This window comes from Leptinotarsa decemlineata, unplaced genomic scaffold, assembly GCF_025532065.1.
Source record: "Leptinotarsa decemlineata unplaced genomic scaffold, Ldec_3_MD MMD2_P_RNA_scaffold_9, whole genome shotgun sequence".
Classification (NCBI taxonomy): Eukaryota; Metazoa; Arthropoda; class Insecta; order Coleoptera; family Chrysomelidae; genus Leptinotarsa; species Leptinotarsa decemlineata.
This window is the reverse complement of record NW_027412536.1, coordinates 4018871-4073025: the sequence shown is the minus strand read 5'-3', so window position 1 is coordinate 4073025 and position 54155 is coordinate 4018871. Positions and strand designations below refer to the sequence as shown.

The following is a 54155-nucleotide window of genomic DNA, read 5'->3' as shown; positions in this document are numbered from 1 at the left end:
TATTTTCTCTATTCGTGAGTAAAATCTGTTGAGAATAAACATATATTATTATAATTATTAAATATTTGAAATTTCATCGAAGCAATACTGTTTACTGGGCACCATGGAAATACTTATTTCAGTGGAGGAGGTGATTTACTTATTATTGTTGTGAAATATTGCTGTATAATAAAATATTAATGCTCAAATTATTTGTGATATTGTTGGTTTCTGGTTTGTTAAAATTTGTCACTTTTCAATGCAAGAGCTTGACACAAAAAATGCACTTCTTTCAACCACTTATACCACTACATACCTTCAATAGCAAAAATGCCTTGCTCACAAAAGATAAAAACCCTAAATGTAATCAGCTGAGTTTGACTTACAAAGTTCCCATCAAAAAAGATTATGTTTTTTGTTAATTATTTCCATGAAATTAACACTTGGAAATTATAGGTCTCCTACTGAATGAACCCTCGTGCCTTGCGCAAGCACTAACATTGTAGACAAAAAGAATTGTGCTTATTTTTGATTTTCAAAGGTCCAAATAATGAACCTAGAAAAGCCATTAACCCTTGCAAATAATGAAAAATTATTTCATATGAAGTGACCGCTGTATAAGCAGATGTTCAAACACAGTGAATGTGTAAAAAATTGCAAGTTTTTGTCAAATACTTTTTATAACATGTCAGGACATGATAAGTGTTTCCACTCTAGGATATTAAAATCATCCTGTAATCTGGCGAAACACGGGCCGATGAAAGCAACAATTCCGTTAGCCTCTCTGATGAAGCAGGGCAATAGTGGTTGCGAGTCTAGCGCTAGTACGGCAACATTTTCATCTATATATTCTTGGAGGAATAGAAGTGACCCATCTGGCCAAAGAAGTCCTGGATCTTCTTCATACAAAGGTAAAGACACTTGAAGAATTTAATTCATGCGCCAGTTGTAAGTATTAGGTGGTAATCATAATAGAGAAATATGTGATAATTTTTTCAAATTCAAATTGACTATTAGCTAACGAAACATTCCACATCAGATTAGATTAATAATAATTCCTAATTTCAATGAGGAAAATTGTATATAAGTAGGAGTTTGATTTTATTTGAGATCCTTTTACCACAGTGAAAATGAATAAATTTTGAATCGTACTAAATTGAATCATGATCAAATAATTCATTTACAGTAATCATTTTCTCATTCTATATAGTGATGGGCATAATTAAATTACCTTGAGAATCAAATGATGTGCATTTGAGTGATCTGAAAAATCGAATTGTCATTTTGTCTTTCGAATGACAATCACTCAGATACTACGCCATTCACTGATATAATTTTACCTTAAGATTCGATATCCCACCCTGCTCGAATATATTATTAGAGTGATTACTACACGTTTACCGATTTGTCATTTGTCGAGCAGGTGATATGAGACTAAAATATTCAGATATTTGTGGAAAAAACTGAAAATGATATCAAAATGAGGAAAAATATTATTGAATGTAAAATTAAGAATGGATAAGAAATGGAAATAAATTAATGATATGTTATACAAAAATGTAATTAAACAATAAGTAAAATATCACATACCAGAAAATAAAATTGGAAAAAGAAATATTGGTGAGGAAAGGAAGGAGAAGGGCAAATTTCAACCAGAAGACGATTGTAAATACTAACAATAAAAATGTCAAGAATCAACTTGGTTTACCATTTTTTTCATTTCTTTTCCTGTCTTTTTCACCATTATTTTTTTTGTTTCTAATCATTCCATTACATTTTTTACACCCATATATTAAATCATTTTCATTATCAGTCTCAATAACTCTTATTTTTTTAAAATTAGCGTTCTCATACTTTTAGATTTCATACCTACTCATTATTAAATTTCTTTAACATTATTTTCTTCAGTAACTCGTTTGAATATTCCAGTTCTAGTGTGTCTTTAATACTTTGTCTATTTTATTTGCAAGTAATTACTGTGTTTAATCAACTACTATGTCTCTATGAAACAAATAAATCAGTATTGCAACAAAAGCTAACAAAAAAATGATATTAACAACTTTTCTGCTCTTTTCATGGCTGAAATTCACAATTCAAATAAATTCAAAATTAACTTTATTGTCTTAAGAATGTGTTTTTATTGACAAAGCATTGCAGCAGTATAACAATATAATCATTTTGAAATAGTCGAGAAAATATAAAAACAGTCTGATGCAAGAACTATTCAGTTGCTTATTATTCAAATTCTCCTCAATCTCAGCATATTCCATTTCACAATTTCCTGATGTGGTATTTAAACCAGAACTTGCAGAAGATTCATCTTCATTAAATACCTCATGGTATATCGCATTAACCATCTCGAAATCTTCATCGAAAACGTCTAGATTTTTTTTTTAAATCGTCACTTGCGTTCATTTTATTAAACTGAATTTATGAAAATCAATAATTCACGATGAAGTTCTCACGAAAATTACTAAACTGAAAGGAAACATTTGTGGTGATAAAATAGAAAACTCAGAAATGAAATGGTTACTTTAATCAGCTGCATGGTAGCCCAATCATAGACTCGATAAGTGGAGCTACCGCCACAACACAAAGAGAGTAAACATTGCAGATTGAAGGAATGACGTAACAGATATCCAGACCAATGATATCAGGACCTTACACCCCACTGAAGGTGTGTAAAATACATAGTTGTAGTACACTGTGAACTTTTTAAAGGTGTTTTTCTCGAAAACTTGTTTATGTACATTACGTACCTTTTTTCGGTGAACAACACATATCGTCGAAGTGGTATTAATTTAATTTTTATACTTTTTATGGATGGGACACTGTTTCCAAAATTGTAAGACATACCAAAGTTAGAATCTTTAGTTCCACAATTGAAAGACCGCACGAATCCCTCGAACTAGCCTTGTATAAATATCTGATGACCCTTTTTTATAAGAACAATACCATATTGGAAAAAAAATGTGTTCCATTTTCCCAATGTATAGCCCTAAGACTTTGTTATTCATCATCTTTTCAAATTTTTCATTTTCCAAGAGTACCTACCTTATATCACATCTGAATGAGACCACATTTTTTTTTTGTCAATGTTAAAGAATAAAAGATTGGAATCGCACTTTTCCTTTACCGTTCTTATGTCAGCGCTGATTTGGTCAGATGAATTTGAGATGGTATTGTTATGCCAGAGAATGGTGGTGTCGTCATCAAAAATGTGAATTTTTCATTGATGTCATCATGGACTGGGTCATTGACATATATGTCTCAAAACGGACCCTTGAGGGACACCACATACAATCAAACGTATCAGAGTAATCAGAGTATATCATGTCTTATATCATGTATATGATCATCTTCAAGAGGAAGATTAAACTGGAAAAACTTGCAAAGCTAACCCTATTTATCTATACAGGTGTATCATACAGGTATACCACACATACCACACCTTAGGTGTCTTAAATTAATTTTACAAATTGCCTTATCTAATAATTTTACAATATGTCCTTATGTAATAGTTAGGTGAATGGAATGAAAGGTGAATAGTCAGTAAATATAATAATATTATTTTAAGAAGCTATATAGTATGCTATTTGGTATTGGTCTGTCACCGTTATTCATAATATTATTATGTTTACTTATTTCTACACTCTCATAGGCATCTAGTTGCCTGTTGTTAACTTGTCTAACTGATCTTAATGAACTGAAGTCTATGGAATGGAATGGTTTTGTTGCAAAATATGACCTGATTTTTCAGGTCTTCCATATTTCAAGTGTGCTAAGTGTTCCTTATATCTTACTTCAATAGATCTTTTTGTCTGTCCATAATATTTTGCATCGTAGTCATTACATTCTATTTCGTAAATTCCAGACTTTTCCGAAATTATCGACTTTGTCTTTTTGACTTCCCAAAAGGCTCTGTAGTGTATGACTTGTTTTAAAAACCACCTTCATACCTAGTTCCTTGAAAATCTTTCCAAAGTTCTTCGTGTATACAGATTGTCAGTCAAGTTTTCTTCCAGAAATAGTGGACCAATAATGGCATTTCCAAGAATACTAGCACAAACATTAACTTTTTGTGGGTGTTGTTTATGCCTTTTCCGAAAAATATGTGAGTTTTTGTCACTCCAATAGCGAAAATTTTGTCTATCAACATTGCCATTCAGAAAAAATGAACACTCATCGCTGAAACAGATGTTTAACAGAAGATTAGGGATGGTATTGACTCGATGAGACATGATTTTACAAAATTCTATCATAATCATCCCCGTGGAGCTCTTGAATAATCTGTCTCACGTGACGTTCCTGTCTGTTCTGATACTGATCGTAAGGAGCTCGTGGGCTCTGCAGCATATATTCCCAAAACTTCAATTTGAGCTGCTACATTCAGTACCATGGGGTTATTTTTTTTTTGTTATTGAACCAGTTTCGTATAACTTATTCACCATATCAAGCACATACCGGTGAATTACATTACAATTTGGATGTTTTTCGTTAAAAAGACAAACTGTCTTTCCTGCGTCTAACTTCTCACGTAAATTATTATCATTTCAGTTCTGTCTTGAAGAATGTAAACCACTTTCACACTTTTATACACTTATTAAAGTAATCACTAGACAGCCCATCAGGTACAACTGTATGCATAATACTACCACATCGTTCAAATTTGCGAACCAATTTTTTGCCTGAAAACAGAAACTTTTCACAGCAGAAGTAGGAAAAAAGACGGCTATATGTACACTTTCTGCGATGAGAATTAAAACTTCAGCATTTACTAATCACAACTTCACTACCATCTATAGTTTACTATTAGACTAGTTTTTGATATAAATTGAATGGAGCTGATGGTTACCCGTAATCAAGGGTTGGAATGGTATCACCTAATATTCTTACCAGTTCTGGTCAAACCATGCATCTCAGTATAGGCTTAATAATAATTACTTCTGTTAGTTTAGAACGCTATTTTTCGGAAAATGCTCATCAAAAAACAATAAGTTAGCGTACCATTGGAAGCAGAATTGAATGCCAATGAAAATGATGTGCCACTTGACCTGCCATCCCATTCAAAATTCTAAGAGTAACATCTACCCCTCCTAAGGGGTAGATGTTGAACCATGAGGGTTTCAAATAATCCTTGAAATATTGTTTACTGGAAGGAAGATATTAAGGGTGGGAAGTTTTCAAATTGACACCCTATATATATATATATATATATATATATATATATATATATATATATATATATATATATATACATATAGGGTGTCAATTTGATATATACTAACAATAATAATAATAATATCGTCTTTATTATCTTCTAACACATTTAAAGCAAATTTATTAGGTATAGTTCATTTATTATATGAAGATAAAAAGTGAAATTCAATTTACATGATGACAATTCATCATTCAATTACATATATATATATATATAATATATATATATATATATATATATATATATATATATATATATATATATATATATATATATATATATATATATATATATATATATATATATATATATATATATATATATATATATATATATATATATATATAAATATGTTGAAGAGAAAAGTTGCTTAGAATTAAAAGTTATGTTCAAATACGAAATCATGACCTACTATTCGATTTTTTTTCTTTTGGAAAATTTTGAATTATGTATGATACGTATTTTTACTATTTTGATTTAATATGTATTTGAAGTAGCCACAATCAAATCAGTTTGGAGTATTATTTATCAAATTAAAGTGTATTTGTAAAATTTACTTGGATTTGTATTTTTTTAGGTGACCGTCAACTTCATGTTTGTTGCAACGATATTTAACAGAATTCTAGAATAAAAAAACACTTTTTTTAACGAGGCAAATACTTAACTAACTAAATGTTCATATGAATTAACTGTCAATGAAAGTATAAAATTTCTTTTATTCTGACAACAATGCCTCAACTAGAACAGATATTAAAAAACAATCCAAAATCTATCGCGGATAGCCATGAACAAAAAACACATATGCCCTAAAACAATACTGTAGTTCGATAGTATGGCTTCTTAAAACTTGCCTGTAAAACGTTTTCATATTTGTCCTTAATTAAAAATGCCTCGCCCAGTGTTATTAACGTTAACTGAAAAGGCAGAATTAGTTTTAATCTGTGGTGATGGTTATAAAACAATGCGCGAAGCTGCAAATATTTTCAACCAGCGGCATCCAGACAAAAAAATTTGCTATTCAAGTGTAAGTAGAATTTTAAAGAATTTCAAACAGACCGGCTCACTAGAATATAAACATAATACAGAGCGTACGAAACCTGTATGCACAGAAGAAAACCAGCTTGACATACTTCAAGCAGTAGTAGAAAATCCTAGAAGGTCCACCCAAGAAATTAGTTATTATAGCGGCATAAAAAAACCTCTGTGAAGCGTATTCTCAAGAAACATAAGTACCATGCTTACAAAACTACATTCATTTGTACATTTCAAGAAAGAGACTATGAATTGAGATATGATTTTTCCATGTGGACTCAGAGTGAAACATAAAAACAACGAGATTTTTATCGATGTATTTATTCTGTTTGGAGATGAATCTACTTTTACAACAAATGGGGTTCTATCATCACAAAATTACAGATGGTGGTCAGATGTCAACACAAATTTTATTATTGACAACAAAAATCAATACTATCAGAAAACAAACGTTTGGTGTGGTATATTAAATAATAAATTACTAGGTCCGTTTTTTTTCGCGAGAATTTGAATGGTGACAGGTACTTGAACTTTTTTGAAACTGAAATGGGAGAGTTTTTGGATGATATGATATTAGAAGAACAGCAAAAGTTGTGGTTCCATCATGAAGGATGTCCTGCCCATTCTACTAGAAATGTTTCTCAGTGGCTGAATAGGACATTTCTTAATAAATGGTTAGGACGAAATACCGATCCTCGATGGCCTCCTCGTTCTCCAGACCTTACACCCCTAGATTATTTCTTATGGGGATACTTAAAACAAAAAGTCTACAGAGATCGCCCCTTTAATAATGTTGAGCTTGAAACTTCAATGTGAGTTCATTGCAGAAATATTCCCGCTAATGTGTTGCGATCTACGTTAAACGAATTTTATGAGCGAACAATTCGATGCATCGAAAGAGAAGGCGGACATACAGAGACGCTTCGATAATTTTTATTGTTAGCATCTGTTAGCATCTGTATTTTTCTGGACTATCTGGACTATTCTTTTTTGTTCATGGCTATCCGCGATAGATTTGGCAGTTTATTCATATGAACGTTATACTTAGTAAAGTATTTGCCTCGTTGAAAAGAGTATTTGTTTCATTATAGTTGAATATCATTGCAACAAACATGAAGTTGATGGTCACCTAAAAAAATACAAATCCAAGTAAATTTTACAAATACACTTTAATTTGATAAAAAATACTCCAAACTGATTTGATTGTGACCACTTCAAATACATATTGAATCAAAACAGTAAAAATATGTATCATACGGGGGTATAATACATATGAAATATCGAATTCATTCCATATTTTGTATGTACATAATACGTGTGGAATAATCGACTTTCCACACGAGTACTTTGCCGAAACGTTGTGAAAATAATCCTTATGGGGAGAAAATACACAGAACACGGAGCGAAACCCGAGAAAACAGCTCATCATACTTTTATCCGTGAGAATCTTCGAGTTAACATATATATATATATATATATATATATATATATATATATATATATATATATATATATATATATATATATATATATATATTTGAAATTGAAATTTTGTTATCGTGGGTTTTACAAAATGGCCTTTTCAACTAAAATACTTTCAACTTCCGTTCTCTTTCCGTTATACCGGAAGTTAAGGGGGCAACTTCCTTATTTCAAATGGAACACCCTGTATTTTATTACATTTTTGAATTTCTCAGCACATTTTAGGCCCACTTTGTATAACAATGCCTGTACCCAAATTTGTTAGTTTTCGAGATATTGATTGTTTTCTGAAAAATTTGACAGTTACAGCACCACTCCGAAAAAATCATAACTCATAGACAGTAATAGTTGAAAATGTGAAATTTCACAGAATCACACCTTAAGCATCAAGTCATGAACAGGTCTATCGAATTTTCGAAAATAATTCAGTGTGGTCGAAATTTCCACCTAAAACATAACATCGAGAAAACTGATGAAACACGATTTTGTCAAATGGAAACCATACACTATTTTATTATTTTTGGATACTACGAAAAAAAGATATCAAATTCATTAAGAATGTCCTATACCTAAAATACACCCCTGGCAAGATATATCCGATTTTGGGAAATATTTGAATGTAAATCATTCGAAGCAATAACAAACCAAGAAAGCTTTGAAAACAAATGAACTAATATTAACTCTGTCGTTAGTAAAAGGTAACTCAACATGAAAATGGATGGATTGAAATATAATACTAATAGAGAGATGAATTATATCTTTGTTTATTGATATCGAATACAGTAATTTTATTTTGTTTATATTTTTTGAGGTTAGATTTTACTTTAATTTTAGAATTAGACCTAATTTCTTTAAATTCAAATAATATTGTGGTTCATTTCAACAGATGTTCAGAAACATTGCCGTTTTGTTCTAAACAAGAATATATTTTTTTTTGCATACCACTATTTTGTAGCTTTCTGTATGGAGTCAGGAATCTGTTTTAAAATCTGTTTTTCCGTTAATCAGATCTCAGAACCCTTCATTTCACGTTTTCTTTATCACTCACACCGTATAAACATATATCATATATCATATATCTCCAGATGAAGAAGTCCAGTGGCATCATGTCTGGAGAAATTTAAATGGCCCATTGTAGCAAAGCCACTGATCTTCGAACATCCCATTCAACAACTCAGCAACGGTATCAGTTCTATGTGCAGGGGCTCCATCCATCCGATACCATAACTTGAAACGGTATTGTTCAGAAACATGCCGTATGGATTCACCAACCACATTCCTAGTTATATGCGAATATCTATCGCTATTCAAATTCTCTTCATAAAGATATAAATATAAAATTCGGTCTTCCTTTATAGCAAAAAACATAACTCCATGAATCCTGGAAGTTACGCTGGCGAACGATCTTTGGATTTTCTGCTGCCCAAAAATGATTATTCTTGGCAAATTTGGCTTCATCTGTCCATATCATGTTCTTCATGAACTCAGAGCCCTCCTGTATCTTGATAAGAAACCATTCGCAGAATTCCACTCGTGCAGGTAAGTCGTGAGGTTTCAGATTTTGAACCTGGTGATATTTGAAGGGACGCCACTTATGTTTGATTAAAATCCGGTTTATTGACGAACATGAAATTCTAAATGACTTTTCTGAGTCTTTCAACGAATTTTCTGGATAGGCTGTAAAGTAGGCAAAACTACAATTTTGATGTCCTCATTGTTTACGAGTGGTTTTTAATTATTGATGACAGACGAAAAAGATCCGAAATCACGGCAGTTTCTTAGAAGTCTTATCGGAATATTTTTATTGGGTCTGTGTAGATTTGAAAATTTTTCTGCAAAAACACGACAAGTTCTGTCCATTATCTTATTGCATTCATCATAAATGATAATTAAATTCAGGAAATCTTCATTAGAATACCCCAAACGAGACATTTTGTAACTTCATTTGTTTTCAAAGCTTTCTTGGTTTGGTATTGCTTCGAATGATTTACATTTCAAATATTTCCCAAAATCAGATATATCTTGCCAGGGGTGTATTTTAGGTATGGGACATTCTTCATGAATTTGATATCTTTTTTTTTTCGTAGTATCCAAAAATAATAGAATAGTGTATGGTTTCCATTTAAAAAAAATCGTGTTTCATCAGTTTTCTCGATGTTATGTTTTAGGTGAAAATTTCGACCACCCTGTAAATTATTTTCGAAATTTCGATGGACCTGTTCATGACTTGATGCTTAAGGTGTGATTCTGTGAACTTTCACATTTTCAACTGTTACTGTCTATGAGTTACGATTTTTTCAGAGTGTTGCTGTAACTCAAATTTTTCAGAAAAAATTAATATCTCAAAAACTAACAAATTTGGGTATAGGCATTGTTATACAAAGTGGACCTAAAATGTGCTGAGAAATTCAAAAATGTAATAAAATACAGGGTGTTCCATTTGAAATAAGGAAGTTGCTCTCAACTTCCGGTATAAAGGAAAGAGACCGGAAGTTGAAAATATTTTAGTTGACAAGGCCATTTTGTAAAACCCATTACCACAAAATTTTAAGTTTTCATTTTGAATCGTTCTCCATATATTCCTAACGAACGCTCGTCGTGAAAGACCCTGTATATATATAAAACTGTTTCAAGAAATCTCAGTTTCGGGAAGTTAGGAAAAAATTCTTTATGGAAAAAATGTTCACAGAAATTATCTTGCATTATTTTGATATTGATAATGTATTTTTCCCCAGAGAGAATAAAACCATTACATTTATTTGGTTCAATACGGAGATCAGTCTCATTAGACACAATATATCTAAAAGGAAACTGGCCTGGTCGATCATATTGGTTTGCAAGAGCTCTACAAGTTGATAAAGCCACACAGGTATGTATGAGAATTCGTTGTTGCATTCCCGGATAACAAAATAAATATCAATATTGTTGAGAAATATTTTGAGAATAATTTCAGATGGTTTTTAAATAAGTGTTAATTTGAATTATTTAAATTTTTGGTTGGTTCATATTTTTTATCTATTGACTTGTGAACATTGTTCTGTAGTTTTTACCAATGTAAAGGCAGCTATTCATTTGTCATTGACCAATAAAATATTGGAAATTCAAGGCTAGCCATGAAATTTACTCTTTTAGGACATTCATTTCATGGCTGGCCATGAAAATTTGTCATTTAGGGCGTTCGTTGCCAGCTACAAAATCAGTAAAAGAAAAAATAATTTCACTTATACCCAACAATAATATAATAGACATTTTAAATATTTCCAAACAGAATTTTAGACATTTTCATTACCTTAAATCATATCGATTCGAACTATTATGAGTGGAAAAAATATGACTGGAGATATTTTTACAAGGAACGATAGTATTCAGTATTCTTTTTCTAATTGATTCGGTCGTTACTTGATGAAGATCCATAGTAATTTCATAAACTACACCTTACGATTTGATCTCCACAAACTGTATTTGAGAAATATATCAAATATATTAAAAATATATTTCTCAAATAAATTTTGTGGATATCAAATCGTAAGGTGTAGTTACTTCTATATAGTCCTGGATTTTTGTCGCGGATTACTTCATTTCCTACAACCCTTCACATCATTTTGATTGAAAAAAAATCATAAAATCTGGAAAAATAGCGTAGTTAGATTTATTTTTTACATCAAACAGTAGTATTGTTTATATTTCATAACAAACTCGTATTAGGTCCCCAATTTTGTTGCGGAAAATTACAGCCCGTACAACCCTTTGTATTATTTCAATTAAAAAAAGGTTTGGGAAACTAGTGTTGGTGGAGGTATTTTGACATTAAACAATAGTTTCAGCGTGTTCTATAACAAGTCAATTTTGTCGCGGAAAATTACACCCTCGTTTATATCACTTCGATTTCAAGTGATAACATTGCTGGAATTATTTTCATATGAAACAATAGTATTTGATGTGTTTTATATAGAATAAAAAAGAAAATTTACGAAGAAATATAAATTAAAAATATAGAGCAATGTATGCCCATTTCAAAATTCTGTGGCAAGTAGTATATATGTCAACCCTTCCTTTCTTTGGAAGATGAGTAGGATATTACAGCTGGTTTTGGGACTCCTCCCACCACTGACGTATTAATGACATTTTAATAACTGATGATGTCATGAAGGTGACCTTGAAGAGGTATAGGTATGAATGACGTCATAGAAATTTTCCATCGAGAGTTTTATTGGATGTGAATCACGTCATAATCTGGGCATTTCCATCATCTGACATGAGGTTTTGTGTGTGTATGTGTAGGAAAGTGGGGTATATATTTGAATTCGGTGAAGGCAGGGTTTGACATTGTCCTTCATGTTCAAGTTTGTACAGAGTACACATACGTCTACATACTACACCACATAGATCCCCAACTGATGAGCGGTCCTTTCTGTTAGCTCTTCAAGTTGGTGTGTGGCGGGGAAGATCGCAACAGCAGCAAAAAAAAATCACGCACGTCTCTTGGTATGGAGAGAGAGAGAGACATGTGCACTTCACAAAGTTTTGCCAACTAATGTGTGCTCTTCTCTATGCTGAATGTCTCATTCAATGCTGGTGTGATGGGATAGATGTGACATCAAACGCTAACTAACGAAGTAGAAAGAGCACACGTCTGCACTCCATGTAGGTCCAACGACCACCTTCTGCTCGTATAGCCTTCTGTTAGCGCTTCCTTTTGTGGGTGGTGGTGTGGTTTACCTGTAACGTAAGGGGTGGTCGCATTGCATACCACAAACATCTATCAACTAATGAGCAGTCCTTCCTGTTAGCTCATCAAGTAGGTGAGAGGTGGGGGAGGTTGCAGCAGCAAAGAAATTCATCAACTTCATCGTCCGTCGCTGAGTATGAGAAGATATATGTGCACTCCACAATGTTTCATCTACTAATGTGTGCTCGTCTGTATGCCAAATTGCCTCTTCCAATGCAGCGCTGGTGGAGTGGGTGTGACATTATACGCTACCTCTCGAGGTAGATAGTGCATACGTCTGTACTGTACGAAATTTCAATGACCACTGCCTGCTCGTATCGCCTTCTATTAGCAAGTCCACTTGAGAGTGGTGGTGGAGTTGCCTGTGACGTCAGGTGGCTCTAGTAGGATACTATCATTGTTACTTTTTACTTATTTTTTATCTTATATTCCATCCTTATCTTAATATTACTGTTTGTGTGTTGTGTCTTTTTCCCCATTGCAAACTCATATTCCAATTTGAACCAGTGTCAGGGATCTGAACAACACTCACAAAAATACTACGGTGTTTTTGCCTGAATTTGTTGCGTCAGTATTGCAGAATTATTTATTTTGGTAATTTTTTTTCATGATGACACAGTATTTGTGACTGTTTATATGCCCTTTATCTATTCTAAACCTTATAAATATTATATACATTTTTTCTTTCCTATATTTCATATTCAAACATGCTTATCTCGATATTACTGGTTGTGTGTTGTATATATTTCTCCCGCTCTTACCCATATACCAATTTTAACCTGCATTCAGAAATAGAACAACTCTCACAAAAATATTATAGTGTTTTTGTCTGAATCTATTACCTGTCTGTTGCAAAATTGTTTGCCTATTTTTCTAATGGTTACACTGTTAGGTATGATCCGCAATAAACTGAACGTGAACGCCACCGAGTGATAGGGCGCGGTAACCATGGAAAATATCTCTGCTAGGGTGGACTGGAATTCCTGGAAGTACTGACCGACCACATGTTAGTGTCATACATTTGAGATTCATCAGATTTCGTTTAAAAACTCGTTTAAAAACATATCTATACATTTCATTAAAATTTGTATGAAATTAAGTAAACAAAAACTAGATATATGATTATATTATTCACATAATAATCATGGTCCTTCGATCCATGATACCAAATAATAATAATAATTGGTTCATTTGAATTAAAAACAAGTGATAAAAATATTCGCCAGTTGTTTCACGTGAAGAAGGAAGCTGAGCCAAGTGCACACCGCACTAGAAGTCGGATATTGGAATCCCGGACAGCACAGGCAGTCAATAAAGTGTGCTCGTTCCTTTCGTTGTGTTCGTTCCTTTCTCATTCTTTACTCCTATCACATCCCAAATTGATGAATACTTGAGTGTATTTGAAAACAATTTGTATAATATGTAGCAAACGATTTTCACCTTCTTCTCAGTGTTCATTTGATTTAAAACAATAATACGAAATCTTGTATAACATTAATAAAGTTATACTCATATTATTGCGATACAACTTTGATTCAATTACAAATTTTTGCATAATATTAACAAATAGTTCCTCATTTATCTTTCGTTTTGTCGTTTTTCGCTAAAAATTGCAATTAGCTCTTTTTCATCATGTCTGTCGCACTCGAGAAAAAGCGAGGCACGATCAAAGCTCAATTAACTAGGTTTAAGAAGTTTTATTAAAACAACGATAAAAATAAAATAAAAACAACAATAAAAATTAATTGGCGCTCCGGGGCGACTTCATTGATTCCAGTGGCGCATTTGCTTTTTCAGCTGCAGGAAAACCCGGAAAAACCTGCAGCACCACATCATCTGAAGATCTTGATCTAACAATGTCCTCTCTCTTATAAAACAAAATGTAGGGTTCAAAAAAATGTTTGGATAAACAAAGCTCTGACATTATTCAGCTCGAACAAAGACTTGGTGAAACCGAACCGTTGTTGGAGTAATTTTACAATATACAGTATGAGTTGGAACTTGAGAATACAGATGAAGATGCAGAAATTTTGAATACTATTCATGAGGAATATAACTAATTTGAGAATATCCATTACCAAATAATAAGTGATACTCGTGAATATATTATGAAGAAAACATCATCTGCTGACCCGGCTTCTCAGTCTCAAGCTTTGACCTAGCAATAAAACGTACCTGAAATATATATTCAATTACCTGCTCTCTATTTACCAACGTTTGATAGCTCCTATAGTGAATGATTATTTTTCAAAGACACATTCAAGTCGGTGATTCACGAAAATAATTTCCTATGGCCAGTACAGAAATTTGACTATCTTTGAAAGGCGAGGCTGCAAACGTTATAAAGTCGTTAGAAATTTCTGATGCAAATTATACTATAGGATGATTGGGCTTGATTGAACGGTATGAAAACAAGCAACTGTTAGTATCCAATAATATAAAAGCATAATTTAACTTTCCAACAGTAAACAAGGAGTCGTCCACAGCTTTGCGTTAATTGGTTGACGGCACATCTCCTTATTTGCGCGCGTTAAAAACCTTGGAATTGCCAACGGAACATTAGAACATCCTCATAATTCATTTAATAGCAACTAAATTAGATCATAGTACCAGAAGAGAATGGGAAGCAAAGAATACCAAATCAGAATTGCCGGAATTAAAAACACTTATTGATTTTTTGAAAAAACGATTGTTTCCGGTAAATCTGTGAATTCACTGGTAATTAATAGTTTGAAAAAGTGTGTCATTTGTTCTAGAGATCATTTTCATTATAATTATTCGAAGTTTTTGAATATGAAACCTAGCGCTCGATTTGAAGAAGCAAAACGCATCCGGCTATGCATTAATTACCAAAGAAATAGTCACTCTACGAAACAATGCACTGCTAGCAAATGTCGGAAATGTGGCAATTTACACAATACCTTATTACATTTCATGAATAAAAATCAATCTTCAGACTCTTCTTTGAACAAAAAAAATTCTAAAACGTACCCTCAGAATAATAATTCTTCTTCATCAGATGACAACGCTACTCAATCAAGTTCGTTATGTTCTACACAAGACAAAAAACATACTCCTTTCAACAGTATTGGTTGATGTTATTGATTTCTCTGGTAAAGTACATACTTGCAGAGCGTTGCTTGACGGCGGATCTGAAAGCAATTACATTAACAAAAATCTGAGTGATAAATCTAAAAACTAATAAATGCGAAATTTCAGTTACTGACATAAATCAAATTTCACACAGAACATGTGTGAAAATTCTATCCAGAATAAACTCTTTTAAAGCAACTTTTTGTCTTGTTTTATACTTGATCAAATTACGAGAAAAATACCTTTTGTTTCTTTCAACTCTAAAATATTGATTGGTTGGATTCTATTTGGTCCATTGTACTTTTGTAACTCACCGTGTATCGAAACTTATAATAATACCGGGATGATCTCCAGTTACCTCAGTGAATAAGTTGAGCGGCTTTGAAAAGTAGAAGAATTCTCTTCAACTCGACAATTCTCCCCAGAAGAATTTTTTGTGAAGAACACTTTAAAAATAATACTGTTAGAGACCATATAGGGCGATTCATAGTCAGCCTTCCTTTAAAAAAACCTATTGTTGAATTAGGCGAATCACTTAAAACCGCGGAAAACGTTTGGAAAATAAATTATGTAAAAATAAGATTCAGAAAATACATTATAATGATTTTATGAATACCTTTTTCGTTAAACCACAAGACAAAATTGGATTAAATTTCTGAAGACGGATTTTAACTACCCCATCACTGTGTCGTGAAAGATACTAGCACAACAACAAAATTAAGAGTTGTATTCGACGGCTCCGCAAAGTCAATATCGGGCTATTCGCTGAATGACACCCAAGATGACCCGATATCAGTAATCTTACGTTTATTATATTGTGCTTGCTGGAGATATCGCGAAAATATATAGGCAGGTTCTGGTAGCAAAAGACCATAGAAACCTTCAGAAAATTTTATAGCGCTTTGACCCTTCCGAACCACTTTCAGCATATGAGTTCAACACAGCTACCTATGGTACATCGTGCGCAAGTTTTCTATGCAATCGTGCACTTCATGAAATCGCTAATCAAAAGGAAAAGGATTTTCCTGACATAAGCTCAATTATAAGACATGATTTCTATGTAGACGCTCTACTCACAGGTGGCAATATTGTAGATGATATTTTTCGTTTCAATCATGAGGTTTCGGAGTGTCTTGCTGAATACTAGAAAATGGATGTCAAATAGTCCGGAAAACATTTGTCATTCTGACGGCCTTGAAACTGATAATATTAACATTGGAGCTGATGAACATTCAAATACTTTAGGGCTGTATTGGAATTCCGAATTGGATACTCTAGAATATTCGATAAGAATAGAAACCGATGAGATGAAACATACCACTTAACGCACTATTCTTAGCTTTATCGCTCAAATATTCGACCCATTGGGTTTATTATCTCCTATAAAAATCATTGCTAAAATTGTTATACGGTTATGGAGTCTCCGCGTTTCCTGGGACGAATCTGTCCCACTTAACATTCTCACAATGTGGCATTCTTTCAAACATGATTTGAAAGCACTTGATAATATTAAAATTCCAATTCAAGCTATTTGTTCGAATACCGAACTTACAGAAATAAACAGATTCGCTGACGCATCTCAGGCCGCATACGGAGTTTGCGTTCACCTCAAAACCTTAGACCATCTAAAAAGTTTTCGATGTCATTTGTTATGTGCAAAAACTAGAGTTGCCCCTCTCAAATCACTTACGATACCCAGACTCGAACTCTGTTAAGCCTTGCTTCTGGCAGAACTCTTGAACAAAGTAAAATCTGTCCTGAGTTAGAGGTCAATAAATATTCAAAAAATATTTTATTCGAGCGATTCAACCAAAGCATTATCGTGGCTGAACGGGTCTCCACATTTATGAAATGTTTTTGTTTCTAATCGCGTGGCTCAGATTGAAAATTTATCATCTCCATGTGATTGGAATTACGTCAACACACTTGACAATCCCGCTGATCTTTCATCTAGGGGCACATCTTCGAGTGCCATGATAAAATCAAATATGTGATGGTGCCCCCCTGATTGGCTGCAACAATCTCAGGATCATTGGCCTAAAAATACCTCATTCTCAAACGTGTATTTGCTTATATTCTCAGATTCATTGACAATATAAAAAATGAAAAATTTTAGGATAGCCGGTCCTCTATCTCCAGAAGAATTGTATATGAAATCAAGAAAGGTTAATGCAGTCAAGCTGCTGGAAAATAATTCCATGAAGATCAAAAGATAAATAAATAAGTACCATTCTGATCATTCCCATATTGATTTCAATTTAAGAGCCACCGGTAGACAGCTGTTTCAGCATATTGGGCATCATCATTACCGGGCAGGCGGTCCTCGATTGAAGACAAAATGTGAATAACCAAGAAAAGTACTTAATAAAAATAACTGCGTAAACGCAAGCGAGATATAAGTGGAACCACCTATTGGTGTGACACCCAAGTCAACTTGCCAAGTTTTTATGTCAGTGTTGGTGGTTTGACCAATTAACCGATGACTGCGGTAGAAGAAATTTGGGAAACTAACCTGAAATGCCATCGGAAAACGAATCCACATGTTACTAGAAATGATATGAATTCGAGAAAAGTTAATGCAGTCAAGCTGCTGGAAAATAATTCTATGAAAATCAAAAGATAAATAGATAAGTACTATTTTGATCATTCCTATATTGATTTCTATTTAAGAGCCACAGGTGGACAGCTGTTTCAGTCTATTGGGCTTCGTCAGTACCGGGCAGGCGGTCCTCGATTGAAGACAAAATGTGAATAACCAAAAAAAGCACTCAATAAAAATAACCGCGTAAACGCAAGTGAGACATAAGTGGAACCACCTATTAATAAAAATAACTGCGTTTACGCAGATATTTTTATTAAGTACTTTTCTACACAATTGCGTTTTGCATCTTTGCCAACAACAACCATCATATACTTTGGAGATACTGACCTGTATTGTAATGATACATTTGTAGTAGATTGACGACATGAATACTAGTAAATGTAATTTCAATAATTCCGCTGAACGAGTTGACCTAAAAAAGTCAGCTGGAATGGTCGGCATACCGCCTATATACTTAAATGTTGCAATGATTTGCTGAACACACCATTCCTCCAGATTTTTATTTTGATAATAGCAAGTGAAACTTTTCATTCTCTTTGGGAAACCTCCATAGTAACACCAATATATAAATCAAATAATGAAAATGATATAGAGAACTATAGACCACTTTCAATAGTATGTTCCCCAACAAAATTATTCCAACAAATCATACGAAGTTGTATCAATAAATCAGTGGAATCCAATCTATATCTTTTCAGTGATTGTGTCTCTGAGTCTCTTGAAAATAATTTCCAATAAGATATAATAGCATAAATTAGGGAAGTATGGAATAATACGAATGACATTACAGTTATTATCAAATCACCTAGAAAATGTATCTCAGGAGTTATATTGTAACATATTTCAACAATGAATAGAATAAAATACCAAGTAAAACACCAATGAAGTCAAAGAAAGAAGACAATATATTGGAATAAAACTATTAAATTACTGTATTATACCTTAGACTGACCCAAACTTGAGTCTGAAATTTGGTCAAACGAGAATTCAATTGTGATGGACGATCTACAAAAAGTGGTAGGAGATTATTATGAAAAATTAGAATTGAAGCTTCCTACAGATACAGCTATTGCATTGAAACAGAGAAATGATAGAGATATAGGGGGATATAAAATCATTGAAGTCATATAGAAACAAGCACATTTATACAACAAAAATAAGGGAAAACGATCTTGCTCTTACAGAAGGTGATAAATCAAATGAGATCCTTATACTTGACTTACTGTCATAAAAAAAACTCAAGGAGAAATAGTCAAAATGAACTACTTATTTTAATTGAATTAGAGAAACGAAAAATCAACATGAACCCCTCCTGCCCTAAACTATATGGCCCAATAAAAACACATAAACAAGATAACCCCATACGACAGTTACATTTGTATATAAACAGTCCAGTAAAAGACAAGTTGTTAACAAGTTGTTCAAAAATATTACCAATTTCGTCCCATGTCACACCATTAAAAATTCGCTCACTTTACTTAAAAATATAAGTAACCAAACCACGCCACATTTTCTGACATACCGTACAACGAATGTTAGTAACTCATTTTAAATATATTAGATTAAGCCAAAGTAGACCATGTCACTTCTTTTGATATTTCGACAGCTTTTGATGTATGCCTAAATCAGAATTACAGTTCAATAACAAACACTATAGGATTCAGGTTTACCAATGGGCTCACCCCTTAGTCCACTTTCAGCAGACATTTTAATGAACAGTTTGGAGACCACTATAGTAAATTCCGACATGGGTAAAAACATATTCATTTTTGGTGCAGATATGTGGACGACATTCTCGCCTATTTGAGAGGTACTACGCGACAGCACAAATTTATGACATATGAATAATTTCAACAGAAACATACAGTTCACATTCGAAACAGAGATAGAGGAAAATATTAATTTCCTAGATTCGTCCATCACCCATTATCATAATAGGATTTCCTATTTTCAAATAAATAAATAAAATAATAAATGTGAGTTCAGTGTATCCAGAAAACCAAGCTATGCAGACATTACAATCCCAAGTGATTCTTTCCATCCCGACAGTCATAAATTTGCATCCTACAATTCAATGTTACACAGAGCATTATGGTTACGTTTGTCTGCTAACAATCTAGATGGGAAAATTAAAACAATTATGCGGATAGGATAGAATAATGGTTTCAACGCAAACACAATCCAGTAGTTAGTCAGAAAACAAAGCATCAAATTTACGCACAGATTAATATACCCTCAAACTAAACAATCAGAAATCAAGATATTTGTAACTTTAACATATTCTGTTAAAATAACAAGACAATGTAAAAGTGGCATTCAGGCCACATGCCAGATTATCTAATTTATTTTTCAATGCCAAAGATAAAGTGGACAAGATTGGGAAAAATGGAGCTTATAAGCTTAAGTGTCTGGAGTGTAATAGTGTAAAATTTCCCAAAACGGTATGCTGAACATGAAAGGCCCTTCAGACTAGGTTAAAATGATTCGACGTTTTCAAACCATTCCTTAGAACGCAAGCACAAGTTACCGAATCTAAATGATACGGAAATAGTGCACTATGCATTATCACATTTTTTCATCCCATTTAACTGACAGGTAACGAATAAAGCCCAAACTACTTCCATCGTTTTCTTCATAAACACAAGTTTCCATTATTCGACAATATAAAGATATTTCGAAAATGGAAATTCACATCTTCTCCTACAAATATATTTCGCAACTAATTGGTATCTTCTCATCATTGGATTAGACTTTATCTCAAAATAGTTTTTGTCAATTGATAGTAAATTATTTAATCAATACTTATAATTTCGCCTTTTGGGCTCTGGAATATTGACAGTTATTATTATGAATACATTATATTTTTGCTATTATGTTTTTAAGCTCGAATTATATATTTTCTTTTTGTTATTTCCATGACTAAACAAATTTTGTAAATCTATTAAAAGCAATTTCATGCATTTTGTTATCTGCATGGGTTGAATAATCAAATATGGATCACAATTTTTTATCTCATTTAACCAACTTGTAACGAATAAAGCCCAAACTGCTTTCATCGTTTTCTTCATAAACACAAGCCTCCATCAGACAGTATATGGAATTCCCCAATGTAAGAATAGCTTGAACAGTAAAAAATAATATTTTCTCCCATGAATATGTCTCGCATCAAATTGGTACCTCAACATCATTAGACTGAACTTCATCTTAAAATAGTTTCTGTCAATAATTGATAAATTATTTAATCAACAGTCTCCTTGAGCTCTGATATATTGCCAGTTATGATTGTGAATAAATTGTATTCTTATTATATTTATGTTATCAAGTTTCAATTGTATATTTTTGTCGTATCTATGTAATTGGGTTATTCAACCTGTTTAGGTAAATAACTGAATAAATGAATGATGACTATACATAGACCAGAGAATTTCACAGCTGCATTCGATATTGTTTCAAATGTTCTGCTTTCAACTCTGGTATTTTAATTTCAAACTATGATTTATTCAATATTTTTAATTGTCAGTACAATCCACCTTTTTTTTAATACAATTTTGTGAATTCAATAAAAGTAATTTTATGCAGTTTGTAAACTGTAATCTGCTTTGTTTGCACAATCAAATATAGAGCGCAATTAATTATCACATTCAATGATTTTGTAACAAATTAAGAGAAAATTACTTTCATCGTCTTCTTCATAAATACAAGTTTCTTTTATACTGTGTTACGTTGAAAATTAAAAATACTATTTTTCCCTCAAGATGTCTCGCATACACCTCATCACTATACTCTCATATTATGTTATGCATTTCATCCAGAATTCAAAGTTTCCTTCATCAACTCGCAGCATCATCTCATTGCCAACAGTCTATTAAAGAAAGATTCGACATTGGGTTCGGAGGTATTCATGTACCATCGAATTTGAGCATATGGCATTTGTATACACAAGTGGAAAGTGATGAATAATCGCTATCAACAACCTTTCACAACGAAGCGTGAGTATGGAATATCTCGGCACTGAATCGAGTACATCACATTCTTCGCCGGCAGAATGTCGAAAGAACAACTTCCTTCATTTGCAATTACGTATTCGCACCGCGGGTACTTCGTTCAGACTATACTCTATGATTTATGTCCGATCTTCGAGCCATTCGAGTATTGAGTGCCGACTGTTAGGCGACCGGCAGAATGTCTCGAACCATGTACCTACTGAAATTACCTTCAGGAGACAGGTGCGTACACCACATACCGCCGCTGAGCGATGAGCTAACGAAAAAGACCACTCATTCAATCAATCAATCCATTTTTCTGCCGCTGCGACTTCCCCTCACCACACACCAACTTGATGAGCTAACAGGAAGAACCGCTCATTAGTTGGTGTATCTTTGTGGAAACCAGACGTCTGTGTACTTTGTACAAACATATACAGAGTACACATGTCAAACCCTGCCTGTATGCAATCTATTCCCAACCCCCTATAAGGCCGTGGCGTGATTTAAATCGAACAAGTCTCAATGGAAAATTTCTATAACGTAATTTATACCTATGCGCCAGACACATCTTTCAAGTTCACCTTCATGACGTAATTGAAATGTCCATAATTATGTCTTTTTTTCTGGTTACTTCGGCCGTTACTTGATGAAGGTCCATAGTAATTTCGAAAACTACACCTCACGATTTGATCTCCACAAACTTGTAATTTTTGAAAATAAGTATGTCATAATGGTAGTAGGGGGAGGCCGAGAACCGGCTGTAATTCCCACATTTTGTATAAAGATAAAGGAGTAGAAAGCCAAAACCTCCTACAAATCTTTAATTCATTCATATTGTTAAATTTGTCGAACAGTTCTTGGAAGTGGATTTGCCTTCGTGGGAATACTATTGGAAATTAACATGAATCACTTTGCCACACAGTGGACTATCACATTTTAATGCACTGAATAATTTCCAAAATCTGTTCTTTCTTTAGTGATATATGATGTTTGAAAAGACGATTACTGCTGGGACTATATTTTCACAAGGATAAGTACCGTTAAAAATATCACTGGGTGAGCTGATATTTTCCGCCATTTTTTCATTATATAATGAGGTAATTAGATATATTGAGGCAGGTGAATGCCCGGCAGCGATATTCTGTGATTTGAGTCGGGCATTCGACTGCGTCAATCATCAAAAACTTTTACTGAAATTAGAAAGATATGGACTAAGAGGTGCATCTCTCAACTGGATATCCTCATTCCTTGAAGGTAGGAGACAATATGTATCTCTCCAGTGTACGGTCAAAAATGAAATCCAGAGAATAAATTCTGAGTCGTTCAGTGTAGATATGGGAGTACCTCAAGGGTCCACTCTGGGCCCAATCCTTTTTATTCTATATGTAAACAATATAGACTCTGTTGTTTCTGAAGTTCATTATACAGCTTTTGCCGACGACATTTCTATGATCATCTCGGCATCAGATGATGAAATATTGAAAGACAAATGTGCTTCTGCAGTTGAACATATATCAGAATTTTTCAATTATCATGATTTATTTTTTAATTCGGATAAAACAAATATTATTCGTTTTCATAATAGACAAAATAGGATGGAAGACTTCAGTTTCAGTGCTGATAATGTGACATACTCAAAATCGAATAAAAGTGTTAAATTCCTGGGTATTCTTCTTGATGAAAACTTGAACTGGAATGCCAGCATCTAATTTCTAAGCTTAATTCAATGAAATTTCTATTTATGAATCTGCGGACAGTTTTAACTACCACTCAACTAATGAGCATTTATTATGCTCAAGTTGATTCAAGACTGAGGTATGGTGTCTGCTTCTGGGGTGGGTCATCCATGACTCATAACGTATTCATTGCCCAAAAACGCATTATACGGTGTATTGCGAATGTCTCAAGGAGAGAATCTTGCAGACAAATTTTCAAAAATTATCACATCATAACACTCACATCTGTTTATATATTTGAAATATGCAGCTACATATTCAAAAACAAAACACATTTCAAAATGAATAAAAATGTTCCATCACTATGACACTAGAACAAAAAATAGATTTCATGTGCCATATGCAAGACTAAGAATAACTTTACTTGCATCAGAATACATTGGAATAAAAATATTCGACAAACTGCCCGATCATTTAAGGGAAGAACATAATTATGTGATGTTTAAGAGAAATTTAAAGAGTTTTCTAATTGAACAATGTTTTTATTCATTGAATGAATTTTTTAGATTAGATAAGTAGGGTATTATTTTAGTTTTAAGGTGTTGTTTCAACTTGTATGTTTCTTATACTCTGTTTTTATCTTTATTTTTATTTCTTTTATTGACTATTCCTATACAATGTATATTGTCTATACGTAAATAAAGTATTATTATTAGTGCAATGCTGATACTAAATATGAATTCACTAACCATAAATTTTAGGGCATGGAGAAAAAGTGATAAAAGGATCATTTTCTTTTATGGACGCGCATTTTCCCCCGCGGCTGGTGCCCCAGTTGGAATATTCAAGAATCCTCTCTTATTGTACATCCACAATATAAAACGAACCTTCATACAAAATTTCAGCTTCCAAAATATAACGATACGATACAAAAAGTATTTTCATATGTAAACGCGCCACTTTTATCCCCAAAGTGTAAACCCCAGTTGTAAAAATCCTTTTTAATTGCACAACTACAACATAAAACGAACCTACATACAAAATTTCAGACTTCGAAAATATAGCGGTACGGAGAAACAGTGATGAAAAGGTAATTTTCATATGTAAACGCTCTCCTTTTACCCCCACGAGGGGCGCCCCAGTTGGAATGTTTGAAAATCCTTTCTTAGAGCGCATCTAAAACCTAAGAATTACCTATATACCAAATTTAAACTCCATAGAACTTACCAGTACGAAGAAACAGATGAATGAGTGAGTATTAAGTGAGTGAGTCTCGCATTTATAAGTAAAGATAGAAACTACCGAATACTGTTCTCGTTCCATGTAATAATATCATCAGTAACTCCACTTTTTTGAGAGATATGATTTATTCAGTCCATATATGTCATATAAAACACGCGGAATACTATTATTTCATGTAAAAATATTCCCAGTAACACTTTTTTTTCAGAACTTACGATTTTTTTAATCAAAGTGATATAAAAGCTTGAAGGGGATGGAATTTTCTGCGACAAAATCGGAAACCATATATACGAGTACATATAGTATTCCACGTTTTACAAAAAACAACGAATTCTAATGTTTCATTTAAAAATATCCCCTGCAAAGTTATTTTTGCAGATGTCATTACTATTTTAAATCGAAATAATATGAAGTGTTGTAGGAACGACCATGTAGATGTTATACAACATACAGAATACTATTGTTATTTAATACTATCGCCAATAATGCTAGTTTTACAGAAGTGGTAATTTTTACAATTTAAAGTAGTGGGTGAAATTTTCTGCGACAAAATCTGGGACCATAAAAGTATTATTGTTTTACATAAAAGAAATCGCTAACTAGCTATTTTTTTATATCTTTTTTCAATCGAAATAGTATGAAGAGTTGTAGAGGATGAAGTTTTCCACGACAAAATCGAAGCAAGCTGAATATTATCGTTTCATGCAAAAATATCTCTGGTCATATTTTTTTCACTCATAATTGTTTAAATCAAATTGATATTATTGAAGTATTGAAAAATTCTACAAAATTGAGTTTTCTACGTGGAAATAGGGTATATTAATCTATTATTTTATTCAGCGGTGGAGGTGAGATTGGAATTTTCTTTAATAATTTCGTCACTGGCAATGGATGTTTTAAAAGTTTCATGGCTAACTAAAATTTCTATATGCTTCAACAGCCAATGGTGGCTTAACACACTCCTACATCAGTAGAAAATCCACTCAATTTGTGGCTGAAAAGCATGACTGCTTTTACACTGGCGTAGTTTTACCTTGTAAATGTGATAAATCCATTTGTACAAATTGTGGATGTGAACTTGCTACAAAGAAATGTTCTCTAAATAACCTAGTCAATAAAAATTATGGAAAAACATTTAGTATCACACATCTTTTCTAAATGTTTCTTGGAATGTATGTAAACACAAAAATAGATAATTTGTTCACCTTACATTTGAATCTGTGCTACTTGGAACTTTTCACAGTTAAGTCTAAAAACTTGTTTTGAAATGTTAATCTTTTTCTTTCAGACTGATGAATCAGATTGTTTAGACGTGATTTGTATTCCTGATTCTGGACGAACAACAGATCTTTGTCAAAGTACGGAAAATACCAAAGAACTAGGTAGTATATATTCTCCTGGTGAAACTAATCTCAGTAGCTCTTCGAAATCTTCATCATGTAAGTGATGTAGAATGTAAAAAAACCTACAAAATCAGTTGGTACCAATTTATCATCATTTTCACTCATTTTGGTTGCTTCTCTTCCTTCCATCATGTAAGTGATGTAGAATGTAAAAATCTGCAAAATCAGTAGCTACCAATTTTCATCATTTTCACCCATTTTTGTTGTTCATTGCTTTTCTTCCTTCAAAACTTATTTGAAACCAGAGCCTGAAAATAAAGCATTCGTGAACCAACACAAGACATTCTGTTTCAACTCAATATAGGTCTCAATTGTCTTGAGTTTAGGTAAGCATTGACATCCTTAAATGAGCAAGATTTGAGTTTTCTGTCGTTCTCAAAGCTTCTTACTGAGCAGAAATGTCCATGCTTACTTATTAAGTTAGGTTAGGTCCAAAGTGAGTGGGTCTATTCAACCCTCCACCGCAACCCGCAAGGATTTATTGTGGCTCACACCTATTCACACTCGTCTAAATAAACCCAGCTTCTTGAAGAAGCCGATTAGTTTGTATGGGAAGTGACCTTTCAGGTTAGATGGTAAGAGTACGGCTCTGCCGAACTCTAAAAACCTGATTCGGTCCCCTGCGGGGCAGGCACAAAGTATGTGCTCTGCTGGTTCATCATTTTCCAAACAGAGGCGACACACACTGTCTTCCGACATTCCGAGTCTCTGCATATGATGATTCAAATGACAGTGACCTGTGATCTGGGTGATGTTATATCAAAAATAATTTGCTTTTGGGTTCTAGTTTCATCTAGTTGCCTTGCAGTGAAAACGGCAGAGAGACAGAGAGCCATTCTACATTTGGTGGTCAAAATCTAAACTTGGTTTCACAACAAACAAAGTTTAAGTTTTCTGTAGATCTCATAGGTGATGTATCGGTAAGGGGAGATATCCATGCTTGCTTAAAAAAATTGCTAGCATGTTGAACTGTGCTCAAATTATTATTAAAGACAATGATATACAGTTCACTTCAAAATTCTTGTATTATAATTCGACATACAATCAAAATTTTTCATATGCATTATTATGTGTTGAACAAATAACATATTCAAACTGAAAATCAATTAGTTTACATTAGTAATGAATCTAATAAAGAATGTTTTGGAATGATGTTTTTTTTGACACATTGCAGTTTATCGGCATCACAAGAATCTTTTCCTTGTGATTTTTCTTGAAATTGTATTATCTGCATGTAGGGAGAGCTTGGTAGATTAATGATAAAAATATCAATCTTCAAGAAATCTTCATTATAAATGGATATGACATAACACTGAACTCTTTGACACATCTTTCAATAAAAAAATAATCATGAAACTGATATAAACATTTTGAATCGGTTATTATAATTCTTTCCTTGAATAACTGATAATTTCCTTCAGAAAATTAAACTAAAAGCGACCTACTAATGATTTCCTGGAATAAAATCAAAAAAATTGTTTTTACTGAAGTTAAATACTTGTAATGAATATTTTGGTAGGGATGAATTCAGTAGAAACATCCATAATTGTCACTGATTAAAAAGTTAGATGAATGCAGATATAATTTTATACGAGTATTAAGTTGAAGATATATGTCCTTGACATTCATTCAGTTCAATATTTCCAACATTACAGACATCTTCATATACCTATCACATTTCAAAATTACTCTCATTGCCCGGTTTTATAAAATTTGCAGTCGATTTTTTTCATTTTGGTAGGAAATGTATAAAACAGCACTACAAAAAATAAAGTGTGGTAAGATGATGGTATTGTATACTAATATTCAAGAAAACACTGAGATTCTTGCTAATTCTATCAGTAGTTTCAAAAGTTCGTTTCAAATCTAAAAATACTTTATCCACCGAAGTTTTCCATTCATTCAGGATGTATTGAACTGCAAATTCACAACTTACATTACTTCTGATTGCTGATTGGAATTCTGAGAGTGTTTTATTCTTTTCTATGAAAACAAGAATTTGATTATTACAATACAATACTTTCCAAAATGTTGTCAATGGCTGTGAGTATATTGATCGGCCTGAAATCTTCTTCTCTTTTAGCCTTAAGAATTTTCTTATTGGAATTATTGTACTGATTTTCACATAACTGGCACATAACTGTAAAAAATAGTTCCCATTTCGATACTTTTGTGTCACCATGTATATTTAACGTAGCAACTCCTTTTCATATATGTTTTTAAAAATTATTGTTTCCTATCGAAATAAATCAGCCTGAATTGAAAACGTAAAATCATTACATGGCACTGCAAAAAATTATTGAAAAATAAAGAATTGGGTGAATTTTGAGAGTGTGGAATAAACGTAGTGACAGATTATCGATATGCGGCTCCACCTGACATGAGTGGAAATGTTTCTGAGAAGTGAAACTTTTGGATGATATAGTTTGAAAATCATCTCAAAGCAGCAGAATTAGATAAAAAAACAATCACAGTGTGTTCATTTACCCCAATATATTGGCGATGAAGGATTGCACATTTATGATTCTGTTGAGTTTTCGGAAGTAGAATAAGATAAAATTGAATCTTTGATAAAACTTTCGAGGGCATTTCCAACTAAAAAAAAACGTTACCCTTGAAAAGTAAATGTTCATCAATAAAAAGCAATTGAATGGAGAAACAGTTCAACAATATGTAACTGAACTTAAGAATAGGGCAAAAAACTGTGAGTTGGGAGACAGAAGAAAGTCTAACGTGTTCAGTGTTACAATGTTACAATTGTTACAATGTGATGATTTGGAACTGGAAAATGTGGCGACAATGGATCATTTTTGTAGTTTATTCTGAAAACTATAATGAGCAATTTGATGAAATAGGTGAAAACTTGACTCTATGTTTTTATTGGAATGGTAAATGTAAATAATGTAGCCATTATCAGTTTCAGTGACAGCAATGATGAAGCAATGATGAATATATTGAGTAGAAAAGATTCAGAAAAAAAAATTGCCGATTGACAAAAAGAAGAAAACCATTGTAAAGTTAACTAATTACTCTAATGTTAGTATTCCTGTTGTAGGAGAGTGTGAATTGAAATGTGAAAAAAAATGGTTGCACATTGAAATTTATCATAATAAATGTTGATTTTTCCGCTATCTTTGGTTTAAACTTATGTATTGAAATGAATTTAATTGAAAAATCGATTTGCTAAAAGATGAATGTAACTCTCCATTAGAAAAATATTTTTTTCTTTTCGAAGGCATAGTTTGTCTGAAAAATCCTTATTACATATTACTTAAGCAGAACGCAAAACCTGTAATACATTCTGCCAGAAAAATTTCCATTATTATACGACTTTCAGTATTGTTTGTCAAACATGGAGAAAAAAATATCATCAGTAAAGTTGATTATCTTACGGAATGGATGAATTCCATAGTTTTACTGAAAAAACCAAATGAGTCTCTTCGAATATGTCTCTATCCCAGAGATGTGGATAAGCATATCACGGAAATACTTTCATTTGTCTACTTTCGAAGAAATTTAATCCAAGCTAAGTGCTGCAAAATATTTCAGTATTCTGGATGCAGCGTCCGAATTCTGGCAAATATCAGTCTACTCTACAAGGAGCTCTAAATTTCCTACCAGATCTAGTACATTTAGGAACAAATATTGCATCTGAATAAATCAGTTATTAGAAAAACTGAAAACCGTCCCTCTCTGAAATGGCACGTATTCTGCACATGAAAAATATTGAATTTATCAGCAATTACTTCCAGTCATGTTGAACATTTATCATCAAAAATTGTATCTTTTAATTCCATATCATTCCTTATCACATTTGTTTAGAATAAAAAAACTGATCAATTTGGTTTTCTAGATATATGCATTTCGAATTTTGGAGCAGCTGAATTCCTAGCTTTCTTTATTCATTCCAGTCAATAAGTTGTCTCGGGATATTAAAAATTCTGTAACAATCATTCCTATATTCTATGGATTAGAAAATTTCGTGATTGAATGAAAATTTAGAATCATTATTCAATTTTTCTTTATAGGCATATACTCGTCCAAAACGTACGAAATATCCTCTTGAAAATTGTTATATTTTTCATCAATTTTACTAATAGCAAAATCATGGTTCATTCCCTAGTATTTAAAGTTTTTATTTCATGTACATTTTCATCTAGTTTTTAAGAATTCATGTCTGTTCATGAATCTGAATCAACATTCTTAGGTTCAGTCTTTCACTTCAAAGCCCAAAATGGATAATAACGATTGGGAAATTATTTTGATTTGTATAGCATTAATTGCTATTTAATGGAAGAAAGTACCCCCTGATACAGATCTGAAGGATTTCTTCAATTTTTGTAAAGATTATTCTCTATTTCTAGCAAGCTTTATTTCACCAACAACCATAAAACCTCTACCAAAGCCTTGTTTTCGAAGTTCTGCAGAAGATCTCAACCGAGAAATTGAAACAATTGTCCAGAGATCAGACAGAGACTATTATAGTACAAGACCTCTTCATTCTGGAATTTTTTACCATGAGGCACCAGATGGTCACAGAGCACCTCTAGCAGATCTTTTGTGCAAAAAATGGAGGTCATGTTCGGTGAATACACAGACTCCGGGTGGGTATAGCAGTACTTCACATTCGTCAGGTGAGTGATAAAGTGGGTGGATGATTTATTTGTAGGCCGTTTTTTGGAAATATTCTGTTATAATTGAGCAGTATTCAATATGACAAACCCAAAATAAAATGAATAAATTCATTTCTGATAGATGTCAACTACTTAATTCCTTAATTTTAGAACTATGTAACTACCAAGATTGGAACATTCTTATTATCAAGTAAATATTCAGTGAAAGTATGATGAATGTATAGAATACTTGAAATATATTCAAGTCAAGTTCAAAGAATAAAAAAAAATTGAATATTTCAAGCAGAAGCAGGACCAAGATGAAATCATTCTAGTAATCACCTACAGACCGGTTTAGGAGCATTGTCCTTCATAAGTGCAGCATGGTCCTGCTGTTGGATGAACGAGAAGCATCTGCAAGAGTATCATCCTTTGTGAGATAACTTGCATAATTGTCTGTGATATAATTCAATGTAAATCATTGTATTAGCAGGGGAAGTAGTTGTTTTCATGCAGGCATTTACCAGGTCCTACCGTGTAGGAACTTTGGTAGAGGTGAATGTTTTGGAATTCCATTTTGAACTTTTTATTTTCCTAAGTATGTATAACGATCATCATACATATTTTGCTTTCTATTCAGAGGATTATTCCATTTGATATAGACATTTATTAAAGAAATTAATCATACTATATAAATTTAATTTGGTTAAAATGGTTAGAACTTCAAAGCTTTAAACAAAAAAAAATTGAAGGCTAGGCCGCTAAAACAGATTTTTAAAGCGCTAAAACAATTCTCCCAAATAGCGATAAAAATGACAGAGATCAAACTCACACCAATGAAATTAAGATCTATGTGTAATAAAAGTAATTTTTTTAAATCAATGCTTTTGGCTGAGAATATTTTGTTAAAAATGGAAATTTATTGATAGAATTTAGAGGTCTTGGTATTAGAGAAGCGCAAATTAGGATCATTGTTAATTAATTTATTTGGAATCACAGTAGTTACAGTAGATCCTTAGACAAACTTCAACCACGAACGAGCTCACGAACAGATTAGAATGATGTATAACAAGTACTTGGTAACTGCAACTTTGTTTAATAAAAAGTACTTCACGGTTCAGTCTACCACAAATACTTTAGAAATCTACATTAAAAAGGGCCACATATCTGTATCGATTCTGATTTCGAAAATGAAATTAATTCTTTTGTTTTCAATGTACAAACGAAGATTTTGCTTGCATGTTTCCCAAGAAGTCTAACAGAATATTAATTAGTAAATTAGTTGTTTCTTTGAAAAATTGACAGGAAAAAAAACAAGCCGCAACTTATTAGGAGAGCTATAAATAAATTAACTGATAATATAGCTAAAAAAATGTCAAATCACGTTTAACTCCATCAAAATAATATCAAACAAATTGCACAAAATGATAATGACAGAAGCTGAATGGTTCAACACTTAGGTACTTTTGAATAAGCATTGTTGGATGGTTATATTGATAATAGTGAGAAGTGGAATTTTTATAATTATAATCTCTATCCTACCTTTTCAAAGTTTGAGTCTTTGTCTATGACTGTATTACGTCAAATTAACAGATCATTGGATAATAAATTTGATATTTATGAAACTTTCAATTCCAAAATGTTGAAACATATTTGGAGTTATGGGTCATATGGGTCATGTCGTTTTAAACCTTATAAATACCTCTTTGGAAACTTCTAATTCCAGATGCCTTACAAGTTAAGCACTATAATCAATATTCCTAAAGTGAAAAGCACAATTAATGTGAATGAATTGCGACTCTCTGATTGAAAAAGTGCTAGAATTAGCAGTTTATAATAAATTTCTGGATCATCTAGAAAAACTACGATACAGCTATCCTAATGTAAGTTTGAAAAAAAAAAATTATAATAGAAAATATGTGATTGTTGTGTTTCTCGACCTAAAGAGGGCGTTCAAAACTGTAGATCAAAATATTCTCTTAACCAAACTGAAAGGCAATGGCATTACTGGTAATATTCTAGGTTCACGACCTATTTATTCAATTGAAAACAAAAAGTGGAAATCAACAATTTTCTCTCATGTGCAACGGATGTAGATACTGGCGTGCCATAAAGTAGTGTCCTCGGGCCATTTATTTTTATTTTGTATTGATTTTATAAACTTCCAGATTCATTAACTGCTATTATAAAGATACATTCTGTCCTTGAGAATGTTAACAATTATCTACAATATAATAAACTGAAATTAAACACCAAGGCAATAATAATAACAACTAAATGTAAATATAATAACATTGTTGCGTCTTTATTTGTAATTTTCTACTATTATTAGTAATATTATTGCTGGCATGGAGCGACTCCTAAAGGCGTATGCTCAAGACTCAATTGAAGTATGCTTATCCATCTAAACCATATCAATAGTGACCTACCTACGATCTCATGCTAGATACAGGAAACGCGAATCGCTATTTTTTTTGCTAATTACTTATTTCGCCGTGTGTGCTCTAGACTCTGTGCCATCTTTGACTGTTTGGTAACTCATTTTAATTTCCTGTTTTGTTGTACAATCCAATGAAGCTGAAGAGAGAATACTCCAAGAAAGGAGTATTTCAGAAGCAAGGATTTGTGCGAGGAATTCGGTGAGTTCGCTTTATGCCACAATTCTTACAGTGCACTCTTGTTTTCATTTTTATTATTTTTCGAGTATTCGAAGACGCGACATAGGTCCATCGAACCGAGATTAGAAAATATATTTTTTTATCAATACAATTTTTTGTTTTGATAACGCTCACAGTTCTATTCCATTCATTCAGTCAGTCGTAAAGGAGAGTCGAGAGATCGTAGTGGGGATATCGCAGTATACAAACACATCAGGTGACAGTTGTTTCTTTATTGCAAACAGTGAATTTATAAAAAAAGCATTTGTCTTCATTTTATCGCATTCGCTTCAGATTGTTTACAATTTGTACTGGCTTAGAGTTCAATAATGGCAGATAAATTGAAAAGGTACAAGGCTAGCGCACTTAACGAAATTTATTTCTTGCAGGGAATCGCAAATTCGGCAAAGACTAATAAATCTCTACATACTTTGTTCAGAATTAGATATGCTGAGATAGAAACTCTCAGAGGTGAATTCATGAAACACCATAATAATATTTTGGTTAGTTTATCTAGCGATCCAAACTTCGATCTGGATTAGGAAAATATCTCAAAGGAAACCTTTTTTGAATCATATGATATTCGCACAATATACGCAGATATAATTGAAAATAGTTTACAATTGAATCAGACTGTTGAAAATACTAATTCGACTTCCGATAATATGCGCATAAGGTTACCTAAAATGGTGATTTCTTGTGAATTCTGGTGATTACAAGGACTTTCCATTATTTATTGATCTTTTCAACAATACGGTTCATAATAACGGATCACTGAACGATTCCGAAAAAAATCAATTATTTAGTATCATGTTTAGACTGACCTCCTTTATCATCAGTAAAGATGCATCCTTTAGAAGGACCCAGTTATGCAACTGCATATACAAGTCTTGTGAAGAAATATACTAATGAAAGATTCAGAGCTACGGCTCAGTGGAATGAGTTAGAAAATTGTCCAGAAGTTGATTGTGAAAATCCAATTTGGTTTCGACATCTGTTAGATGTTTTTTCAGAAAATCTATACGAGTTGAGGAGTGGAGTTTTATTTTGATTCAAATGTTGATTAAGCCTATTAATCCAGAAATGATGAGAGATTTTGAGCGAATTCATTGTTCTGTCGCTATTCCAAAATACATGGACTTATATAGTTTTTTAGATAAACAATGTACCGTGATTGAAGCTTCAGCTTTTTCATTTACTTCAAAATCAAAGAAAAGTTTGGATACCGGTAATAAGTCAAGTATGAATTTCCGCTCTAGAGGTGAAAGTAATTTTTCGAAAAATGCCCCATTTTTTGCTAAAACGGAAAAACGCAGTTTAAATAATCAGTGTCCACTTTGCCATATCAAACATTTACTATTTTCCTGTCCTAATTTTCTTGAGGAAACTGTTGATCGCTATAATCTTCATAAATCGTTACATCTCTGTTTAAAATCTGTTTTTCCGTTAATCAGCTGCCGCCCCCATACGAACGACAACTCTCAGAAGTTGAGAAACTTGTGCGAGCTAAGGACTAACGAGGTCTTACCTTTTAACGTGTGATTCCTAACACGGTTGCAGAATCATTCCAGCTTCAACCAGATAAATTCTCTTGAGAAAAATATCTTGTCGAGGCGTGAATCGAACACACGACCTTCCGATCGTGAGTCGGACGCACTACCACCGCGGCCAATTCCACATCGTTACATCGATGTTTTAATCGTCTGGCCAATATGCATGATATTCGAACCTGCAAGTCAAATGCCTGGTGTCGGTGGTGTAATAGACGACATAATTCCTTGTTATGTTTGATGGAAAAAACAACTTCATCAACGCCTCAAACCCAAACATCTACATCTAATTCTACCAATGGCAACACGTCTGCTGCTCAAGAAGTTGCTACTGTCAACTGTGGGTGTGGATTTACGAAATGCAATTCAGTGGTAATGTTAGCAACAGCATGCATTGAAGTTTTGAGTAATCGAGGAAATTATCACAATTTTTGGGCTTCATTAGACCCAGGCAGTCAAAGTACATTCATCACTCAAAAAGGTTTCAACAATTTAGGTTTAACAAAATATCATTTGTCTTTGGCTGTGCAAGGGTTAGGTGAAACTAAAACTGTTACTAGTTCAGGTGGGGTAACATTGTGTATCAAACCATATGGAAAAACTTCACCTGCATTTACAACTGATGCTGTTATTTTACCAAAAATATGTGAAAAACTTCCCTCTACAAATATTTCTATTACAAAATGGCCACATATCTCCAATATTGAGTTGGCAGATCCTAACTTTAACTGTCCAGGTTAAATTGATCTCCTTTTAGGCGCAGATATATTTCTAAAAATTTTGTAAGGAAATTATTTTAGGGGTGGAAATAGGGAACCGTAAGCTTTGGAAACAGTATTGGGTTATGTTGTAACGGGCCAGTTTAACTGTGACGCTTCGCTTTCACTAAATTCATTGTTTTGTAAAATAGATTATACATCTTCAGAAAACAATATTAAAACATTTTGGGAGCTTGAATCCGTTCCTGATGTTTATGAGACTAGAAGATAAGATGGCTGAAGATTCATATACCATTACCTTTTCGAAACTCACCCCCTGTATTTTCCCGAAGTAGATGTCTTGCAATCAGGAGTTTTTTAGCCCTTGAAAAACGTTTACAAAAACAACCACATATATATGAAGATTATTGTTCATTTATGCGAGAATACTTGGACCTTAATCACATGGAATTAATTTCGGAAAACAAAGTTCCAATAAAAAGTTATTATATACCGCCCCATTGCGTAATTAAACCTCAAAGTTCAACAACAAAGTTGAGAGTAGTGTTCAATGCGTCTGCCCGTGATCCAAATGAATTATCACTCAATGATTAGTTATTAACTGGTCCCAAATTACAACGTGATATTGTCACGATCATCAATATTATCAACGCATTATATGGCGTTTCTTGCCATCTGAAACTCTTCAAGATTATAGACTTTGCACCCTTACTTATGGAATTTCAGCCTCTCTATATCTGCCACTGAAAACTATTCAGCAGTTGGTGCCTGAAGATGGTGCCAATTTTCAGTTCGCATCTACTTCTTTGTTGTCCGATTGTTATATTGATGACATCGTAACAGGTCATGTGACGTTTGAAGGTGCTTTACGTCTTCAAGAAGAGTTGATAACTCTATTGAAGAAAGGAGGCTTCGATCTACGTAAGTGGTCGAGCATTGAGCCCTCCCTAGTGTCTCATTTACCCTTATCACATTTAGACACATCTCCAATTTCTTTTCATCAGTGCCAAGAAAGCTTCCATAAAATTTTAGGATTATTATTGTTCTGAAGATAAATTTTCATTTTCAGTTGAAGTATTGAATATACCTTGCACGAAGTGAAATTTACTGTCCGAACTTGCTCGTGTATTCGATCCATTGGGAATTATTGCCCCTATAACATTTTCAACAAAATATCTTATTCAACAGTTGTGGGTTTCAGATTTAGACTGGGACGAAACTCCCAATGAACGAATTATTCAATATTAGTCACCCTATAAAGAAGAATTGAATTCACTGCCAGAAATTCAATTATCCCGCAGATTATTACACAATATTCATTTAGTATGTGAACTACATGGTTTTCGTGACGCTTCCGAAAAAGGTTATGCTGCTGTCATTTATTTTCGTGAAATACAAAATCAGAAATCGAAACTATATTTTGTCTGTGCGAAATCGAAAATTGCCTTGTTCAGGCGCATATCTATTCCATGTTTGGAATTGTGTTCTGCTGTACTCCTCTCTTCTTTAATGTCATTTGTCCTTAGTGTATATCAAGGTAAACTTAAATTAAGTTCTATTTGGGCATGGACATATTTGGAAATTACTCTTGCGTGGATTAAAGCTTCACCATACAGATGGAAAACTTTTGTGAGTAATAGAGTCACATATATTCAGGATAAAGTGTCACCTGAATTATGGCATCTTGTTGATTCGAACGAGAATCCTGCTGATATAGCATCTCGTAGCCTTCTTCCATCTGAGTTGCCAAATCATCGTCTATGGTTTCAAGGTCCCACTTTTTTGGCAAAATTTTCAGAGTAAGGGCACAAGTCAGATTTCAAAATGTATACCACGCATGAAGAGGAACGCAAACTTGGTTTGATCGATCACACTGTTTGAGCAAGAATTCACAAGATTCTCTCTAGAGAGCCGACTGCTGAAATTGGGTCGCTTAAACGACCTCTAGTAAAGAAACGTTAGAGCTTTTAATAGAAAACCACTTTCCTGGAAATCTGAATCTGATAACAACAGACCGCCCATCTTCGAGGGCGCTACACGCTCAAAACAGAACGATTGGGACGTCGCAAGAAAGGTTATCACAGCACCGGCAGTTGAATTGGCTATTAAGTCTTTTCAGCCCTTCAAGTCTCCCGGAGAGGATGGTATATTTCCAGCTCTTCTTCAAAACGGACTGGAAATAATTTTACCTATTCTCACAAAATTGTATAGAGTTAGTCTGGCGTGGAACTATATACCACCCAGTTGGTTGGCAGCAAGGGTGGTATATATACCTAAAGTGGGCCGGAGAGACCCACACCCTAAATCGGTACGACCAATCTGCCTTACCTCCTTCCTGCTGAAAGGACTTGAGATGATACTGGACGGACATATCAGGAGCATATCAGGAGCATCCCCACTGAATAACCACCAGTATGCTTATCAAATCTGCAAATCGACTGATTCAGCATTAAACAACCTCGTTGAGAAAATCTCCCAATCCCGTGACAACAAGGAGATTGCTGTTGCTGTATTTTTTGATATTGAAGGAGTATTTGACAATGCTCTACCTAAATCTATAAGATTGTCTCTGGCTAGAAAGGGTATAGAATCGACCATAACTGGCTGGATCTATGCCATGCTAGTAAACAGAACTGCAACTACGACTCTTCAAGGCGAGGCTATCAGGTTCAGGGTCACCAGAGGCTGCCCTCAAGGTGGGGTACTATCTCCCCTTCTGTGGTCGGTCCTGGTGGATAGTCTGCTTGATGCCCTCGACAGAAGAAAAGTTGATCTGCAAGCTTATGCAGATGACCTTGTCATTCTGGCAAGGTCCACGTCGGAAAGGGAGCTTGTAATATCCTACAAAGCGCGTTGGACGTTGTTCACAGTTGGTGCCTGAGGGAGCAGATGTCTGGCATATCTTGGCATTGTCCTTAATAAAAGACTCACCTGGAACGCTCACTTGGAAATAGTTTTACACTAAGCCAGACTGTCTCTATGGACATGTCTAAGGATTTGTGGTAAAACTTGGGGTTTCGGTCCCAAACAAATCCATCGGATTTATTTGATGATTGTCAGACCAATGATCACGTATGGTGCAATTGCATGGTGCCGAAGGCTTTACAGAATACGGCTCAAGCGAAGCTCTTTGGCTTACAGAGACAGGCTTGTCTGGCTATCAGTGGTGCCATTAGTACCACACCGTCAGCGGCCATCTACCTCCTCTCCACATTTTTCTGGAAAGAGAGGGTAGATGGACTGCATACAGACTTGTGCACATTGCCAATTATAATAATATATAATAATAATATGTTTATTATCGCATACACTGATATACATTACATAGAGTGCTATCGAAAATAAACAAGATAATCACAGAAGCCATAAAAATCTATAGCTTGTTCGTGATAAGGATACATTGTAATTGACTGTATAAATACGTAATCTAACATTGAAAGATAATGAATGATGAATCAATTATTAACAGAGACAGTAGTTTCAGACAGAATACATAGTTATTTTCGTCTGCTCAACAAATGCTTAAGTTAAATTGCTGTTTGAAATAGTTTGATTAACAAAATCAGAAAAGAAAGCTCTTGCGGTATTCTGAATGAATTTCTTTACTTCTCTCTTAAACATGTGAGAACTATTGATATTTTTTATTTTTTCTGGTAATATTTTGTATAAACGTGGTCCGAGATATGTTGCATTTCTTTGTCTTTGGTTTTGTCACATCGTGGTGCATTTAAAGAGTTTGCCTTTTTCCTAATATTGTAGGAGTGAATGATTGGTTTTATTTTGATATTTTTTTTTACATTACTGAGTATGCTCATACAAAAAAGTTATCGAATATCACATACATTCGCTTCTTTAAATAAGGCAACAGTTGGATGAGTTTTTTTCCTATTAAATATAATCTTCAGTATCCATTTTTGTATGACATTTAGATTTCTAAGATAATAATAATCATTCACTCCTCCCTAACCTATTATACTATAGGATAGTTGGGATTGGACAAGTGCGAAGTACAACGTTTTGAAATGTTGAATGTCAAGAAAGTTTTTTAAGTTATTGAATTTAGAAAGTGTACCTCTTAACTTTCTGATTATTTCTTTCATATGTAGGTGCCATCGAAAATGTCTATCTAAATGGATACCTAAATATTTTATTGACTCGCCTAAAGGTATGTGATTATTGTTTCCTATATTTAATCAAATCAAATCAAAATATACTTTATTGTTCAAGAATAACAATTCTCATGACAAAGCATAGTCACCATGATAACATCACAAATATACAGTTAGCAAGGAGATCATAAATACACATAAATTCACACTTACAATAAGCGGACATAATTACATATACAAAAGCAACAAGATTTACACCACTAAGCCAAATAACATTGAACAACAAAACTACGATATGCCAATTAAATGAATAAATTAACATGCCGGAAAAACAAAAAGAAAAAATGTTTACATTTTATACATGAAATTACAAGAACTACCTCTAAATATATTAAGAATTAGGCATACGTTATATGACCGCCGCCAAAGATAGAGATCTCAGCAAAAATAATCCTGAAAGTATTCTTCCAGGGTATAGTAGGCCCTCCCAACTATGAGCGTTTTTACAGATTTTCTGAACTTTACTTCGCTTTTGATAACACGCAAGGTTAGGGGAAGGTGATTGAAAATTTTCTTGCCCTCAAAAATTAGAGAGTTGCGAGTTAAGGTTGAGGAGGGAATTGGAAGCGAGATCAAGTGAGAGGAGCGAGTGTTATAGGTTGACTCAGAAGTAATTATAGCTTGGTATTTCTTGTACACGAGGCAAGCCATTTCCAAAATGTAGATACAAACCAATGTCAGAACTCCATGTTGCATAAACAAGGGACGACAGGATTCACGGTAATCAGAACTACGTAGGTATCTAATTGCCCTTTTTTGGAGAGAGAATACTCTTTGAAATAAATACTGAGCACAAGCGCCCCAAAAGCAGATTCCATAACGAAGATGAGATTCTATTAGTGCGTAGTATACGTTCTTCGCTATACTCAAATTCAACTCATTAGCAACGACACGAACCGCAAAGCAACTTGAAGCTAATGGATTTCATAGTTTTGTAATATGGTTACCAAACTTCAATTTATTATCAATCAGAAGTCCCAGAAATTTATTATCCGTAGAAATGGAGATTTGTTCCTTATCCAAATAAACATCATCTAAGTCGCCTTTGAATTTTATGATATTTGTTTTGCTTATATTGAAAGTTAGAAGATTGGAATCACACCAATTCTTAACTTTTTCTAGATCTATGCTTGTGTGGTAGTTAAGAGGTCCCATATTGGGTAATGTACTGCAGTATGATGTGAAAGGCAAATATTTGTTTTTTTCGAGATTGATCGTAAGTTTATTGTGACAGAACCATTTTTCGATCTCAATGAAATCTTTTCATTTTCAATTGGTTCCATGAAGAGTCAGTATACAATACAGCCGTATTGTCAGCAAAGCTCAAAATTTTACCTTTTGTTGGTATCTGCAATAGTTCATTCAAATATATTGTAAACAGGAAACACAAATCAATTCAATGCAGAGTGCAACAGACTGTTGGTTGACATTGGAAGTCACAGCATTCTGGAAATGACCTCTGACTTTATGCCTCCAACTGTCAACTACGAACTGCCTTATAAAGTACTATTCCCAAGTAGAGAGGACTGGATCCTGCAGGAGAAGGAAATATTAAGAGCAGATAGTTGTTGGTTCACAGATGGATCAAAAACACCTTCCGGTTCTGGTGCAGGTGTTTTCTGTCGCAGACCCAGGACAGAGTTATCTACCTGCCTAGGAACTTATGCGACTGTATTTCAAGCGGAAATTTACGCTATTGAATTGTGTGCGGAGAGATTGGATAAATCCAACCTCACTCACAAGTCAATAAAAATATTCTTGGACAGTCAATCGGCGTTGGAAGCTCTTGGCTCCCACCGAGCAATGTCTAAACTGGTAGCAAACTGCCAAAAAAGTCTCTCCTCGATAGGAAGACTAAACAGATTGTCTCTGGTCTGGATTCCTGGCCATACTGGCTTGGAAGGCAATGAAGCTGCTGACTCTCTTGCAAAGAAGGGTGCTGCAAGCGGCTTCATTGGACCAGAACCTGTCATTGGCATCGCTTTGAGCTTTGCCAAACAAACACTTAACACCTGGATGGCAAGAAGAGTTATGGACTTCTGGCAGAATCTTCCAGGATTGGCTCACTCCAAGGCGTTTATTCACTCTTCGAAGGTTGATGCCAAACAGTTGTTGGACTACATTAGGGATGAACTACGATGTATAACAGGCCTTCTTACAGGTCACTGTCATTTGAATCATCACAAGCAGAGGCTTGGACTGTCGGAAGACAGTGTGTGTCTCCTCTGCCTGGAAAATGATGAAACTGCAGAGTATATACTTTGTGCCTGCCCCGCTAGGGACCGAATCAGGTTCTATGTGTTCGGCAGATCCGTACTCTCACCATCTGACCTGAAAGACCACTCACCATAAAACTAATCGGCTTCGTTTATTTGTCCGAGTGTGAATAGGTGTGAGCCACAATAAACCCTTATGGGTTTATTGTTTGAGCGAAATATTAAAAGATATATCATCATTCGGAAAATTACAACGAATTTTAGCATATTGCCAACGATTCATTTTCAATTCGAAAAATCCGAGAAGCAAATTGTCTGGTTCTCTTTCCTCTAAAGAGTTTCAAAACGCAACGAAACTTCTTGTTAAACATACTCAAAAACTAGCATTCTCAAAAGAAATTGAATCACATAATTTTTCGAAGCCGCTAAAAAAATTGAATAATGATATTAATAATAATTAAAAATGTTTATTCACGAATTTTTACAAAATAAATTTCTCAAATACACAGTAATGTAACATATATGTACTGCATACAATCAGGTAGGTATATAATGAAAATAAGTATATAATAAAATTGATGTGTGAATAAACAAGTGCAAAATCACTGAAGCAGTCATTAGGCTGCTTGTGCGTGATATTTGTACTACTAAAAATAAACTTTGTCACAATAGTGTGTTTGGCATCATTGTTGGTAGGTATAAGTGTATTGTCATATTCGGTATATTGTCACAATCATGTGTATGGGTTCTATTCGGTTTGCTTTCAGTTTGCTTCTTTTCAATAAATTATAAAACAAGGTACGCTCATTTTCCATTATCCATAACTTAAGCTTACTTTTATAATAATGAAGGCTTGAAATATTTTCAAGGTATTCTAGTATCAACGACCATAATCTGGGCGCGACATAATTTGTGTTCCTTTGGCCAATTGTTTTTTCACTTTGAGGAAAAAACAGTTCATTATGTCTTCTCGTATTGTGAGTATGCTTATGATACTTCAGTATTATTTTCCTTTTTTTAAAAAATACAAGAATTTTTTGACAGAAAAGTTGACGAGCATCCATTATTTGAGTTTCTCTATACAGACTTTCAGAAGAATAGCTGATATTTTTTTCAAACATTATTTTCAAAATCCACTTCTGTAATACGTTGATTTGTTGGTCTATGAAACAGTCTCTCACACCACCCCATCCTAAAATTTTATATGTTAATTGTGATTGTGCCAATGCGAAATAAACTGTTTTAAGGTGTTTCAGATCTAAAAATGCTTTCAAATATTTGAATTTTGTAAATATTCCTCGTATTTTATTCGACAGATGCTTTATTTGAAGGTCCCATCTAAAATGCCGATCTATCATTATTCCAAGATATTTTATGGATTGGGATTGAAATTTTTGAATCTAGACCAACATCACAATATCTCCCAAATGTGGCAATCCTGATGAATACGAACAGAATGGTAGATAATAGCTCTTATTTAAGTTGAGAGTAAGTTTATTGTACTGAAGCCATTTAGCTATGTTAGGAAAATTATTCTCTATTTTTCTTGAAGAATATATTCATAGATGATGAGGGACTGCTCAGAGTGGGAGGTAGATTAACAAATTATAACCTATCTTACGATAAGAAACATCCACTTCATTTACCTAGTAACTCAGATTTCACTCATTTAATTATTGAAAATTTTCATAAAAAGTGTTTCCATCTCAATAATATTGGATTTTGGCATCAAAACGCGTAATTCGCAAAATTTTGTCTCGATGCATGGTATGTTGGAAGACGAACACTGTATTATTAGATCCTCCCATGGGGAATCTTCCTCTATCACGAATTTCACAAATTAAACCCTTTTCTAACGTTGGTGTGGATTATAGTGGTCCACTTTTTATAACTATGAATAAACGTAGGGAATCAAAAACTATCAAGGCATACATATGTATTTGTATGTCTCGCTACAAGGTGATTCACATCGAACTCGCTTCAGATATTTCGAGTGAAGCATTTTTAGCAACTCTTCGCCGTTTCGTAGCTCGTCGAGGAATATGCTTTTCGATAAGCAGTGATTGCGGGACAAACTTCATCGGAGCTTGTAGTCAACTTAAACTTTTACAAGAGGCCGCGTCCTCTGAGAATATTGGATTTCATTTCAACCCCCCTTCAGCACCGTACTTCGGAGGTATTTGGGGGACGGGAATCAAATCAGTAAAGAGTCATTTGATTAAGACAATAGGAAGAACTTTATACGGTGCTGGTTCAAATCGAATCGTTATTGAACTCTCGACCATTAACACCTTTAAGTTCAGATCCTAATGATATTTCATTTCTAACTCCCGGCCATTTTTTGACTTTAGAACCCCTGTCTGCCGTTCCTGACTCCGATCTCACGTCAACTCCTTTGAACCGTTTATCGAGGTGGCGATTACTCCAACGAATCCTCCAAGATTTCTGGCGTCGATGGAAAATTGAGTATTTGCACACATTACATCAACGTAGCAAGTGGATTTAACCAATGACTCCGGTTGCACCGGGTACATTAGTTTTGATAAAAGATGTTACGCCACCACTCCAGTGGACTTTAGGTCGAATCACCACTTTTAAACCGGATAGTGATGAAATTTCTCGTGTTGCCGAGATCAAAACAAAAAATGGTACATTAACACGACCTTTGGTCAAATTGTGTCCTCTACCAATTGAGGAAACTAACTGATTGAAGTTCATTCAACTTTTTCAACTTAAATATTATTTAGTTTTTTGACATTAATATTGATTTTTTTTAGAAAATTATAATTTTGTTTCGAATTGGAAAATACATATTATATCATATGCATTTTGGGGTCAGGTAATGTTGCGTCTTTATTTGTGATTTTCTACTATTATGAGTATTTTTGTTGGCATGGAGCGACTCCTGAAGGCGCATGTTCACTCGATTGAAGTATGCTTATCCATCTAAAACATATCAATAGTGACCTACTTACGATTTCATGCTACGTACAGGAAACGTGAATAATATTTTTTTGCTAATTACTTATTTCGCCGTGTGTGCTCTTAACTCTGTGCCATCTTCGACTGTTTGGTAACTCATTTTAACTTCCCGTTTTGTTGTACAATCCAGTGAACTGAAGAAAGAACACTCCAAGAAAGGGCCCTTTCAGAAGCAGGGATTTGTGCAAGGAATTCGGTGAGTTCGCTTTATGCCACAATTCATACAGTCCACTCTTGTTTTCATTTTTATTATTTTTCGAGTATTCGAAGACGCGACAAACATTAATCCCAATAAAATCAATTATCAATAATGGCAAAATCGAACATGTAATATCATTGAAATACCTTGGATTACAACTAGATAATTTGTTACAATATTCAATGAACATTTCAATTATGGGATAGAAAGTTATTGGCTTTCTACTACTCCATCTCGATACAAAAAAAGATGAGGGAATCTTCCAAAGAAAGGAAGGAAGTAATCAATTTGAAAATAAGTAACTCTATCATGGATGTGTAGATCATGCAAAGAAGTACTTTCAGACACAAACTGAAAGAAAGTCCTCCTGAAACAGCTACTTTCATATAAACATTGAATTACACGAAAGAAAAAAATTCTTTCAAAACAAATATATGAACACTGAATTATTCAGAAGATACTTCTCTTTACTCAGTTTGTATTTCAAACATTCGTTCTGGAATAGAATCAGATATCATTCACATGAGTTCTACTTTAAATGAAAGGTAACAAATTGCACTTACATGGAACACTGTCATACTCACTGGTATACATCGATGTTTCGCCGTAAGACACTTGCCCTAAGGCTCTTCAGTACCAAATTGGATAACATTATAGAAAATACACACAATTCATTTATGAATTACGATTTTAATGGTCACGGAATAAGCTTGATCTGCTTATGTCATCAATGATATCGTAATGACATTCATTCACCTATTTGATTTAATCCCAGCCAAGAGGAATCTTATTTGAATTGAAGGGGTTATATTTTTAGGAGTGATTAAATTTTGGGAAAGAAAGTTTTTGGCTTTCTACTACTCAATTATATATTTGAAAAAAAAACATTAAATTTTTTTTTTCTAGACTTACAGGAGATTAGTCAATGCAGACCAGAATATCAGTCTTCCAATCTATTATTCAACCTCATTTTGAATACTGCTCGTCGGTACTAACCTTCTTCACTTCAAATCAAATTACACAATTACCAAAACCTCAAAATCGAAGGATGAAAATAATCCTAAGAAGTAGTTGTGTTACTGTGTTCACTAGATACTAGTTAGGACAACAAGAGGATTGCTACGAATTTTTGGGGTTCTTGTTGAATACTCTTCGTGAGCATAAAACAGCATAATCAATACTCCTGACCACTCTGGATTGAATGATTCCATATACTCTATCTCGTCTTGTGTTTGTAGATCTATTGCTGAAAAAATCTCCACTTGTTTACTTTGTAGTGAATGTTCAAGAGGTAGAGATTTTCTGGAACTTCAACTAGCGTTTCCTAATATGACTGATAACCAGTCGGTGCAAAGCTGAAAATGGAACTTTTAATGGGTAATGATCCACTGTATTGCCAAAGATGCACCAAACTAATTGATTATTATAAGAAAACGAGTATAGCTGAAGCACCAGTCAATCTAATAATAACACTGATGATCTTTAAACATGACTCAACGTCTGACGGAAGCACCAAACATTTTGATAGAGGACATTTTGATAGATCATGGTCTTCAGATGATGTGGTGCTGCAGGTTTTTTCTGGTTTTCCTTCAGCTGATAAAGCAAATGCGCCACTGGAATCAGTGAAGTCGCCCCGGAACGCCAATCAATTTTTGTTTTTGTTTCATAATTCAATATGTTGAATCTATGTTACTGTGAGCTTAAGTGCAAAACCTTGAGCTAATTATGAAAGCTCTCAAAATATTGATTTTTTTCTCCACTTCTTATTTATGTCAAACAAGCGTCTCTTTGAACTGAAAGAGTATATTTTCAGGAGAGAATCATTTTTGGGAAAAAAAGTATTAGACTTCTACTTCTCCATCTTCATACAAAAAAATGTGGGAATCTTCCAAAGAAAGGAAGAAAGCAATTGATTTCAAAATTAACTCTTCACAAAGATGTGTATCATGCAAAGAAGTAACTTTCAGACACAAACGGGAAGAAAAAGCTCTCTTGAAACAACTACTTTCATATAAACATTAAATTACACAAAAGAAAAAATACCTTTGAAACAACTATTTATATGAACATTGAATTATAAAAAAACACTTTTTCCTATTCAGTTTGTACTCCAAACATTCGTTATGGAATTGAATCAAATATCATTCAGAGAATGGAGAAGCAGAAAGGCATAACCTTTTTTTTAAAAAACATAGGCTTTTATGGCCGAAGTCACAAGTGAGGAGAACAAAATCCATGTTGATATTCCATGGTCAAATGGAACCTGAAGTACTAAACGTTTTATCTGCTACTGTGGCAGATATCAGTGGCATGTGCTTCGATTGTCGAAGTTTCAGCAACAAATTCTATATTGAATAAGGGTCAAGTTTTAGTGATACTATAAGGTGCGGTGTGGTAAGTGCGTTTTTGGGGTGGGTGCGATAGTCGGTGATCAGTATCTTTCTAGTAACAATACCGCTGCTCCTACCTGTCAATAAATTGTTCAAGCCATTAGCATGTATTTGTACCAATTCAGGAATTTATTAATGGTTCGGCGATCATATTAGACTATCTTCAGTTTTGTGCATGATTAGTGTCAGTGCATGCACAGCTACAAGTGTTTTTACTAGATATGATTGCTATTTTTACATATAATTTGGAAAACAAGCTAGATCGAATTTGGAACCTAGACGAAACATCGTTTTACATAGACCCATCGAAGACAAAGGTTGTGGGAGTCAAAGGGCAACCATCTACAAGAACAATAAGTTCATCAGGCAGAGATAACATATCTGACTTGCTGGCTTGTAATGCAGCAGGAGGTAAAGCCCCCCTCTCATCATATTCAAAGCAAAAACATGTGGGATCAATGGCAGGCACCGGAAGGTTCTGGCTTTCCAAAAACCTCTTATACTTGTACAGATAACGGTTGAGTCCGATGTGTTTGCAAAATATTTCAAACGAGTATTCTCAAAGCAAATTGATGATGGGAGAAAGGCCATGTTACCAATATTCGACGGCTTTACTACTTATCTCAGTCTCAATGTCTTTGAACTGGCCAAAAAAGAACAAATTGAAATAATCCAGTTGTCACCCCATTCAAGCCACCTCCTACAACCGTTGAACCTTTCGGTTTTTAAACCGTTTAAAACATATTGGGACCAAGCTCTAGTGAAATGGCAGAGACAACATATTGGAAAAAATCTCCCAAAAAGTGAATTTTCCAAAATAATAGAAAAATTATGGCTTGAAACTAAAATTGAAATTATTTGTAATGGATTCATGAAAGGAGGAATCTATCCATTCAACAATAAAATTATCCTGAGTCAAAAATATGACCTAATTTTACTAAGAAATGGTAATCACTGAATTCATCAAGACATGTTGACAATGGTTCAAATCAGCAGAATCAATCACTTCCTGAGCCCACTACAAGCATTAGCATTAGCTCTGCTAGTGATCAGGCTCTGCCACAACCTACTGCAGGTTCCAGCTCAGCTGTTCATCAGGCACGTCCAGAGTTTAGTGTAGGCACCAACTCAGAAAACGTTCGTTTTGAAGATGAAGTTTTACAGCGCATGAACGAAGAAGCAATGGCTACATCTACAGCAAAAAAAAATATTAAAAAAACAAAAGAATCTGAATAGAACCGAGTATAGATGACATAATATCCAAAGAGTGTGATGCTGAACTGAGTTTGCACGATAGTGAAGACGATGTCAATGAATCATTACTCAATATGGTCGAAAGAGAGCAAGATGATGTAGCTGATATGGATGAATTGAATACCGATTGAATTGATATGACAATACTCAACTGGGAGCTTGTGAAGTTCCTAATAAAAAAAATTATAAGGCATTTTGTTGGCCAAATAATTGAGGTGATAGAAAATGAACCAGTGGTTTAATTGGCCAGAAAAATTAATAATAGCTAACTCAATAAAAAAACAGTATTTGTGTTCCCAGATATTGAGGATTTGATATCTGAAGAAGATGTCAAAGTTCTACCCACCCCACTATATGGACGCCGTAGAGAAATAGAATTTTCAGTTGATATCTCAAGCTATAATGTTCGATAGAAGTAACTTTGATATGTTTCTTCTCAGAATTTTTAATTAATTTTCGTTTGTGAATTTCTATCTTTTCTAATAAAAATCATTATCAAATAAAGTGAATATTTTTTCCTAGAGATTCGATACATTATATATGAAAACTATTGTAACTTGCTCAATATTGAAGATATTTCAACTTGCAAATGAGCATTTTGAAGCTAAACCACAATAAAAACGATTTTACACCGAATCGATGAACGTGAATTCAAATGTATATATGGTTCATGAAAACTCACTTCCCCCCATATGGGACAAGTGCGACCTATTGTCAAAAAAAAATGTACTGTGGGCATACCTCTGGAGAATGAGTCCTGACATCTCCAGTATATATTATTAAGGTTGTCATAGTACTCCTATAATTTCACAGTCATTAGGGAAAAAATGAATTCACAGTGAATCTTCTCTAAATATATATAACTTAAAGATGACTGACTGACATAGTGGTCTATCAACGCACAGCCCAAACCACTGGACGGATCGGGCTGAAATTTGGCATGCAGGTAGATGTTATGACATAGGCTTCCGCTAAGAAAGGATTTTGATCAGTTCTACCCCAAGGGGATAAAATAGGGAATGAAGGTTTGTATGAAACTTTGTCAATTTTAAACCGATCGGGCTGAGACTTTGCCTGCATAAAGCTACTATGACGTAGGCATCCCCTAAGAAAGGATTTTGATAAATTCCACCCTAAGGAGATAAAATAAGGCATGATGGAGAATGTAAATGTATTAGTTTGAACCTATCGCGCTATCGTTGTGTTTTCACTGAGTTACATATACCCGATGATGAGTGGCCGCCGTATCTAATAGTACATACTATACCTAAATATTTCTAGCGGATTATATTTGACGATTTTGGCTGTTCTTCACTTGGCATATTTTGGAGATTGCATTTGCTTTGTTTCGGTTTAGTAGTTTTGGTTAAAGACTCTGCTTTGTATTTGGCATTTGTTTTGTTTTCGTTTGGTTTAAGTATAGGTTTTGTCGGTTAGACTTTTTTTAAAGCTAAAGAAAATCTGAACGTTAATGGAGAAGTTGAAGAATGTACTGTCGTCCCTATTGTTGGTGACGGTGCATGTTTGTTTCATGCTCTCTCTTATTTAATGTACGGAACACAAGATAGAGCGATGGAGGTGCGTTCAGAAATTGTCAGATATGTGGTTAATGACTGGGGCAAGTTTTCAATTATGATCCACGACAGGAATGGTGATAACTACGTAACACCTGACGAATATTTTGCTGGCATGATGAAAAATGCTACATATAGTGGATTTTGTGAGTTAATAGCAGCAGGATTAATATTCCCATTTAAGTTTGAAGTTTATAGAAACGGTCTCATATATACGGAATGTGGATCTAACGACTATCTGGTAAGCCGATTACGATTCAGCAAAGATTTGTCCAGTGGGCATTTTGATGCCTATCTTCCCATAGCAACACAGAAAATTACTCGGCGTCGTATGGAGGTAGCTGTAGAATAACATGATTTTGGAATTGATACACCTTCGCAACTTGAAGTTGATAAGGGTTGTCAGGAGGTACCTGTTTTAGAGCGTGAACATTTACCTATTTTATCTTCAATAAATTATGATGAAAATTTAATAAGAAGTTTATTGTCCCAATCTCAGCCTGTGACATTAATAGAAAAAAAGAAAAACAAACGTAGGACAAGGTTTACTAATTACACACGAAAAAATCAAATGAAAAAGGCACATAAAATATGGACAGACTCTACCTGAATCCCACCGTAAAGCTGTGTCTGAATATAAGAAAAAAAACCCTGATGTACAGAGGCAAGCTGTCGCCACCTACCAGGCTGCACACCCTGAAAAACAGGCAATCTGTCGCCACCTACCAGGCTGCAAACCCTGAAAAGCATAGGCAATATGCTGCACTATATCAGGCCAGGAATACCGATGTGCATAGAGTGATTCAGTCACGGTATAGAGAAAATACAATTCAGCGTGTATGGAGAAGCAAGTTGCTTTCGGGTTTGGCGCAGTGTAGTCTTAGGTTCTATGACGTACAAGTGTCAGAGGTGCAACGCCTTGAAGTGGAAAGATGAGACACCTGGCATGTGTTGTAGTGTCGGTAAAGTACAACTTGAGCCGTTTAAACAACTACCTGAACCACTTTACAGTCTGGTTAATGATTTACACCCAAATCATGTACACTTCATGGATAATATCCGAAAATATAATACCTGTTTTCAAATGACTTCCTTTGGTTGAAAACAAATAAAAGAAGGCGGTTTTTTACCAACTTTTAAAGTTCAAGGACAAGTCTATCATTCAATTGGAAGTATATTACCGGAACCTGTATTTATACCGCGAATCCCATTAATACCTAATGATATCCCGTTCGAATTTAAACGATTACAGTTTGTTTCCCCTGAAAGTCTGCTTTGCCATGACAATAAACAAGTCTCAGGGGCAAACTCTCAAATTTGCGGGTATTGACTTGAGAGAACATCGCTTCTCTCATGGACAGTTTTATGTTGCTTGCTCACGAGTAAGTTCACCCAATAGCTTGATAGTTTTAGCGCCTAATGACAGGTTAGTTAAGAATATTGTGTACAAAGAAGTTTTGTAGGCCCTAATTTTTTACAAACGCTAAACAAAAGTAAAGCCGCAAAAACTATACCTAATTAATAATAATACTTCTAAACAAAAGTAAAGCCGCAAAACTATACCTAATTGATAACAATATTTCTTAACGCGAGCGAAGCCGCGGGCAAAAGCTAGTGACATAAACTTCACGAAATCTGGATCGCTGTTACCCTACTTCACCTTACTTTATTTCTCTCTTAAACAGACTGAGTGTTGAAAATAAGTGTTTTTGTCACACACACAATTGGTTGAATTCATTACATAAGAGACACTTTGGAGACATGCTCAAAATATTGGTTCGTACTGTAGGTAAACGAAAACTAAACTGGTTCATATGTTTGTAAATAAATATACATAAATAACAGATTCTACGGTTTTAATGATGATACGATGAGCAAGAGAGAGAAAGAGAGTGTGTGTACTCTAAATTTGAATACTGATAACCAGATCCAAAATGATACACAAAATCAACAATAGGCAGAACAAAAATGTTAGGTGTACAAGTAAAAACACAGGTTGTGCTTTGATTAATTTGAAAATGGTATAAATTTTTAGTACACATATAGATTTTTCGTTTTCATTACAAGTTTTTATTTTCTGAATTTTATCACTTACTGTTAAAAAAACTACAAGTTGATGTACAAATATTTGTTTCTTACAGAAGGTAGTCAAGGTTCTAGCCCTGATCAGGAATCTTCTACTTTAGGGCCATCTCCACAAATAAATAAATTCATAGCTCGAGAACCACCCGATGGCTGTGAAAAAATACAATCAAAAACGATGGTCAGCAGGAGATCTTTATCGCTGGAACACGTCCCCCAGCCAAGCACTTTCAAATTGAAACCAAGTGAAGGTTCGGCTTTTGAACCTCTACAACCTAATGCTAGTAACACTCTAGATAAAGATCAACCATTAGTGCCCTTTGAAGAAGTTGAATAAATTGTATTTGTTTCATATTCATTTTATCGGCCAGGCTGTTTCATATTAATTCTGGTGATTAAATTTCATATTTACAATTATGAATTAGAACCTATTTTGGTTTTACTTCAAGATGCGTTTAAAATGATTTTGGTGAACAATGGTTTGATAGTGGGATCTCTGGTATTGTTTTAAGATCTTTCAGTTTTAATTTTTACCTTTATTTTCAGTGGTTTGATTAATTGATTTTATCAGTTATTTTGTTATTTATACTGAAATGATACATTATTTCTTATAATATTTCAAAAAAATTTTTTTCAATTAGAATTGGTTAATTCTAAAAAAGATTTTTGAAACTTTGTTCATCTTCAGCCAATGACTGGTTAGAATATTAATTTTGATGTTGATATAATATGAAACAACCTGAATATGAATCACTTCACCATGTGAAGTGAATGCATTCACTGCATTTTGTTTTATTCAATTTTGCAGATTATTATAACATTTAGTAGTTGTTGAATCAGGCATGATTTGTAAAGAAGCTGTGATTTTTTAGTGTGAAAAAAACATTGTTTTTATTTTTCTTTATGGATTACCCAAAAATTGTGTGTTATATTTCTTTCTCATATCGTTTTCTAAAGAAATTTTATTCTGTTCCATATTCTAAGATAACTATTAATTTCTTTGTGTATTTTTGAACATATCTAATAAAACAGACTGAATAAATGATGTGCAATTTTTTTTCGTGACTTCACAGATAAGATTAATATTCAACATTACCAAATCAAATCATACCACAAATTATCCGCTAAGACTGCCTGTTACTACAGTTGAACCGAGCTACACATTGAATCGAAAATGTTATATATAATTTTTTTTTGGGTAGGCGGTGGTGTACTTCAGCCATTATCTAGAAAATAATGGGGTGATCATTTGCTTCAAGATCTCGTGAACTATAAAGACTATAAAATTTTGTAAAGACTCAA

At 33.8% G+C, this 54155-nt stretch overlaps 1 protein-coding gene across 6 annotated transcripts; it reads left to right on the top strand.

Moving 5' to 3' along the window:
- Positions 1-331: 331 nt before the first annotated feature.
- On the top strand, positions 332-53896 carry LOC111503796 (protein FAM117B). 6 transcript variants are annotated; one of them, XM_074170467.1, is made up of 6 exons: positions 334-635; positions 697-890; positions 10450-10583; positions 26331-26481; positions 30792-31079; positions 52913-53896. In XM_074170467.1, exons 1-6 carry the CDS (start codon positions 622-624, stop codon positions 53188-53190), a joined length of 1059 nt encoding a protein of 352 aa, XP_074026568.1. In that variant the 5' UTR covers positions 334-621; the 3' UTR covers positions 53191-53896. The 6 variants fall into 6 exon arrangements, with proteins under 6 accessions (XP_074026566.1, XP_074026568.1, XP_074026569.1 ...); XM_074170465.1 differs by having other exon boundaries at positions 332-890; positions 30792-31049; XM_074170468.1 differs by having other exon boundaries at positions 334-890; positions 26331-26400; positions 30810-31079.
- The last annotated feature ends 259 nt before the right edge of the window (positions 53897-54155 follow it).

Bases quoted from the DNA above. Each gene is read 5' to 3' on its own strand.
- LOC111503796 (XM_074170463.1), top strand. From the start codon at position 605: ATGTTCAAACACAGTGAATGTGTAAAAAATTGCAAGTTTTTGTCAAAT. The intron at 891-10,449 runs GTAAAGACACTT...ATTTTTCCCCAG, and splicing joins TGGATCTTCTTCATACAAAG to AGAGAATAAAACCATTACAT. The intron at 10,584-26,330 runs GTATGTATGAGA...TTTTTCTTTCAG, and splicing joins AAGTTGATAAAGCCACACAG to ACTGATGAATCAGATTGTTT.